Consider the following 72,089-nt stretch of genomic DNA (forward strand, 5'->3'; position numbering starts at 1 on the left):
TTTATGAAAAAATGGGTTGTAGGTCTATTTAATTAAATTTTGACAGTAAATAAAATTAATAAAATGTACTTATTAAAAAGTATTTCAAAAACTATCGAAAACCATTATATTTTTAAAGTTATTTTAGCTATATCGTAAAAATATTTATAATTTTGCAACAACAATAAAAATATTTAAAGATAATAATTATTCCTGCTTTTTTTAAAAAAACTTCTTTTTAATTGAAAGACTAAAAACGTTATCAATAAACTACTCTAAATTATTAAGGGCATATGGGGTAAAACACTTTTTTCACAATTTGATCTTATTTTATTTGTTTTTTTCTAAGCTACAAGATGCTGTTTACAGATTTTGAAAAATCAAAACAAATTTTAAGACATAACTGGTCAAAGTCGGAGGCAACTATAAGTTCCTTATGGGAGGTACAAACTAAAACGGTGAATAACTAGAAATCACTAAAAATGTATCTACTCCTACGTTTTTTGAGATAAATACCTCAAACTTTCAGAAAATGTTCCTTGTAATATTTAAAAATTTTTGTCAGAACAAAATTTAAAACATAAAAATTTTATAACGAAAAAATAACTGTTTTTTGTTTATTTTTTATATAAAAACTTACTTTTTAAATTTAGTTTTGACAGAACTTTCTAATATTTGCGAGAAACATTTCCTGAAAGTTTGAGGTAGTTATCTCAATAAACGTAGGAGTAGATATTTTTTTGTGAAATAGTCTATTTTAGCCGTTTTAGTATGCGCCTTCAATAAGAAACCTATTGTTCGTTCCGATTTTGACCTGCTATATCTCAAAAAAATATTTTGAATATTTAAAATCTGTAAAAAGCAACTTGTAGCTTAGTAAAAACTATATAAAATAAGTTCAAAATGTTTAAAATCAGCTTCACCCCCCTATGCCCTTAGATGAAAAGATATTTTAAGTTTTATTCAAACACAAACATTTGTTTAAAAAGTTTAACTTTTAACATTTATATGTATTCAGTTTTTTATTTTTACATTATTACGTTCTTTATTAACTTCAGAATAGTGTAATCTAAAACATGAAAACAGCAACTTCTTTGTTATCAACTCTTCAATGATTTTGCTACTATCTGGAACTATGAAAAAAAACTTAAGCACAGCATTAAATTGTGTCGGCAGTGTTTATTAATTAAATTAAAGAGATTATTATTAATTGTGAAAAAAAGTTAAAGGTTACAGGCTATGAAAATTGTAGAATGAAAAAAGATAAGAAACATATATATAAGTATATAAGAGTATTTGAAATTATAAAGAAAATATGTGCATAAATATTACATGTAAGTTAGGGATAAAATTTTGTTGTAAAACATTTTATTTCAAAAAACGTGCTTTTTAGACAATAAAACGTATTTCAAGTTTCACAACTGAGAATGGCTTAAGTTTTTGTTATTTGAATAACTTGATCTTTAGTTCTTTTTTTTTTTTAATACTTGTATATACTCTTTTCAAGATTGACAGTAAACTTTATGTCTATTACTTTTATTTTGAAAATTTGAAATAAAAAATAGCAAACAAAATCATATTTGTTTTATTGAAAAAAGGTATGCAACAAAAGTATGTTATAAAAAATTTTTAACGAAAAACCTTTTAAAATTCAAAAAGAAGTAAAACAAGATAAGTTCAAGTTTTTTAGTAAAACAACTTTAAAGTAGAGTTAACACAGTTTAAAAAATTCAAAATGACTAATAACTACTTGTTCTAGCATTTTTTAAAATATCACCAACACAAAGTTATAAGAAAAACAATTTGTAAGTTATTGGTATGATTGAGCTTTACAAAAAAAATATAATTTAAATTTATCAGTAATTTAAACGTTTTTTTAAATGTAAATTGCATGACAAAAAAATGTTATTAGTAAGTGAACTTAGTGTGTTCAAAAAATAAATATATTTTATGTTGATAGTTTGAAAAATTATCTAGTATTTAAATCATTACAGAAATGGTCCACTGTCACATTAAAAATTCATAATTGCCTAAATTAAGTGTCACACTTTTAGAAACTTTAATTTTTATTGTTAAAGTGAAGCCTTAAAAATACTTTAAATTTAAACACACTATAGGTATATGTTTCTATCTTAATAAGTTTTGAATAAAAAGTTTTTAATAAAAACTGTTGGTAAAAGTCATGAGTAAATGAGCTATAAGTTTGGTTTTATTTTCAAAAAAGTAAAAAATCTCAATAGATTTAATGATTGCTAAATTACAAATTAGAAGCTTATCATAAACATGATTTAAAAAGACTATGGCTCAGGCGTAGCTGTAAAAATAGGCACTTCAGAACTAGAACACTTGTGTAGAAACCTATATCCATTTGTACAAGACTGGTCATAAAGTAGAAGGAAACCTAAGGCGCATTCTGTATTGATAATCGTTACTGAGAGTTGTGCAGTCTTGTAAGTTTTTTATTACGGTTCTCAACTTTGATGTTTAAAATCATCAACATTCTAGGTAATGCATACTTTCAGACACCTAATCATAGCTGGTAGTTTTGCAGTTTAACGTTTTCTAAATATGATTGTGAATAACTAACAAAACTGAAGCTTTTACACACCTAATGTTCAAAAAGGCTCATAATACAACTTGAACATTACTCCTAAATTGTTTTCTGCAATGTAATCTGCAACAGCCTGCGCACCACCAAGAGTAATACTTTTGCACTTTTCAATAACCAAACTTCTTTCCCCTTTCACATCAAGTTTGGCCAATCTCATAATGTCTGTATCACTCAGATGGTCAATGAAACTGAACTTAGTGTAATGGAGGGAAATTTTCCGGTTGCATATGAAATCAATTACAGCACTGAAATTTCTCACACAGCCACCTTGGATCATGAAGGTACTCAATGTGTGCTGGCAACCTTTCAGTATGGTGAGCAATACTTTCAAAAACCGAGTTTGCTCTATGACATCCAACAAGCCAACTTGTAATGTCTGCAAATGTCTGAACACAATGAGGTCCATGCTCTCCAACTTATCAAAGCTTTTGTTTGACTCACAACATATTCTTTCATCAATGAAATTAAAACAAAGGTAGGTAATAAATTTTAGCCTTCTTCCAATGTACAATACAGTACTTATTGGCCGGTAAATTATGATAGAAAGACTTGTTAAGTTTTTGTTCAAGTTGTTTATTATGCACTTTTTTTGCCAGTTTTTCAAATATTGCATGTCTAAATCAGCCTCTTCCAAACAAGGAAGAAGTTTTAGAATTCTGTTGACTTTTTTGTAGGTTCCGTTGCAATATAACCTTGTGTTAAACTTTTTCAGCTTCAATTTGCGCTGTCTGTAGAAAATTAAATCTGAAACTAGTTCACTGTCTTGTAAAGTTTCAGGCAAGTTGGTGTAGTGTAAGTTGGAGAGAAAAGAATAGTACACCTTTTCCACTACATCCAAGTAAGCTTGATCAGTCTTTAAGTTGAGCTGTGGCAAGCAAAATTCTTGCAATGTCTCATTTAAATCATAGTGCATTATTTTGTTTTTATTCCAAAACAGGTTGTCAAAAAACAAGTTTATTTGTTTCCTTTTAGAAAACTTACAGTTCCAAATTTTAAGCTTAAATAATCTTTTTAGGTTTTCACCCATTTTTGAGTACATTTGAGGAGTCAATATTATGTGGTCTAATTCAAGAGATACTAACTGAGGGCCCAATCTGGTCATTATTTCAGCAAAATTATTCTTATCTACATTTGTGCAGTTTGAAAGGCTGAGCTCAGTTAGGTTTTTGCAGTTGTTTAAAACCCATTTTGAAATGTCCACATGGTTGTAATTTACTTTTCTGACGTTCCACACAAAATATGACAAAAACAACAGTATGTCTTTATGTAAACTGATACTGTTTTTAGTATGTAATAGTTTAGTCAAAATTTCTCCAGACAAGGATGGTCCTAGACTTTTAAATGATTCTGAAACTTTGATTAAATCAGCAGGAAAGTTATTTTTGATTTTTTTAATGCCATCTACTTTGTATGTGAAAACGATTTTTTGAATGCATATTGTCACAAGAGTGTCCATAATATCTTTCTTAATAATAGTTAAATCTCTAAACTGTTAGATAAATAGTGTGTAAGTATTTTATAAAACTTAAGTAAAACTATAAGTCTCAACTTTAAGTTTAACAACTTTTTTTTATTTAAATCGCCAAAACTAGGCTCATGACAACTTAAAGAAAATCATATAATTTAAAACATACAAGTTAACAAAAACTCAAATTATGGTAACCATGTAACAGTACACTTGCTTTGATTACAAAGAAGTACAATTTTTTATTTTGTGAGCAGATGTGCAAAAATTTAATACTACTATTTTGTTTAGGAGTAACAAACTTAGTAATAATTGTATGAAAAAATGTTGATACACTCAGTTCTTCATGGTTGAAACTAAACTTTTTCAGATATAAGCTGGCAATTCAACTTTTGTTTTTAAAGGTAATAAAAACTTTTGACAGAAGAGGTTTGGTTCAAAAAAAAATCTCTTTAAATGAAGAACGTATATAGTATAAATAATAAAATGGTAAATAGTCATTATTTTAGTTATAATTTAAATGTTTCAACACAAACTGAAGTTTTATTCAACTTTCTAAGATAATGCATGAGAATAATTTAATCACTTGCCCTATATCAAATACCAAGATAATTATAAAAGGATTTAATGATAAAAATATGATTTACATATAAACTAAATGAAAATCAATAAAACAATAAAAAGCTGTTTTCAATTACAAGCTTTTTTACAAATTATAACTACTACCTAATCTAAATAATATTAAAGTTATGTTTTTTTATAGTTATGAAAATAAAACACTTATGATTTAAAAACTTTTAAATGATAATATGCTATCAATATGGTTTTACATATGTAACATATACTTTCAGTTAAATATTCAAAATACTTTAATGAACTCTAAATCAGAATGGCCACTGTTTTTTTATTTTTTTATATCAAAAAAAATTTTTAGTATAAAATTAAGGTTAAGATAAAAAATATGTTTATAGTTCTTAAAATTAATTAAAGTATACTGTATTAGTTTTTTAATTTATTTTTTTATTAATGTAAGACTATTAACTATTTCAAACCACTATTAAAAGCTCTTGTCATAAAACTGTTTTAAAACCTGATAAATCATAAATAGTTTTAATTGGTAGGTGTCAAATATGCACAAAAGGTCACTTTTGCACAAAGAAATTTTCGAATGAAGGGTTACATTTGAACAAAGACACTTTTGCTTGGATTCAAGCTTTATTCAATGATCTATTAATTTTTTTACTGTAACTGTTACCCCTAACCATTGGTTGGTGACTTTATTTTTATTAATGTATGTTATTTACTATTACTACTTTCTTTTTAACTATTACTGTTACCCCTAACCCTTACCCTTGGTTGGTGATTACTATTTTTTTTTAATGCTTGTGCAAAAGTTACCACTTGAGCAAAAATGACTTTTTGTGCTAGAGTGACTTTGTACATATTTGACCTATCTCCAGTTTTAAAGTCTAGTTGAATTTTAGTTGCTTTTAAAGTTTCTTTGTTGATTTTAAACAAACACTGAATCACTGGACTATTTGGAATAAAATTGACATACAGTAATCTCTCGCTTATTTACGGACATTGTGTCCACAGAAAAAGTGCGTAAAGATATGAGAGATCGTAAAGAAACGAGAGGTACCAAATATAGTCACTATAATAGCTGTTTTTTAATATTGCTTCTAGTTAAAAGCAGACTGGTCACTTTCCCACTTTTAACTATTTGTTTAGTTAATTTATAAATATGAAAACAACAGATAAAACTATACATATATTAAAAAAGAGAATTTGAATTTCTATAAAATAATGTTACGAGTAAAAATAGTTTTACTATTTTAATAATAAGTAGAAATTATCTTTATCTTTATTTATATGTGACATTTATATTCTATTCTACTTAGCAAATTCAATTTATAATTAAGCATTTCTTTACATTTATAAAATGATGTTTATTAATATATAGGGCAAGACTGCTGTATTATTTCTTTGTGTTTTAAACTCTCATTATTTTATTATACTTTTATTATTAAACACAGTCATGTTTATTTCAAAATTTTGATTTAATCTCTTATTGTTAACAAAATTTCTGATATACTGAGGTATAACTAAATGTTTATCAATTAGTCAAGGAACATAAATTACAAAGTCTAAAGATATAGAGAGGTGTGTTAGCATTCAAAAACATATTTTAATTCAAAAATATACTTTAAACCTAATTTGTGCAATACTAAAAAATACTTCTTTACATTTATAAAATGATGTTTATTAATATATAGGGCAAGACTGCTGTATTATTTCTTTGTGTTTTAAACTCTCATTATTTTATTATACTTTTATTATTAAACACAGTCATGTTTATTTCAAAATTTTGATTTAATCTCTTATTGTTAACAAAATTTCTGATATACTGAGGTATAACTAAATGTTTATCAATTAGTCAAGGAACATAAATTACAAAGTCTAAAGATATAGAGAGGTGTGTTAGCATTCAAAAACATATTTTAATTCAAAAATATACTTTAAACCTAATTTGTGCAATACTAAAAAAATTAAAGTTTTTATTTTCTGAATTTTATAGAATTCTGAAATGCGTAACTAAACGTCACGAGTGCGTAAAGATCCGAGAGGTTACTGTATATGTTTAAAGTTATTTGTTTAAATTATTAATACATTTTAATATTGATAATAGTTAAATTTTAAATAAAACAATTTACAAAATATTAAGAAAAAACAAAATATTAAGAAACAATAAATTAGTCTTTTGACAAGAGGACAACTACTTTATAATCAAAGTTTTCATTTGGCAAAGTTACCGTACAAAAAATTGTTGATGTACTATTGATAACCAGAATAACTCCTGCACAGTTTCATTTCAAGTCAATCCATACAGTAGTTATGACGTTACAAAAAAACAAAATTAAAACTTTATTTTATTTGGTTTGTTTGAAAATATTTTTTTTGCAAAGTAACATCATATATAAAAACTTAAACATACATACTACTTATGACCTGAAAATAATTCCAGGTTTTTCCAGGAATCCAGGTTTAGTGGCCATCCTATTTAACTTCAAGTTTTTAAAAACTTCAGTTACAGCAACACTAATACTTACTCCTGATCATACATATATGGGGTATGAGTCAAATACGCACAAAGGGATCTTTTTGCATGGGTTGAAACCGGTTTAGTTTTTATTTTATCACTGTTACCCTAACCCTTACTCTTGGTCAGTAGCTTTTTTTTTTGTTCTTTTATTAATTATCAGTTTTTTTTCTAATTCTAATTTTTTACTTTAACTATCACTGTTACCCCTAACCCTTGGTAGGTAACTTGTTTTTTTTTTTTTATTAATTTATGTTTTTGTTTTGTTTCTTTTTAATAACTTTATTTATTTTTTTTACTCTCGTGCATAAAATGTTCTTTTGTGCAAAAGTGTCTTTGTGCATATTTGACCCGTTTCACATATATGATACTATTTTTTTCATTGATAAATATACTCACCTTATTGCAAACAATCCTAAAATGTGCCAATTGGAAAGTTTGAAAGTGACAAATCATTACTTCTTACTACAAAACCAAATGTTTATTTAGAAACAAAGTTTTTTTCTAGAAAATAAGAAACTTTAAAAGATTTTTACAGAAAAACTCTGATGTTTTACCAATATTGTCTTTACTTGGTAAAATTAAGTGCACAAAATTCAAACAAATTTACAAGGAATAATTTACTCTAAAAACTAAAGAGTTTTAAATTTTCCTACAGAATTTAAAACATTTTTAAGAATTTTAATTAAAAAAAAATACATTTTACCAAAATTTATAAAAAATTTGCCTGAATTGGCCTGGTGCGTAGAAACCTTGAATATGATATTACAACAAAATTCAAAACCTTACTTTAACTGTAAATTAATGATTATTTGTATTTACAGATTACCTATGCAATTAGTAGCACTTTAGTTAAACCTTATTTTCAATAAAAAACTATTGTACATAACTTTTTGTGGACTGATAAAATAAGACACTTTTGCACAAAGATATTTTTGAATAAGGGGACACTTTTGCAGGAATGGTCAACTTTGTACAAGTGACAATAATTTTTCTCAAGAGTAAAAAAATAATTTATCAAAAAAAATTACTGACCAACTAGGGGTAACAGTGAAAGTAAAAAAAAAAAAATAATAATAATAAATAAATAAAAAGAATAATAAAAACCAAATAAAAATAAAATAAAAATGGTTCGATCAATGCAAAAATGTCTTCTTTCAAAAGTGTCTAAGTGTAAAACTAACCCATCATAAAAAAAGTGACCCAGATTTACATAAAAGAGTTGCTAAAGGTTTTTTTTAAAGTTATATTTGGCAGTCTTCCAGGCATTTTAAACAAGAGTATAAGAGCATTTACCTAAATGTGTATTAAACTTTATGAAAAAAAAAGACTAACAATGAGACAAAAGCTGACACCAATGCTATAACAAAATTAAATGGAACATTTGATTAATAACATCCATTGAGCAAATTAATATAAACTATTAAGATTTAGAGTTATTAACCATTGTAGTAATTTAATTGACTGATTAAGATTAGAGGCTATTCTACATTTTAAAATAAAACCGGATAATGTCAACAATAAGAATTTGATTCCAGTTTCTTTACTACTTTAATTAACTGACAACTTTATTTTGTATATATTATAGTGAGTTTAATGATTGTTTTCGCATTGATTGCTTTTTCAATTTTGTTATTCTCTTCTCATTAATGACTAGTAAGCTTTAAAACTTTTTGTTTTTAGAGAAAAACTGTGTTTAAAATTTTCTTATTCTAGAGTACACTTCTGATGACATGCAGTGAAAATTTATTCAAACTTTTATAAAATAAAGTTAGAGTATTGTTAATTTATTTTGTTTAGTTTACACTAGACTGATGTTTTATTACTAATATTTTTTTCTTGTAAAGACTTAGACCAGAGTTTTCCAAAGTGGGCTAAAAAGCCTCCTTGTTGGCCATGACAGATACTCAGAGGGCAACAAGCAGTAAATGGGGCCAAAAGGGGGGCCATGAGGTCATAATTTGAAACATTGGATATTTCTTAATTGCAGTATGCAGTCTGTAGATATAATTAACTGTTTTGTTAAAAGCATGTTTAAACCAAAGTTCCTGACTTTTTTTTCAAAAACCTTTTTTTTCCTGACTTTTGTCATTTTTCCTAACTTTTCCTAACTTTGAGGCAACCCTTTAAGTTTAGAGCACCAAAGGTGAGGTTTGTTAATAATTAAGCCATATGGCAATTGTGCCATAATTTGAAACTTACACTAAATATTCTGAAGCTCATAATAACGATAAAAAATAGGCTATTTTTTGAAAAAATCTTATAACAGCAGGCCAATGTTTTTTTAATTCTGCAAAAGGGACCTTAAAACAAAAAAAAAAGCTTGGTTTACTTACACTGTTAAAGCTTATTTTATTGACCATACCTGGTTGCTTTATTTTTTTAAGATTAATGATAAATTCTTAATTCAGTGTCTACAAAAAATTGAATATTCACTGCCACAAATATACTGCAATGCAACCAAAACACAAATGGTATTTGCAAATTACTTGTAGGTTTTTGAAGCTACCCAAAAACTTGACCAAGCAAAAAGTCCCTAAGTAATTACCAAAGCTGAAAAAAAGACTAATTTCCAAAAAGATTTTGGTTTTTATAAAATAAAATGCAATAAACATTTAAGTTTTACTAAGATAAAAGACTAAGTTAAAAGAGTTGACGGAAAAATAAATATCAGTAACAATCATTTTATTTTAGTTTATGTTTCCCAGAACAAAATAAAAAGTTTTTTTTTTTATTTTTTCAATGGGCTCGAGCACTAAACCAATAAGCTCGAACTAAAAAATAGTGTAATTTATTTCATCTGTATAATTAAGATGTCGAATTATGTACAAATACACTTTAAGAATAAGAACAAAGTATTTTTAATATCTTAAAATTTGTAAAGTTGAGGTAAATGTCTAAAATGTTTCCCTATTTTGGAATAGTTTTTATAAAATTTTTACATATTTGAACAAATTATTCAGATCTGAGATATTTTTTTTCCTAGTTTTAGTTTGCAATACAGAAAAACAAAAATTATAAGTTAAATGTTTAAAGCTACTGTTCTTAGTAATTAAAACTATTTGTTTTTAAGCCCGTAGAGCAGGTTTTTCAAAATGCTTTGTTGTTATGCCAATGGTATTTTAAATATTCGTCAAAATCTATGGATAAAAACTACATGCTTAATTTAATAGTTGTAAATCAAGACTAGTCCGTAGATAAAACTTCAAGAATTCATAAAAAAGGATTTCCGAACACTGAACACTGTTGGTTAAAAAAAAAGTATACAGCTTGAGTGTTTTTTTGCAACTTGCTGGTATAAATCTGGCTCTGGCAGCTTAAGAATAGGGCTACCAGGTAACTCAATAACTGCTGTTCCTTCACAACCACAATAGTTAATTTTGGGGAACACTGTTTTGAAGGAAATAATAGTGAAGTATAGTAATAATCAGATTACTACGAAAATTAAAAACAATATTAGTTTTAATTAAAGTATTTTAAATTGATATGTAAATTTAATACCCAACCCAACAACTAAAAACGTGCTTAGATTTTAGAAATTTAAAGTTTTCAAACGTTTGTAAGCGATCAAAATCAATTAAAATAATATATAACAAGAAAATTTAGATATAAAACATTTTCTTCTACAACTTAGTTAAAAATATTACCATAAAAAGACTTTTTTTTCTTCAGTTATGGCGACTATTATTATAGTTAATTTTTGTAAAATTGTACCTAAGTTTTATGTTATTGACCGAAAAGTTTTATATTTTTAAACAAACGTTAATACTTTAGTAATTCTATTTAAAATATTAATACATAAAAGTATCTTGGCTCTCTTTACTTTTCAAGCTTGCTTTTTCTACAGATTTGTATTGCAGTGCAGAGTATTAACCCTCTCATATACTAATGGATTTATTCCATTACCTTGTATGTAATAAAAGTCCAGGACAAGACAAGACATTTAAGGTATCCGACTAGTGTGAAACTTGATAACCGAAAGGTTTTTTCGTGCACTAGGTCCTTGGACCAAAAAGTTTAATTGATTTTGTTTATCGTTAAAAAAAGTCATTGGTGACTACTTTTTATTTTCTATTGATTATCTATTGCAAAGTATTTTGTCTTAAAAAAGTCTCTTTAGTGCTAATTTTATTTAAAACTAAATTTTATTTACATGCAACTTTCTCTTGAGTACCATTTTTCCCCAGGTATTTAGTAAAGAAAGTTTGTTATGAAGACTGAACATGTAGTTGATAAATTCTAGCTTCAGGTTCAATATGGCTCATAATAGATATTCATACAATTGCTAAATACTGCAAATTTAACTTTCTTTTTCATAAATTTACCCAACTGTTCTCATTATTGTAATTACATTAAAGTCACTTTGTAGTACACTCTATGTTGTATAATGATTGGTTGTGATTTTTTTGTAAACTGTTTGATAAACAGTAGCAAAATGACAGTTTATTTTATAAGACAATATGTGTTTCACTTATTTTTAACTTTAGATCATTTGTTTCACTAATTTTAGTTTAATAAAATTTTATCTAATTTAATGACTTGAAATTTTTTATTTAAAAGATTACTTTTATTGTTTAAATTTAAAGAAATAAGTACTTATAACTAATAAAGTGTTTTCAGTTTGTTTAAGGGCATAAAGGAGAGGGGGTGTAAAACACTTTTTTCACAATTTGATCTTATTTTATTTGGTTTTTATTAAACTACAAGTTGCATTTTAAATATATAAAAATTCACAGTAATTTTTGAGATATAGCCTGTCAAAGTTGTAGGCAAACATAGGTTTCTTATGGGAGGTGGAAGCTAAGATGTCAAATATGGAAGACTATTTCACTAAAATTCTATCTTCTTCTAGGTTTTTTGAGATAACTACCTCAAATTTTCAGGAAATGTTCCTTGCAATATTTAGAAACCTCTGTCAGAACAGAATTCAAAAAAATAAAAATTTCAGACAACAAATAAATAGTTTTTTTTTGTTTTTCTTTTATAAATTTTTTATTTTTAAATTTTTTAAAATTCTGTTCTGACAGAGGCTTCTAAATATTTCAACAAACATTTCCTTAAAATTTGAAGTAGTTATTTCAAAAAACATAGGGTAAGATAGATTTATAGTGTTTAAAAGTTATTTGCCATTTTAGTTTGCGCCTCCACTAAGAAAACCTATTGTTGCCTCTGACTTTGACCAACTATATCTCAAAAACTATTTTGAATTTTTAAAATCTGTAAAAATAAGATCAAATTGTGAAAAAGGTGATTAATCCCCCTATGCCCTAAATTTTATTCCATGTGTTTTTAATGTGGTCTAAAATAGGAAGTCAGACTTTTTTAGTGATTAGAAATTCAAATTTAAATTAAGTTCATACAATATAAGAATAACTGTTATTTACAAAAAGTTATGTATTAATTAAATTTTAAGTATAAGTTATTTGTAAATTAAAAAAATGACTAAATGAAAATTTATTTTTTTAAATCAGTTTTAACTTTCTAATTGCTAAAATATTCTTATTTTAACTCTAAAATTAAATTCCCATGTAAATACAAATATTATTGATTTTTATTTGAATATTTAGTAGCTAATGCTTTTGTTGCATTTTTTAGCTCAAAACAGGATTGCCAATAAACCTGGAATCCTGGGAAAACCTCGAATTTGACAGTTTTGGCTGACATAACCTAAAATTCAAGAATTAAAAAAAAAAAAAATTTGAACAATAATCACTAAAAATCATGGAACTTGAAGCAATATTTACATGTAAAGTAATGACTTCAATTTGTCACAAAAAATCTGTCATATATATAATTTTTTTGAAAACAACACATGCAAAGTAGTTTTATAATGTCTTTTCACTATTGTTATAACAATTAAGACAGTTTTTACTTTAAACTTTTAATCTTATGCTAATAATATATCTAAATCATTTACTTTTGAAAACTGGAAAAAAAAAACATGGTAAAAATTTCTCAAAGAACTTTGGCAAATTCTTCAAAATTAGAATTTTACAGAAAAAGAGACTCACTTAAATACTTTAAATCGGCAAACCAAAGTTTTCAAAATCTATGGTTTTTGATTTGGTTAGTGAATTTGCTTTAGATTTAATCTATATTACTATGAGTTCTTGAACTTAAAAGTATTATGACCTATTATTAAAAACCATAAATTATCTGTTTGAAGTTATTATGAATTTAGATTTTTGTAAAGGTTGATTGTCCCCTGGTCTATTGTCAAGTTATATGTTTTTCAATATTGCTACTTTAAATAGTTAAGCTAGTGTTTTAATAATTTTTAAATGTTTTGTTTTTTTTTAAACTAGATTAATCATTAAAGATTGAGGCTTAAATCTTTTCATTTTATCGACTTGAGTTCAAAAAAATATGTTTGTTGATTTATTAAACTTTTTGTGCTTTGGTAAATTTTTTATATGCATATACATATTTTTAGTTTTAGCTACCAAAAGTTTGAAATGCAAGATCAAAAAATTCTCTTAACTTAAAGCTTTTATAACAATTTAATTAAAATACAAACTCAAGCGGTGGTTAGCTTATTTAAATATTATTAGAGCTTTAATCTTAAGCTGAACACTTAATAAATGTTAGTTTAAATGTTTATCACAAATACTTTTTCTCAATTTATTTTAATGTATCACAATAACTTTATAATTTTTTCATTTAAAAATTAGAAATAATGTTTTTATGGTTACTTAAAGCTGTACTTTTTCAGCAATAATGTGAGTTTTTGACCATGGAGGTATTGAAATAATATACTTTAACAACTTAAAAAATTTTTTGTTAGGTTTATACACTGATATTGATTATATTTTACTAAACTCAATTAAATATGAAATAAGATGTTTTTGAATTTTAAATAGCCATATTTGTTTGAAAAATTAAGTTACAAAAAAGTTAAGGGTTACTTTAACTTAAAAGGGCAGCAGTTGTTCAATAAAGTTTGAACTTTTTACAGGAACTTTTTATTTTGTCATTATACCACTCTTTGAATCGTAATATAGAAACAAAAACTAGAAAATTCTTCTAAATTTATAAACAAACTAAAAAAAAAATTTAAATTTTTGGACACCTACATCACCTAATGAATAAAAGTCTAATAAACGTTTTTTTACTATCATTGTAATAGTTTTGATAGTAAGAACACTTAATGTATTCTTTCAAGACTTAATTTTGCAAACTAGGTTTTGGCCAAAGACCTTGTCAGTGCTTAAATAAAAAATCTTATTCAAATAGTAAGAACATTTATAACTTTTATTTAAAAATTTATGTTCATATTAATTTGATTTTGTGGAAACATATTTTATTAATCCAGTTGTTATCTTAGTTTTCAATATTTTTTGAAAAGAAGTTAAAATTTAGAAAAAAACTTTTAGAAATTGTCATCAAGGTTTGTGTAGATAACAAAATGTGGGGATTGAAATTATGTAAAGAATTGTTTTGGTTTGTAGTAGTACACTGTAAATGTTAATTTGTTATATATAAAAATGATTGTGTTTGACCATTAATGCTTTTATAAATATATGTATTAATAATATATACCAACTTTTGGAAATACCAACAAATATAAAATTTTACTAAAAAAATAAAGCACAACTTTTAATGAACATGTAGTGTTTATTATTTATACAATTTTTAAAAAAATTTAAATTTAGTCTTATTAAGGTAAGGCTACATATAGTAAATATTTAATGTTTTTTAATAGGTATAATTAGAGTTTATGCAATACAAAAAAGCTCTTGAATAATTATATAAGAAATATCAAAACATTAATAAATATCAAATAAAACATAGATAAAATTGAAACGATTATCAGTAATGAAATTTCTTAAAAGTATTTTTTTTGTTTTGTTGCAGACCATTGGGTAAACTTCAGACTTGATTTTGAAAATTAACTTGCCATTTAAATTTTAAAACAGATACTTGTTGTTAGAGCCCTGAGAAAAGGTACATTTATAAATTTTACCTGCTTGATTTTGCTGATTTAGTAGTTTTTTATATTTCAAGTAGCAAATTTCTTTTATTCAGAGTTGCCACTCTGAATCAGAGAGTCAAAAGTATTTTAATTGAGTAATATTAGATTGACAGCAAAACCATTCTATTTCTTTTAGGTTTATTCACCAATAGTTGTAAATTTTCATTCTTCTTTTACACATATATTTTTATTTGTTTAAACTAAAAGGTTACTACATTTCTTAAACTTTCCATCATTTTGGACTAAAATCATATACTTCTACTTCCAGCACTAGAAGTTGATGATATTTTACGGTTGTAGATGAACTTTTGTAAAATAAATTTAATGTTTAGATTACTAATACATTACATTAAATTTAATATTTTTATATAAATCATATTTTTTTAAACTTACATTCTTATGTTTTTTGATGTAGCTTATAGTTAATAACCTTCAATACTTACATTAATATTAAAAACTTATTTAAATTTGAATAGTAGTTTTTTAGAAAATACATATTTATATAACTTAAAATGGGAGTAAATCGGGCTAGACAAGGAAAATCAAACACTAAAAGGCAAAGATATAAAAAAGGATTTGCGTCATCTGTTGTACCTACTCATGACAAACACAGGTTAGGTTTGTTAAATAATAAGCTCATTTCAAGTAGCACACTCTGTTTTTTCTTATCTTAGAGTTTTCAAATATACTAAAATACTTAATTACAGTTATTTTTTATATAACAGACATATTTTAGTTCCTCACATATATATATAGTTTTTTAATAATATATAAATTAATATTTTTTTTATTTAATTTTAATTTTGTTTGTACAAATGTAAACTATATTTTGTTTACCTTAAAATCTCATTAACATTTTTTCAATAGTTAATTCAAAAAACTAAGTTTTGCTCAGAGAGTTTTTAGTGATATTAAACTAAAAAAATTACTGAAAAAAATATTTGAAAGTCATGAAAAGTGAATTGATAATTTAGGATATACTTGAAATTTGAGCAAAAATAATACTATACAACATAAACCAAAACAAATTAATTTTTAGAGTTAAAGCTAACTAACTAATTGAGTAATACAGGGTTGCCACTCACTCAGGGAATTTTCAAGTTATAGAAAATCTCAGGAAAACCCTGGAATTTTGATTCTTTTTTTTTTTAACTCGGGGAAATTCAGGTTTTTGATTTTTCTATAAATTTCAGGGAACTTTTAAGATATTTTAAAAAATCTCTGGGAACATTTTTTCTGGATCTAAAATGAGATTTAGTTAATCCAGTTTCAATATTTTGTTCAAAAAAGTTAATTTTATTTATTTTTAGATGCTTGTTTGAAATTTTTTAGCCTTGCAGCTATTCTTCAATATTCTTAGATTTAATATTGTAATTTTTTAAAGAACAATACAATTTTTAAGGATTTGAAAAAGACTCAGGGAAGTTTCTAGTCACTCAAGGAAGATTTTTTTACTCAAAGAGTGGCAACCCTGGTAATAACTAAGTAAATTATATTCTCGTAAGAACTACAAGGCTATAAAATTTAATAACCTTTATCAAACAAGGGTATTTATAATTTAAACATCTCAGTATAATTTTTTTCAGTAGTTTGCTAAATAAAATATTAGAAAAATGATAAACACATTTGTTGTTCTGATACAAATTAGAGACCTTTAATAGTTTTATTCAAAAATAAAATTTCTACTAGTAAAATCTTATTTCTAAGTTTTTTGAACACAGGAGTTGACTTATAGATACTGTTTAACATAGTTTTTTAATAATGGTTAAAAGCTTATAGTGAAAATTTGAAATAGTTATGTTAAACTTAAACTCTAATTGGAATATATTATATATATTTTTTGTAGTTATAGTTTAAATTAATTTATTTTTATCAACTTTAAAAAAGTTTAATTTATAAGAAATCCAGTACTCAATTTAATTATTTTAAAAGTTTGTATGAGATAAACTAATCTGAAAATGAACTGAATTTAAAGTTGAACTTTAACTACAAAAGTTTCAGTAATTATTAATTTTTAGCTCTTATTTTCATAATAAAATTTAGATAACTAAATTTAAAAACAAAACTTTATTTTTTAGAATCTTAATTAAACCAGTATTGCCACATACGTAGGCTAGTTTGAAATTTTTGAAAAACTTAAGCTGACCTAATCTTTTTTGATTTTTTTTGTAAATCTCTGCTTAGTTTAAATCTTATTCATAAATTTTAAGCTATTTTTTTGACTTTGATTTTTTATATTTAAGTTTTGTTTTTAATTAAGGGCATAGGGGGGGTAAACACCCTTTTTTGGTTTTTGATCTTATTTTATATAGTTTTTACTAAGCTACAAGATGCTTTTTACAGATTTTAAAAATTCAAAATAATTTTTGAGATATAGCCAGTCAAAGTCGGAGCCAACAATAGGTTCCTTATGGGAGGCGCAAACTAAAACGGCAAAAATAGACTATTTTACTAAAAATCTATCTTCTCCTACGTTTTTTGAGATAACTACTTCAAATTTTCAGGAAATGTTCCTTGATATATTTAAAAAATTGTGTCGGAAGGAATTTTGAAAAAAAAAAATTATATAAAAAATAAACAAAAAAAACAGTTTTTTTTTTGTTTTTTTGTTATAAAATTTTTATTTTTTAATATTTTAAAAATCTGTTCTGACAGAATTTTCTAAATACTGCAAGGAACATTTCCTGAAAATTTGAGGTAGTTATCTCAAAAAACGTAGGAGGAGATAGATTTTTAGTGATTTCTAGTTATTTTCCGTTTTAGTTTGCGCCTCCCATAAGGATCCTATTGTTGCCTCTGACTTTGACCGTCTATATCTCAAAAAATATTTTGAATTTTTTAAATCTGTAAAAAGCATCTTGTAGCTTAGTAAAAACTATATAAAATAAGATTAAAAACCAAAAAAGGGTGTTTACCCCCCCCCCCCCCCCTATGCCCTTAATCCTTAAGTTATTATTTTGGCATTATAAGGTATTTCTAATTAATTTTGGATAGCAGCAATTCTGTTCTATTCTTTGCTCATATTAATTATTCATTTCAATTTTATCATACACTAAGTTGACTCAGGCTAGTTTTTGGTCACTCAGGATGGCTTTATTTCTCAATGAGTGGTAACCTTAGCTATTAGATACTTTTTAATACTTAAAAAACTAAAAAAAAAGTAATATTCAGATATTAGTAGAGTAAATAGGTTCTCTATGGAAGTGCAAACCATAATGAAAAAAAAGTTTATTTTACTAAAAGTGTATCTTCTCCTTCCTATTTTATTAAAATTTTCTAGTTTGTCTTATACTAATGTTTAAATAAATTATCCTTTTTTAGTTACAAAATTTAGAAATACTTGTTTTTTGTTTTTTTTTTATACTTATAATTTTTTTTTATGTTAAAAGTCCAACTTTCAAAAAATAAGAAAACTTTAGGATGTCTAAAAAATTCTTGATTTTTCAGAGCAAATTTTAACAATCAATTTAATTAATAGGCCTGTAATAAACATTGAACATTGTTTTATGTATAAAAAATATTAACTAACAAGTCTTATAATTTAAGTATACTATTAAAATCCACCTGCGTTCAAAATCCACCCATTTTTAAAAATTTTTCCTTGTTTATTATTTTATTTCGTATGTTTTTTGCATTTTTTTAAATTTGATTTTTATTTATTTTTGCTATCACTGTTAACCCTTACCGTTGATCGGTAAGCGCTTCTCGAATTTGACTGGGGGGTTTTGAACGTGTCCCATAATTTAAAATTCAAATTCAGCAACAAGTATTTCAATTAACAGGACTGCAGTAAAGTGTAAATAAACAACCCATTAAATTTGTGCAGATTTCCAGGGTTTCTACAGTTTTAATTCTGTTAAAGTAATTTTAGTTTTAATTAAAACACCAAGCAATTAACAGGGCGGCGGCAAAAGCCAGGAAAGCTTCAGGGATGCCCCACATGCAAATGAGGGTGGCAGCCGGCAAGGATGAAAATCCCCTCCTGACCCCAGATGTGCTAGCATACATTGAGAAAGTGCAGAGCGGAGACAACACGATCAAGCTGTTTGACGTGGAAGAAGAGTGCAGGACCATCAGGGAGGGAATTGCAAAGAGCGAGATGGTATTTTGATTTTTTTTTGATAATTTTCGGATTGCACAGCTTATTTTGTCACCATTAAATCTTTTGATTCATTTAAAAAGTAGCAATGTGAGCCCAATTTTTTTATTCAACTGTTATCTTTAATAAAAAAAATGAATAATAAATTTAAATTATGATAAATATGAATATTTGAAAATCAAGCTTAAGTTTCTATATGATATTCACATATTTGTTTTATTAAAAAAGCATTCAAACATCATTATAGTACAAAGAAAATCTTAACAATAAAATGTACATGATATTAATTACCTAACACAGGAATCGCAGTCTGCAATGACCCACCTGTCAGGGCTGACGGACTGCAGCTTGAAGACTTTCAGCAAGGTGCGCGACTGGTACAAGAGAGGACTCAACCAGAGAGTTTGCGTTTTGTACGCAGCCGCAGGCGACATCATAAAGGAGGCAAGAGCCATTAAAGTTAGTGGTTTCAAATGATTATACTTTTTTTAACAAACATTAACTTTTTATTCCACAAACTAATTGCTCAAATGAAATGTTTAGAATTATAATTCTAAATTATCACTGGTGACTGAAATCTAATTTGTAAGAAAAACTAGTAAGTCTAAACAAATATTATATGCTACTTATTAGTTTAAAACTAGAATATAATGACAGTAATTACACGTCAAACTACTTGTATAAAACTGTATGTCAGTAGTTTGACGTGGCTTTTATTATTTATCAAATGTAAATACTTGGTTAGGTGAAATAATGCACCGTTAGATATAATTTAAAGTTAAATAGAGATTGTTAAAAATTAATTTCAAATTTTAACAAATGTTCGCAGTCGGATGCAGAAGGAACCATTGTTGAGTATTTCGGCATTTTTGTTCAAATGCTGAAGGAAAAAGACGAACTAGCAGACAAGGACGACATCATACACCTGCTTTGCATGGTCGCCAAATCCAAGGACTTAAGCGATGTTTGTTTGTTGTATAAATGTTTGTGTTGATAAACATGTAGAACAAGTTTTTAAATGCGCAATAATTGAAAGTATTTTAACGTTATTTGTTAGAAAACTTAAAATAGTTTTCTTACGGTCATAGTCTTATTAGTCATTTTTTTAATTTAACAATTTAATCACATTCTTTGCAAAATGGTAAGTAGTTTACAAGCTTTTTCAACTGTTCCTAAACTAGAATCTTTTCATTGAACTTTTTCATTAAATTAACAACTTTTAATAATCTTTAAAAACAAACATATCGTCAATCTAATATTAAACGACTTATATACAACAACGCAGGGAGTGGTGAACGACCAGTTCAGCGTGATATCTCTGCTTCTCGATCAAATCTTGAAAGTGAGCGAGGCTCCAACTTCCCTGATGAAGAACACCGTAACTTGCTTGTGCCTGCTCATGAACAAGCTGGGCGACTCCAAGTGGGCAGAACCCTCGTGCCAGGACATTTTCAGGTTTTCAGTTGTTTTGAGTTTTATCTTTGGAAAATTGAAATTGGTTTTCATTTGAAAGTTTCAACTAGATTTGTATTAATTATTGTTCTTAAGTAGAGTTTTGAAAGAAAAATTAATGTGGAAATTGCTAGAAATGTTATATAAGTATAAAAATACATATATTCAGACTTTTGTTTTACTGTAGTTATACTTTAAGTTTGAAGAAAAAAAAGATGTATTTGTATTAGTTGTTGCTCTTTAATAAACATTTAAAGAAATTGTTGGAATAACAGTTGTAATAAATACACAAGCAGTCCAGCTTAAAAAAATACTGCAACTGTTTAAACACAAAAATGTTTCATCAGGTTGATACTGAATTTGCATAATTATTGTTCTCAAGTAGAAATTGAAAAAAAAGTTTAATTAAAATAGCAAGAAACGTTACATAAGTACTACAAAAAAATTAAACCACAAAACTTTCTCGCACAAAAGCTGCAACTGTTACCAAACTGAAAAACATTTCCACCAGGTCGGTACTGAAGCAGTGCGAGAACCCGAAGCCGAAAGTGAGGCAGGCGGCGCGGGAGGGCTGCACGCGCATTGTGACGTCACTGTGGACGCTGAGAGCCGTGAGGCGTCACCCGGTGTTCAGCTTGACGGGCGAGTTTTGCCGGGAAAGGATGCAGAGCCACACGGAGATTGTGAACGAGAGGACCACCTGCCACCTGATGGCCTTCATGTCGGAGGTTCGAATACATTTGTGAATTATTAGAAATATATGTGATAAATTTTATTTTTAAGATTTTAAATGTACGTATGATTTTTTGGAATAAATGTTTGATTTAACTATTGAAGCTGTTAAGAAAACGTTGCTTGTTTATTTTTAATTGTGTTGCTTTTTGACGTCGAAGGGTGAGTTGAAATTAAATTAATTGTATTATATATAAACATAATATATATGAATGTATATTAATAACTAACTTAGACAAATACATGATAGATTGATGATAGTCGCGCTGCTTTGATCTGTTTTTTTGTTTTTTGCTTGTGTGACAAAAAAAAAACTATTTTATTTTTAAGTTGACCCGATTTTACATATCGCATGCTTATGTAATAAAAGTAACAAGTGGCGTTTCCCTTCTTGGGTTTAAAAGATAATTTAAATAGTTTATTTAAAAAAAATATAATAAAAAACTTTGTCTAATTCTATTAGGATCTACAAATATAACATATTTATAACTTTTTTTTATTTAGAGTTACTCAAGATCTCTAACAAAAAAAAAATAAATTTTTAGTAATAAATTATTTAGTTCTACTAATTAAGTTACTTAAAAAACATAGTTTGTCAACTCAAACTATTTTTAAAGTGTTCTTTAGATTAAAAAAGAATTAACTCAAGTCAATATTTTTCTTTTACTCTTATAGGTGATGCACACATTCAAAAGCGAATATTTGGAAGATTTGTTCAATCTCATTTATTCCTGGTTGAAAAAAGCTTCTAATTTTCAGGTGAGTATTTTCAATTAATGTTGTTATGTGAGTATCTCTAGTATATGTTGTATTGTATTTAAAAAATCCATCAAGAATTTTTTTATAAAAAGATTTGGCAAGCAAGTGTTGACTTTTAACTAAATAAACCATAAATGTTCAATTTTTCCATGTAATATGTTTAAGATTAGTTTGTAAAAAACATTAACATTTTGTAGTTATTTGCAAATTTATTCACCTACTCATACTGTTTAAAACATGCTGTTTTATAAAAGTTAACTCAAAACCAACTCATCAATTAAAAAAAGTATTATGCGTTGAAAGCAAACTTGTTTTGTTATGGTTTAAAGTTAAGAAAAATTAACAGATTCTGAGCAAGACTTGTCTGGACACATTGTTCATAAAATGTCACTTATTTTTACTAACAGGGTTGCCACTTAACTTGGAATTTAAGTAATTTAAAAAAAAATAGAAAAACCTGGAATTTTAACAGTTTTCAAATGTTCAGTAGGAAAATTTCGATTTGACTCAAAAAATCTATGATATAAATAAAAATTTTGTTATCATTAATTTTTTTTTTTTAAACATATTTAAAGTAGCTTTACAGTATCTTTTCAATGTTTTTAAACTATTTAACACAGTTTCTTTCCTAAACTTAACTTTAAACTAAAATAGACCCAAAAATATGTATTTTTAAAAACCTGGAAGAAACTTTGAAAACCTGGAGAAAATTTTTAAAAAAACGAGTGGCAACCCTGTACTTACAAGAAAAATTAAGTTTTGTAAAACATTAAATAAAACAATCAGTTACAGACATGTAAAAAAATATAAAACAAATGTACTTTTTACGATTTAAAATAATATTCAGATCCTGGGCAAGACTTGCCTGGACACTTTGTTCAAAATGTTCGAGAGGAGACCGGACGTGGACCATTTGCCGCTTGAAACTCACAGGTAATTCAAATAGTTTTGATCCACAATTCAACTCCAACAGTTTAAATTCACAGTTTTATATTTACGCCCTTTAACTTTGGTGTTTTAAGATCGCCAGCCATAAAATTACAACAAGCTTCAAACTGAAAATATCGGTTTTGAAAACTAAATGCTGTTAAGTGTTTACTTATAAACTAATAGAATATAAATTTTTGTGTTTTTTATTTATTTTTTGTCTCTTTCTCATTCAGTTAAGTTTTGATAATAAACTAAAAAAATACAATTTTTTTGTGTTTTTTTTTTCGTCTCTTTTTCATTTAGTTAAGTTTTGGTGACTGGGTCCAGTTTAATAGACTTGCAATAATAATACACCATCATGAAACAGTATTTATCAACTATTTACTTTAATTTTAAAGTTAAAATACTATTAGTAGTCATAACTTTTCACAGCAAGCTGCTGAATGCTTTGCACGATTGCAAGCCGAACTCGAACAACCGCGACAGCGCCCTCAAGTGGCTGCAGTTGATGGGAGAAACGGTCACGTGTCTGGTGGAAAACACTATGTCTTCAACAGGCGATGACAGGTAAATATATGTACATACTTGTTTTTATAAAAAAACTGCTCGTTTTTTAATTTTTGGTTATGTTTTAGTTCTGCAAAGTTTCTCCAATTTTTCCAGTGGTATATAAATATATACTTGTGTTTATAAAAAACAGCTATTTTTCAATGTTGCTTACAGTGTTGTGGTGACTAGTTTGAGAAATAAGTAATGATGGTTGATAGCATGAAGTTTGTTTTAGTAATTGCGTTGTTGTTTGATCATGAATTGTTTGTGTTAATTAAAACTTTTACTTCAGCTTTTGTAAGCAACGTACATACCGTGACACAAGCAGCAAATTCATGATTACTGAATTCGAATTTTTATTTTCATCACAAACACCAGGTGGAAGTTCATCTTCCACGTCACGAAATTCTGCGACGCCGCGTTCAAGCTGCTCGCCCACGACGGCCTGACGGACGGGTGCCACAAGGCGGCGCAAAAGGTGCTCGTCGGCTTCGGCAGGCTGGTGGCGGCGCACGACGAGAGGGGAGAAAACGCTGACAAGGTCGAGAGGTGTGTCGCCAAGCTGGCGGGAATGCTGGAGAGAGTGCTGGTCAAGCCGACCGGTGAGTGTTTTTTATGTATAAAAAATAAAAATAATTTTAAATAAAATCTACGTAATAATAAATATCAATAGTTTTAGCTTGGGCTTGAACAGTTGTGTTTTGATACAAATTTCAAAACTTGTGATTATTTTTCATGCCAAAGTTAGGAAATGTTACTTTTAGTTTTTTGATCAAGTTTGAACAGTTGAGTTTTGCTGCACGTTTAAAAAGTTTAATCTTTACATTTTCGTACAAACTCGTTTTTAATAAATTGCAACAATTCGCTCGCAGTCGTGGACCTGGCGTTCAAGTACTACGAGATCTGCTTCGGCAAGGTGTTCACCCCGGCCAGGATCGGGTTGGTGGAGAAGGCGGTCCTTCCCCAGCTGTCCACGCTGAGGAACACCAACATAGCGGACATATACGCGCTGGACAGCTGCCTGGGCAAGGCCATCAGGATTTTCGGGCCGGAGGTGATGGTGGAAAAGCTGCGGGTGACGGCGGAGACGGTCGTCGACAGGCACAGGTGGGAACATTTTGTTATTTCTCTGTAGTTTCTAGTGGTACTCGCTGCAGTTTTAATTTAAATCAAGGCTTTTTTGTCGTTGTTGCGTGGCATAAGTGTCACTGGTGATATTGCTGTGTCGTGACAAGCAAGTTTTTTAATTAGTTTTTGATGTGAGTTTGTTTACCAAAAATATGTTGTTGTATTAGAATTTTATATAAAATGTTTTTTACTTACTTGGCAAAGTCGAGCGATTTATATATTATATAATAGTAAATAACAGCAGGATTTTTATACCTGACGTGAAGTTATTACAGATTTTAATCCTGCTAAAATATTTAACCTAACGTTTGATAATGTTAAAAGTACTTTAAATAAATAATTATAATAATATAACCCCATATTTTGCATTATTATTTATATATTGTTATCTTTAGACAAAGACTAATTACGAATAGTATCTTAATAATGCTGATATATAAGTTATCTGTAGCCAAAAGGTTAAAAACTTTTTAAAACATAAATTATCTAACAATCGAGTGTAATTATAATTCTTGATAAAACAGACATCTTGATCCTTTGCTTGAAATATATCTAGTTTTATTGGTTACATGACAATTCAAATTCCGACAACTCAAGTTCTTGGAAAAAATTTTAAACGGTCACAACTCAAAAAGTAATGTATATTTGAATAAAATATTAATACCTACAACCCGTTTTTATTAATTTTTGAAAAATGTTAGATTTTTTTTTTAAATAATTAAAATTAACTTGAAATAATTGTATTTTAAAACTTATTTTACCATTTCTTAAAACGTATTTAAAATTTTTCGAAAAATACAAAATGGCTTGAAGTTATTAATACGACCTAAATTTTTTTTTTTGTTCAAATATACATCACTTTTTCAGTTGTGGCCTTTTGAAATTCTTTCCAGTAATTTTAATTTTTGTGCACCCAGTTCTGTTGTGTTTCTGTTTAAAATGTTCCTCGCACAGTTGGGTACTGCCCCTCTTCCAGCAGCACGTGAAGTCCGCCCGGCTCGGCCACTTCTTCGCCTGCTTCCTGCCCATGGCGTGCCGCATCGAGCAGCAGTCCGAGAAGGCGCAGTCGAAAGAGCTGAAGAGCAACGCGAACGTGTTGTTCAAGCAGTGCTGGTCCCTGCTGAAGTCTTACTGCACCGATCCCACGGACCTCGAGAAAGCCCTGGGGGACAATTTGAACTGCTACAAAAAAAATACAAGTTTGAAGTTTTGTTGGATGTTTTATTAATCGATTAGTTTATTAAAAATAAAAGTTTGTTAAAAACATTTTATGTTTTTTTTTTAATAAGATGTAATATTTATGTTAAATATGATAGCAGTATGTATGTTTACACACGTGTTCAGTTTATTATTTTGCGAGGTAAACAAAGCTAATGAGGTTTAGAGTCATTTAAAATTAACTGTTGTTTACTATGAACACACATTATTATTTATTTTTTTTTATTTTAACACATAATTTTTCACAGATCATGTGTTGGTGTCACAGTTTGCACAGAACCCAGCAGAAACTTATCACGATATTAAACCTGCTGAATTTCTAGGTTTGCTTATAATTATTTTTAATTGTTTTATTAATCATATTCCTTGTCTATTGAAATGCGAAAAAAAAACTACTAGTATTTATTGTTTGTTTTATAAAAACAATTTACAATAATGACATAGATTCAAAAAAAAAAATCAATAAATTTTCAATGTGTGCAAGTTTCGCTAAAGTGTGTGAACTCTGTAGAAAATGTTCTTTTTATGTATTTCAGGACGGATGTTGATGTCGGGCGACGTCGAGTTGAAGGAGATAATCATGGAGTCCCTGAGAAACCTGATCGGAACCTGCCAGGACCTGGAGCCCCTGAAAAAGAACTTCGGTAATTTCCTGAGAATTTTGTGCAACATTTATCAGGTTTGCATGGAAAAACTTTTATTTTTCTTTGTTAGGAATTTATCCTTTGCTATGTTTATAACGTCTATTACCCTCACTACTTTTCATTAATGCTACAAATAACTTTCAAACTTGAATAATCTAAAGCGATAAAATTATTAATCTCAGCAATAAATGTCTTTTTTTTTTTAATCCGAACCCTTTAAAACCGTTTACGACTCTCCGACGCCACCTCGCAGGATTTCGACAGCGGGACGGGCAACGTGGAGGTGAAGAGCCAGACGCAGCTGAAGGCGCTGGAGACGATCAGGAAGGTGTGCCAGGCGTGCAGGTACGAGCAGGTGAGCGAGCACGCCGCCAAGGTCATGAACATGATGGAAACGAACCGGGCCGAGTGCAAGAAGATCGTGGACGGTAAGAAGACGGTGCAGGGCAGGCTGCAGCAGGAATGCAGGGAGAGGGACAGGGCGAAGGGAGAAATTGCCAGGTGCCAGGTGGCGAAAGACCAGATTGGCAGGGAGGCGGCACAGAGGAGGGAGAAGGAAATTAACAAGAAAATTGGTATTTACCTTGTTGTTAATGATTAGAAAAAACATGTTATTTTTATTTTAATACATTGCTACCCCACTTAGTTAAGATTTGACTATTTAAAAATTTTATACTACTTTAAAAACTCAGGGTTTTTTTTTCCTAAATTAAGGTTAGTTTTTACGATTAAAATATGTTTTTCTCTCAGACATTAGTTTGATTTGTTTTTATGAATGCTTGAGTAGCTGCTTTTTTATTTTAGTTCTTGAAACTTCTTTTATATTCTTTCAAATTTGATATTACTAAAGTTTATTTTATGTAAATCAGTTTGTTGTTTCAAAAATTGGCTCCTGTCAATAATTTATACAAACTAAAATTAAACGAAATGTACTCGACTTTTTAAATTTTAATTTAACAAAAAAAAAAAGCTGCGACAATGAACTATAAAGTGAGTCTCTTAAAAAAAACCAGGTTGAAATAGCTAAGTGACCACGAGTTAAAACAATCTTTCAAAAATTTCCAAAATCCTGACAGGCGAAACCAGGAAGGAGCTTCAGAGCTTGCCCTCACTTTTGAAGCAGAAGCAGGCTCACCTGTTGTGCAAGTACGACGTGCTGATCAACCTTGTGGTGCACCTGCAGGTTGAGGACGTGGAGAAGGTTTGCAACCGGCTGCTTGAAGCAGAAGAAGACGGTGAAGATGCCGAGAAGACCTTGAAGATATCCAGCAAGGACCTGCACTTGCAGAAGAAAGCGTACCGCCTTTTTGAAGAAGTTTTTTTTTTAATGTAAATTAGTCTAGAAATGAGCAAGTAAACATTTTGTTTTAGCACTTATTAATACATAAGTTTTTATTTTGTTTCTTACAAGCTTAAGTCTTTTTTTTTTTAATTTTGCAACTGCTCTTTTTAAGTGTCAAAATTAATTTATTAGTGTGGTATCATACACAAGTATATAATAAAAATGGTCAGGTAAAGTAAAAAATTGTTTTGGATAATCTGTTTATCTAACATCTATTTAGTTGAATACTTTAAAAAAAAAAAATAGTATACTATAAATAAAAAAACAAACAGGTATGTAAGTCAACAAATGAGGGTTGCAAAGAATTTCTAATGAGGAATCATCAAAAAATAAGAGAAAGTTTCCTTAGAGAAGAACAAAATGGTTTGTTTGTTTTTTATAAATCAATAATATTTTTGTCTAAAATACCTGTGTATTTGATTAGTTGAGAATTTCTAGACAGAATTTTTTGTTAAGGCTAGTAGTTATTTCGCCAATCATCAGCTAAAACTCAAAAATGTTGCTTTATTACCATCTTTAAGGTCACTAACTTCGTGTGCTTATGACAATATTTAAAGCCCTAGAAAAAATTATATTCTGCTAGTAATAACTAATTTCTGTCTGGAATTAAATTGAAATTTTAATAAGTCGTTCATTTAAGTAAGATTTCATTGTTCTGCTGTGCCAACTAAACAACACACTTTTTTGAAAGTTTGTATTCTTCTCCCAATAGTTGTCATAAACAAAACAGACACGATATTCGATCCGTCGCGCGGTCCCAGGTTCGTGTGCATGGAGCAAATAATCAAGCTGCTGATGGAAGGCAACCGGGTTGATGAGTGCAAGCTGCTGGTTGTGGATATACTGCCGGGTTGCGTGCAGTGCCTGAAAGACAGCAAGAAAGCGCAGGAAACCGCGTTCAGGCTGCTGCAAACGTGCTCGTTCGTGTACGAGGGCTCCCTGCAAGAATTCTTTCAAGTTTGTTTTTGTTGTTTTGGAATAGATAGGGATTTGCAGACAAACTTTTAGTTTCAATATACATTTTAAATTAGTAATAGTAGTATTAACGTTTGAAGGCTCTGTACATGTTGCTTTTACATAAAAATTTTTCACAAGTTAAGTGTTTAAACAGCACTCAATTTTTAACTTGACAAACAAACAGCTGTTGTACGTGGGCATGGAAGACGAATCGAGCGTGGAATTTTGCGCCAGGTCGATTTACGCGCTTGGAAGGGTGACCCACGACCACATACAAAACATTACCTGCAATTTGCTCGACACCACTGTAAACGTTAGTTTGTTTTATCATAATTTATTTACATATCAGTTTATTTCAGAAGAATAATAGTTATTGTAGTTTTAACTCACGCGTTTTCTGTCAACATATAATGAACTTTGTTTTAAAATTTTAAACTTAATATATGTATCAAACTTAAATACATGCTGATATCACTCTAAACGCCTCTCCCGTGTTTCATTAATTTCTAACGAGGTTTATGACGTCACAATACAGAGAATCATCGCGAAGCTTTCTTCGAACACGAGGCAGGTTTGCGAGGCGGCCATGTCGTACGTGTTTGTGTTGTTCAGCTTCGGCAACCTGACCCTGGCCAAGGTGTACGGCGGATCCATCCTGCAAGGTTGGTTGCTGTTTGTTTGTATAAATATTAAAAATGAACTAAATAAAAATAGTAAGTAGTGATGGTGGTTGCGAGATTTTTCTCAGTTTAGAGAATTTATTTAAGAAATATTTTGAACTGCTTTTAACTATTATCTTGCGTATTCAATTTTTTATTTGATTTTGCTAAGCAAATTAGTAATTTTAAATTACACATTAACATTTAGTGCGACTATGTTGTATACTCATCTGTACAGGTTTTAGTTTATCATCTCAAATAGATAATTTTTAACACAGGTGTTTTAAACCTCCGTTTAATCACAATTTATATATTTTTCAGCAATGTCGAATTGGAGGAAGGAAAACATCAACCATTTCCGTCTTAAAGTGAAGAAGTTGCTGACTAAGCTGGTGAGGAGGCTGGGATACAGTTTCGTTGAGAACAACGCGTCAGAAGGGTTCAAGAAGCTCCTTCACGCCATCAAGTACGTTGTGTGACGTCACAAAGTTTATTTGGTGACTTCATAAAGTTTTTGTTGTGTGACGTCATGAATTTTATTTGGTGACAAACGCCGCACTTGTTTGCAAAAACTTTTAAATTATAATTGTTAAGTGAAGCTCGTTTTTGTGGTTTAGTTGGTTGCAAGGTTTCATAAATCTTTATGGGGCTTTTTAAATTTTCTTATATAAATTGCATATGACCTAAATAGAGTGATGAAATTTTAATGAAAATATATTTTTAAATTACTTGCTAGTACTCTAAAGTTAAAAATTTTATTAAGTGTTAATTTAACAATAAAAAAATAAAAAGATTCAATTTTTTAAGATATAATTGACAATGTTTGTATATTATTTCAAAACCAACAGGAAAGAACAAGCAAATGAAAAGAAAAAAGATAAAAAGAAAAATAATGACTACTCGAGCGATGAAGATGACTTTAAGGTAAAATACTTATATAAATTATACTTGAAAGATTGTATTTTTACTTAAAATTAATTGTTTACTTTGATTAAAATTTAACTAAATCAATTTGTTATGTATAAATGATAGAAAAAAAAAACAATTTATTAGATATTAAATAAATCTTCATAATATGTAATAAACTTACACATTAAAATAATGTTTTAACAAAACAACTATGAATCCAAATCATGGGTATAAAACATTTGTAACAATTAACAGCCGTCGAAGAAGGAAGGGTTCGATATTCTGTCGGATCTGGATTCTTCCGACGATGAGGAGCCGGCGAGGAAGAGGAAGAAGAACGACCTGATCATCGATGAGGACGAGGACGAAATCATGGACCTCCTCGACGCTTCTTGTTAGTATTAATAAACTTTGAAAATTTATGAACTTTTAATTAAAATAATTTAAAAACTTATTTTTTTTTATGAAATTTGATAATCTACACTGTTTATTCAATGGAAATTTTAAAGAGTTCGTTCACACGAAAACCCCATGACCAATATTAGTTTTTTACTTCTTCCTTGACGCATCTTGTTGGATACGTTTTGATTAAATATAGAATTTTATGAACTTTTAATTTAATAATTAAAAAACTAGATTTTTTTTAATTAATAATTTTTTTAAATAAAATACTTATTTTTTTACGAAGCTTGATTTATTGTTTTATCAATAGAAGTTTTAAAAGATTTGTTCTCACACGATCATCTCATGTTGGATGAGTTTTGAAAATTTGATTAATTAAAAAAATGCTTATTAATTTTTTAAAGTAACCTCTACTATTTTAATTTAATTCCCAACATAACTTTTTTTTTTGTGAAAATTCTTACTGCATAAATAAAACATGTATGTAAAAATCTTAGCAAAAAAAAAAATAAACAGCTTCAAAGTTGATTTCAACGTCTGCACCGAAGAAAAAGTCCAAGAGTAACAAGAACAATTTCGACAAGGACGGAAAGCTGATCATCCAGTTAGATGAAAAAGAAGAATCAGACGGTGACGATTGCCTCAAAAACATTGGTATATTTTAATATTTGTTTTAATGTTTGATGTCAATTTGGTTTAATATATTCAAATAATATTTTATATATAACTAGTAGAGAGTCATATGATTGAAACGCCTAAAAGCATTCTAATAGAAACTTTCAGCGCTACATTAAAACTATCAAAAAAAACGCACAGCAAATTATCTCTAATATTTGTTTCCAAATATTAAATCTTTTCTTTTTAATAGGTTTGAAGAAGTCGACAAAGAAGATTTTGAAGAAGAAGAAGCAGACAAAGGACGAAGGAGAAAGTGATGACGAAGGCGATGACGTCAGAAGCAAGATGAGCAAAATGTCAGTTGGCAAGTCCACCTACAATCACGGTGGAAAAGGTATTTGTTTTTTTTTATTCTAATATCAATTTCTAATTAGTTTTTATTAGATGAAATAGCCACTACTTTACACATTAGTTGTGCACCGAGTATCTGAATAAAACAAATTTGTAAACAAAACTTGGTTAAAGATAACAAACGGTTTCACAATTTATTTTAATCAATGTTTGATATTTTGAATTGTAATCAAAAACCTTGTTATAAGAACTCAGTGAAAACTAACACGTTCATCGCAAAATAACACAGTAAATTTATGACGTCACACTGTTATTACGCAACATTATTATGACGTCACAGGCATCCGCCGCGACGTGAGAGACGGGAGCGAGTACAGGAGCAAGAAGGCGCTGGGAGACGTGAAGAAGAAGAACCAGCTCCAGCCGCACGCCTACATCCCGCTCGACCAGCAGGTTCTCAACAGGAGGAAACAAAAGAAGGTTATTTGTTGTTTTGATAATTGGATCAAAAAGATGCAAAATTTAAAACGTTGTTATTTTGTAAGTTTGTTGAAACTAGTTTTTTTTTTCAACGAGAGAATACAGAATATTATTTAAAAATTGTGTTAGAATGAACTATTAATTTTTATTCAGAAAGTTTCATTTAAGTTGTAAAAAAGCTGAGAAAGTTGCTATTAAAAAAAGCCTATTGTAATACAGCGAGAACTAAATTAATTATTTGAATTATTTTTGCTTTTTGATCTTTAAAGACTTATCTAAACTTTTTATTTTTACAAATATATTTAAAAGATTTTTCTACAAATTGACAGTAAAAATGTTTTGTTTTGGTAATTTCTTTTTAATTAATTATATCACTGATACTATTGACTGCAAATATTAAGTAATTTAATTGTGACGTCACCACAGGTCCAAGGTCAGTATGACGCAATACTGAAGTCGAGCAAGAAAGGTGCGCAGATGGGAAGGAAGGGAAAAAAGAGGAAGCATGATAAATAATTATTTTATTTGTTTTCTGTGTTTTTAAGTAATTTATCTCCACAAAGCTTTTTTCTACCTAATGTAGGTTAATTGAACTGAAAAAAAAACTATCTACGTGTTTGCTTTTATCTTTTGATGCTTTTAAACGGTTTTATGAAAAAATTAGAATTTTTAAGTTTTAGAAAAGTTTCAACTATGATGTTTTTATAGACAATCACTAGGTAATATGTTGACTTAGGACAAACTTTTAGTTGTTTTATTGTGTTTTTAACATGCATGTGTTTTAAATTTCAATGTATTATGAGTATGTTATCTCAAAATGAACATAGTGAAAAATTTAGTCTTAACTACTTAATTAGATTTTATATAAGTTTTGGTTTATTTGATTAAACTATGCTTTAAAAGTTGTGCCTCTAAATTAGATATTTATAACTTAGTATGAAAATATAGTAAAGTGTTTAATAAGTTACTTTTAAGCAAAACTTCTTTTGTTATTCTATAATTCTGCAGCTATATGTTTAACATGCTTCAGTGAAATACAAACAACATTTAAGTAATCTTTAAATAACATATCCAACATTTTACTATAAGTTTTCATCGAGACTCAAATGTTTTTACAAAATCTTAGTAAGGAAAACTAAAGCTGTAATAAGTAAAAAAATTTGACAGAAAATAGCAAAAGCCTGGCAGATAATTAAATAATAACTAAATAGTTGTTCAAATCAATACTTATAACTATCTATAGTATGTGCTTGCTTGGTATAAGAAATAATTTATGAAAAACCCTTTTTTGATAAAAATATATATTTATACCGTTGTATAGCTGGAAATTAACAAATAATATGAGCAATATTAACAGTTTTTCATGCACATAAACAGCATGTAAATCTATTTGTAATATATCAAAACGGTAGCAGACTAAATTGGAACAGCAGCATTACGCACATGTTATCTTTTAACTGAACCTTGATAACTTGAGTAATAAAAAACGGTTTGAAACCATTAAAAAATCATTGTCTCAGTGACTGTTGTAAAAGGAGGAACTATAACCAGGCTATACTAAAACAGATCCTTGCTCTGCTATTTACTATATTACTTACATTAAGATACTTGAAATCAAAATAAACTTTTTATAGTTTAGTAAAAATTGACTAACTCATTTCAACCACCATCATATTACTACAGTAACTTTTCTATATATTTAGAATTATGGCAACTGACATGTAACTAAAAAAGTTGGCTTTTAAATTTCCGTAATAATATTGTACCTTTCATTTATTATAGTATTGTTTTTAGAACAATAAAAGAAAGTCCTCCAAAAGCTACTCTTTGGACGTGGTGTACGAAGAAACTTTCGGTTATCCCGTCGTATACCACATGTTTTTACGATATATAATGAGCTGTCAAAATTAATAAAAACAATTTATCGTTTTAAACTTCAACAAATGATAATAAGAAAGAAAAAGTTAAGAGAAAATTATTTATTTATCTATACAACTTTTCATGTGAAATTACAACTGTTATTAGTTAAGGTAACAACTAAACATAAATATAAAAAAAAAAGTTTAAATAAAAAGCTAAATTATCACCACAATAGTTTTTTTTTAAGTTGTTTGTGTATTAATAGACACGTTTAGTTTTTATTCTAGTATACAAATGAGTACTTTGAATTAAAAACACCATGTTATTAAATTTTTGTTGGTAACAATCAAAAGATGTACTATATCTCTTCAATAAGATAGACCATTACTTTTGAAACAGTTAAGGTTAATAAAAACTTTAAGCTTATTTTTTTTTTTATTAAGCTAATGTTTTGAATATCAAATGCTAAAACAAAATTATAAACAATATTTTGTTTTATATAAAAAAAAATGGTTAAAAGCTACAAAAACTTTTATATTGAAAAATTTGCTGTACGTGCTACCTCACTTAAAAAAGCCTAGACTCTCCCCTGGTATACATTACATTAAACTCTACTAATTGTAGTAGACTCCATTGTGAAGTCACTCGACAGTTGACAAATTTTCTAGCGCGTATTCACTTTACACAAAAATATATTTTGCTGCGAGATTTTTAAAATAAGTCTGAGCGGGATGCATTAATAAAAAAAAACTTTTTATATTTAAAAAAAACTTATTTTAAAAGTAAAAGTTAAATAAAAAAGTTACAAATCCTTATTGTAAATAAAACTAGTGTAAAGCATATTTAAAAGTTTATACTAGTAAAAAACTAATAGTTATTTCACTTTCGGTTATGAAGCTAAAGTTAGTACCCTGCAGACTTAAGATTTATGTTTGTTATCAACTTTATACTAAATCAGGGTTCAGCAGGAAGTTGGTGCTGGCCAAATTTCAAGTTTCAAAATCTTCGCGGGCCGCAGTTTTAGTTTTAGTGACATATAATAATCTATTGGTTTTAGTGTAAGTCAAACTAATAAAACGTTTACTTTTATTCAGTTGATACTTTAAATGACTTTTAGCTACACATAGAATGCCTATTTAAGTTATGATTATTTAATTAAAAAAAAATATTTTAAATAATGTGCTTAAGTCTCAATAAAATATGTACTATCTTAAACAATTAATAAGTTCAATTTAATGTTTTTGTTATACTACTTACAACCTAAAAAAAACCGAGCTTGAAAAGCCTCTATTAAACACTTTTATACATTTTTTATATTATCAGCTACTTTTTCATATTATTAAAGATGTTAGCCGTTGGAACTAATTTTTACATTTCAAAAATTTTCATTCGATAAAAATATAATTAAATAGTTAATAAGATAAAACTAATACCTATTTGTATTGTAAAAAAAATTAAAAAAAATTTACATAATTAGTGCTTGAATACTTAAATAAAATACCTTTTAAATAATTATCTAGTCTTTTACATGGTTGTCACTTTCTAAAGCAAAAATGTCAGAGTTACACCAAACCTGCCTAAGTTTATTGAAAATTGAAAATACAAAAGCTTAAATACCTAACTAAAATAACATCATTTCAAAAAAGTACATAATATGTAAAAAGACTAGTAAAAAATTACATTTAACAAACTACACTACAGTCATAAAAACTATTCTGAGAGCTCGAAGATTTATTCAAAGTAGTTGAAATAAAAAACTTACATACAACTGAAGTTTTTAAATGTCTTAAACAGGTTGAACTGTTTTAAAATTTCTTTATTTTTAAAGTTTTCAAACTAGCCTGTTTGTTTGGCAACCCTTTTTTAATCATTATACAAATTATTTTTTACTTTATTTGCAATAAAAGTATTGCTTTTAAAAAAGAGTAAATGTGAAGTATAAAAAGAACTAAAAGAATTACAAAATGATAGTTAGGAATTGTTGCAAAAAACTAAAAAGAAAACAAATCACATAAGTCAGTTTCTACAAATCACATAATTATCTTTAGTTAGTACTACTGACTGAACGAAAAAACTTGTCAAGGCAAAATATAAAATAGTAATTTTTCGTTTGTTTCTTCAATGACAATAAAAAGTCGTGTTTAGGAAATTTATAAGATTATAAAGCAACATAAATCAAGTTAGGATTAAATTAACATTTTAAGATGAAAGCACTAATACAACAAATACTGCTTATCTAAGAATATTTATTAGAGGTTTTTTTTACTAGTTTAAGTTGTATTTTTAAAAATGATTTAAAATTGATCATCTATGTACATTGGTGTGCATAAGATTTAGTTTAAAAGGCACAGAAAACTTCTAAAAAAATCAAAACTTGTTAAAATTAAAATAAACCTTATATTTTATTATTATGTTATTTTAAATGTTTTTGTTTCTCAAATATAACATATATTTTGTTAATTGAATGATAAAAAAACGCTCAAAAAATTTGGTCTAGGTACTAGGACCTGGTGTATGATAAGACCTTTCGGTTATCGAGTATAGTAATAAAACATCTATAAGAGAAACTTAGGTATAAACTATATGTTAAACAAAGTACCCAATTTTTTTTGTTTCTAAAAAGTATATTTATTTTTTTTATTAAAACTGTTAATTTACCATTAAAACTGTCTGTCTAGTTTATGTACTTAAACAATATTAAAGAATTTTTGATGCTAAAAATGTCTCTTTTCGTGTCTTTTAAACCTTAAAAGTACATTTATTCTCATATTCCCTTTAAAACTGCCTATAAAACAATGCCTCGACTAATTAATTATGTTTAGTTTGTACAAAAGGGTTCTACTAAGGACGTTTAAACGGTTTTTTGTGTTTATTTTAACTGAAAAACTAATTATTAAAAACATTTAATTAAAAATTTTAAAACTATTATTTATAAATACTAAAAATAAGTTCTTGTTATTACTTTTAAAATTATTTTTTGTTTTTAATATTAACATAAATTTTATTAATGTTAGTTTTTAGTTAAAACTGATCAAATTCAAGCCTTTAAACTTATAAATTTCTTTTATTACGTTTCAACAGTTTTTTTTGTTTTAAGAGAAAAAGGTATGTTCGTTTACCAGTTTCAATCATTTTTATATATTAAAGTCTAAATTTTATTTTTATATACCATTTATTAATATACTATAAGTAAGTAAATGCTACTTTTTATTAGTTTATATTTAAAATACAACCAATTAATAAATTAATATTTGTTAAAAATATCCCTTTATGCAAAAAAAAAAATTTAACTTATACTTTAATTTATGCTTTTATTACAAATATTTGAAAATCGTTTAATTTTATTTTTCGTTAAGTGTACAAAAATTGTAAAAGTTTTTGTTTAAAACTTATAAATCATTATTATAAGTTTTATTAACTAACATTCTTTTGTCTTAATATTTCATTTATATATGAAATAATTTAGAATAGGTAAGGTTGATTTTTACATGTAATTTTTAAATAAAATTATATTTGTTTAGATATTTTAATCTAAACAGCATAACTAATTTCTACAAATAGTGAAAATTAGATAAAGTAGAGTGTAAGAATACAGTAAAAAACACTTAAAAATATGCCCATTTAAAATTGATAATTAGACTTAATTTATCCAATTCGAATTGGTTTCACCGCTATTTAATTATTTACGATAATGAACTTTTATATTAGATAACAGTAAGCTTTTTTTAACGTTGAACATTCTCTTAAAAAAAGATATCTTTTGTGCTCAGTAGAGCGAAAGATCTGGTGGCTAAACGCCAAGCCACCCAAATTTTCAAAGGAAAATCTAATCAAAATCACTGAGCAATAGGTTTTTTTTTTTTTTTTTTTTTTTTTATGGTAAAAAAACATCAGTCTCAAACTCTACCCCTTGCAACAATAAACGTTTTCTGGGGAAAAGTGAGTTACATCATATGTAATTTTACCTGCCCCATTAATATTTAACTTTAACTATCCAAAAATAAAATAAACAAAAAACTATCTTTTAAACAAATAAAAAAGCCCTTGGTGACACGCCATTTGGAGAACACTTACAAGGCTAAAATCTCAACACTAAAAACCACAAAGTGTGGGAAAATCGTGAAGCTCAAATCCCCAAGTAAGTGTTCACCGGCGCTACAACAAAAAAATCACACCAACAATCCAATCATGTGATCACCGCCACCAAAGTGAACTCACAGTCAGCTGTTGAGCAAATGCATAAAACTAGTATTATAATGAATATATTAGCATTAAATAACTATCTTGAAGCTTGATAATTAACTAATTTACTGAAATAGTACTCAGAAAAAAAAATCTAAAAATTAAGCTAAATTAGAAAAAAAATAAATATAAATAAATAAAAATTAAATAAAAACTATTAAGAAAAATGTAGTTTCTGAAACTTGTATTGGTGGAATTAATTTTAGTCTAATAAAAGTAAGAAAAAAAAATTATATTTATGCAATAATAATTAATATATACAGCTAACAAATAAATATAACAAAAATGTAATAAAAACTGGATAGTAGCAAAAAAACAATCACGCACAACCATACAATATATTTCCCCATCAACAGACCAAAACCAGCCAATCATGATCAGAGTAGACACAAACAAAATTGACCATACATATAATAAGAGAAACAGATAAAAATAACAACCAAAAGCAATTAATCAAAATCTGCATGCAACACAAAATATTCAACCACAGCACTCTAAACCTACTCAGTATACTGGCTCAACAAGAATTTTTTGTAACTATATTTAAACTGATCTTTTTTTAGGTTTTTAAAAATTTCTGGAACACTAGACCACAACTTAGGGCCCAAATACTTGAAGGAGTTTAGGCCAAGTTGTGTTCTAGGTCTTTCAATAACAAAATTATTATTTTTTGAATGTCTTGTATAGTGTGTATGAACCATACTTACTGGAGTAAAACAACTGTGGTCAACCTCAAATCCTCTCAAAGTATTCAGCATCAACTTACAAACTTGCAAATTAAACACCTCATTAAATTTCAGTATACCAGTTTTTAAAAACAATGAATTTGTAGGAGTCAGTGCAGGTACGCGACAAACATATCTTACAATTCTTTTTTGCATACAAACAATTGGTTTCAAATGACAACTAGCAGCACCACCCCAAACAGATATACAATACAGGATATGAGGATAAAACAAACTATAATACACCATTTTCAAAGTACTCGTATCCAAATAATATCTTAATTTTGACATCATAAAACAACTTCTTGAAAGCTTAGACTTAAGGTACTTTAAATGTGCCTTCCAATTTAAATTATCGTCTAATACCACACCTAAGTATTTAATATTTTCACTCTGCTCAATCACAAAACCATTTACCTTAACACTGAATTCATTCTTTTTTGCAGTTCTATTAAACAGCAAAAGCTTAGTCTTTGAATAATTAATAAACAATCTATTTTTACACAGCCATTCATCAATTTTCTTCAACTCCATATTTATAACAACATTAACATGGTCAATATCACAATGTTGATAACTCAGACAAGCATCGTCTGCAAACAATCTCAATTTAATATTTGTAGCTGAAAATATGTCATTTATATATACAAGAAACAACAATGGACCAAAACAAGAACCCTGAGGTATCCCAACATTCAAAATTTCAAGCTCAGAAACAACATTATTTACAACAGTAGACTGACTTCTATCTTTTAAATAACTTTCAATAAAATTTAACATTCAGCATTTTATATTATAACATTTAAGTTTTGATATTAGAATTTTATGGTTAACAGTGTTAAAAGCTTTAGCAAGATCCAAAAAAACAGAACAATTTAGCTTTTTTTTTCATCAGCCTCAATTAGTTCCTCAACAATCTGATTTACTGCTAACTCAGTCGTACTATTTTTTCTAAACCCATATTGTTTGCAGTGCAGTAAATTATTTGACAGAAAATAACCACTCAGTCTCTCACACACGACACCAATGACTCAAAAATTTTGGAAAAAGGAGACAAAAGAGAAATAGGTTTATAATTATTTACATTGTTTTTTTTACCATTTTTATAAATCTGCACTACCTCAGCATGTTTAAGAGAATTAGGAAACACGCCATACTCAACACAACTATTATACAACATAGAAAGGTAGGGAGAAATTATTTTTGCACTAAGCTTCACAAAACGAATACTAGGGACATCAGAACGCACACTCTTGTTAGGGTTCATTGTTTTAATATAATTTTCAATTTTGCTCGCTGATATATTCTTAAAAACAAAACCATTTTTTACAGAACCTATTGAAAACTCATCATAATCACAAGCAACATATGTTCTTTTTTTTATTAAATCATCAGCAATTGACACAAAATTTTTATTCATAACATTACCATTTATTTTGGTTCAACAACAACATTACCATGCACATCAAGCACACCATTGATTTTTGAATGAGAGATAGGCTTAGTTGCAACAATATTGTTAATTATTTTCCACAACTTTTTACTGTTTGTTTTGTTTTTGTTTACAACCTGTTTAAAGTAAAGTATTTTAGATCGTTCAATAACTCGATTCAGAATATTTCTATATTTTTTGAATGTAATTGAAATTTTTTTTGTTTTATCTTTGATAGCAGACTTAAACATTAGATTTTTCTTTTTAATTGAAACAATAATCCCCTTTGAAATCCAAGGTTTAGCTTTTAGTTTTTGATCTTTTTTATTTAAAATTTTAATTGGTGCATGATAAAACACTGTGCTACCAAACACACTCTCAAACTCATTCCAACACTCATTTATATCCTCACCTTTTGTAATACTCATTTTCAATTTACCCAAGTTCCTTCTAAGATCATTTAAAAAAACTCCAACATCAAACTTACTGAAATCTTGAACTGATTTTTGATAACACAATTCATTTTTATTCATTAAACATTTAATTTCACAAACAACAGGCATATGGTCAGATATATCATAATCTACAACATTAACATTTAGCTTCTCACGCCCAAAACTAGAATAAACATGGTCAATCAAGGAACTAGAGGAGCAATCAGAAGAAAGTCTAGTTGGGGAATCAACAAATTGTTTAGCACCAGCACTAGAAACACAATTCAAATAGTCACAAGTACGCTGATCTCTATTAAATAAGTTTATATTTACATCACCACCAATTATAAAATCTCTTTTCTTTTCATTTTATATATCTAAAACTTTAACAAAATTTTCTTTAAAAGTATTAAATGTAGAGCTTGGGTGTCTGTACACATTATCAAGTATAAGATGTTTATTGTTTCCAAGTTTAATAGAGATCCACAAATCATCTACATCACACTGTTTAAATGATATACCTTCTACAACCTCATAAGAGTGACAAGCTCTTACAAAAAATGCAACACCACCAGATTGATTACTATTAGACAGTTTATTTACAAAATCATACCCATGCAGTTTACCCATAAAAGGTCTCAGACTAGTCAACCAAGTTTCACAAACACAGATTATATCAGGTAGATTTTTCACTAAATTCAAAAATTCCTCAATTTTATGTAGATTTGCATTTATGCTTCTAATATTCATGTAAACAACACTAATAGTATTTTCTTTTCCAAAATTCACACAATTTAAGTCTAAATATTGGTCATCTCTTCCACTAATATTCATCTTAATAGGTTTATTAAAGCAATCATAGTCAAGATCATCAACATTCTGAAATGGAAAAACAGATTTTTCACATAGATCACAATAAAATCTAAAACTATTGCTTTTAAATTGGTACAGAACATTTTTACTAGTTGTACATTTAAAATGACATTTTCTATTACATAAAAAACAAGTTAAACAATTTTCTGAGTCTTTACAAGCTAAACTACATCTATAACAAACAGACATGTTCAAATCACAATCTTTACAAAAAAAAGGTAAATCATTTTTACATATCTTATTAAGACTCTTGTTTGGTATACTGACACATTTGCAATGCATCCATTTAAAACAACCTTCACAATACACACATTTATCTTTAGAAGAAAATCTTTTAAAACAATTTTTACAGAAGTCTTCACTCCCAACAATGTCAAACTTAAAATTATTTGTACAATTTTTACAATAAAATAAATCACTGTTATAAGAATAGAAATTAAAATTAAGCTTAGATAGCCCAGAACAATTTAAATGTATCCTTCTTTTACACCCATCACAATATATGGATTCAAAATTTGGAGGTTTAAAATCATTTTTACAAACTTTACAAATCTCAACAAAAGCAGTTTTAACTAATTTTGTCTTATATGAGCTCATTTAAAGTACTAAGTAAAATCTCAACAAAAACTTAAAAAAAAATATATATATATATAAAATAAATAAATAAAAACATAAATATATTAATATTTAGAATTAAGTGATAGTTAACAATCACTTTTAGAATATTTTTTCAACTCTTCTACACAATGAACTACCACAGCCTTGCTTGTTTCCTTCTCTCTCATCAAAACCACCCCACCAGACGACCAAGAGAACTTCCAGCCATTAGCCTTTTGGAACCTTCTTGTATGGTAAAGAAGGTCCCGACTAAATTGTGATAGGTTCTCGTTGATGTAAATCTTCTCAATATTTTTACATATTGAGTTGAGATTAGCATTTGCCAACTTTTTCTTCTCTTTCATGATCTTGACCTTCTGCTCAAAAGATCTAAACTTAACTAAAATCGGATTAAATACTTTCTTCTTATCTTCAGCCTTTCCAGTTGGTTTCATCCTTTTATATGAAACAACATTCTTTCTATGAATCCGTGGGTCAACTATTTTCAATGTGTTCATCACTAAACTTTCCATATTTTCATTTTCTGATACCGGTATCCCTTGGATTTCAGCATTTGACCTTCTAAGAAAGTTGTCCATCTGGTTAACTTTTTGGGACAACTCACCACCTTCTTTAACTTTACTAATTTTACATTATCTGATTTTAGCACTTCTATTTGACTTTTCATGGCTTTGTTTTCCTTCTCCAGCTTGTCAAAACCACCACTAATAAATTTCACAGACTTTTCAAGCTCTACAACTCTATTCTTCTGGATCATTAGCTCCTCCTTCAGTTCCCTCATATCGTTTGAAAGACCCCCCATACCTTTTGCAAAGTCTGCCTTCACCTCCATGAACAACTTCTCCATCAATTTCTCCAAACTCTTCAAGGTTGTTGGTTTTTGCATTGACATTTTAATTTAATAAAATTACACCTTATTTAAATAGTGTGCATCTGTTGCCCCTCAAAAACGAAATTTGGTAGTAGAACTTAGTTTATCTTTTTGTGCGTACTTAACATAAATAAACAATTTAAAAAAAATTAGCTTCCTAGCTTTTACCACCATCACACTGTTTACATTTTCTGAAAACAACCCCTTTGTAAATTGTGTGGGACCTTAAATTTTTGACATTCAAATTTTTGGCCTGACATTTTTATGTAGCAATCAAACAACAAAACTTCTAACGCGTTTTCAGACAATTTGAAGAAAGTTTCTTGAAGGATTATCTTGGTTTCTTCAAAAAAAACTTAGAAATAAAAAATTATAAAAAAATACAGAAAATCTAAAAATACCTCAGTAAAACTTTCTTCAAATGATCTGAAATCGCATAGAATGTGTTTTTTTTTAATGATTGCTACATAAAAATTTTAGGCCAAAAACTTGAAGGTTGAAAATTTAAGGTAAATGTAAAAAAAAACTATTGTTTTAACCTGTATTAAAATTAGATTGAAAGTTCTATATAGTTTCAACTGCTTGATTATGTATTTTAGAATAAGTTTAATTTAAGAGTTTGATTTACACAAGTCAGGAAAATTTAAGTAAAAAGTCAAGAAGTTTTCCTCTGCTTGATCTGTAGAAACCCATAAAATAATTGTAGTAAATTATTCAAATACAGTTTTATCTCAGGTTTTTTTTTCCAATATATTATTTTGATTTATTTCAGTATCTTAACTTTTTTCAAAAAATATAAAATTAAAATGGTTAAAGAAATCAAAGAAACAGTAGAAACTCAGCAATGTACTGAAAATGATCTTTCTGCTGAGACAACAAAAGCTCCAAAACTTAAAAAAAAGAAGAGTAAAGCTAAAAAAAACAAGAATGTCAAAAATGAAATTGAAAGCAAACTAGAAACTTCACAGTGTTACAATAATAATGTTGCTCCTGAAGAAACTAAAGTTTCAAAAAAGAAGTCTAAATCAAAAAATGTTGAAAAGAGAAAATCAGACAAAGAAACTTCAGAAAGTAAAGTTTCTCAACCAAGTTCAGAAAATGACTTGTGTGCCAAAGTAGTCAAAGCAACATCACCACCCAAAAAGAAGACCAAAACCAAGGATCAGAAGAGAAAAAAGCTGTACCAGGCTCAGGAAGCAAACCCTGAAAACATCAACATCAGAGGAAACAAGCACGTTGACTACACAACCATGGAAAAGGAAGATTTTGAAAACGCAATCAAGCAAATGAAGTTCGGCTCAAAGAGAAAAGACATGGAACAATATGGGAACTACCTGGCTTACTACGGCTACAGGAACACCGTAAAGTTTCAAGACGTCAGGATGGATAGCTTCAAAAAAGAGTGGTTCGCAGGCAGAAAAGTTTTAGACATTGGCTGCAACGGGGGTCAACTGACGCTGCTGGTGGCAAGGGACTTCCAGCCTGAGGAAGTTTTGGGGTGTGACATTGATAAGAGGCTGATCAAAGTGGCAACCACCAACATTAACAACTACTCTGTCAACCCCAGTGGGCAGTACAAACTAGCTGCAGGTGAACAATCAAAGTTTCCTCAAAACATATCTTTCAAGGCTCACAACTATGTTCCTGCTAGTAAAGATGGAGTAGAGAATGAAGAGTATTATGATGTCATTATGCTGATGTCTGTGAGCAAATGGATTCACCTCAATTGGGGAGATGAGGGCTTGAAACGAACTTTTGATAAAATTTACAAGGAGCTGAAAAGAGGTGGCAAGTTTATTTTTGAGCCGCAGCCGTGGAAGAGCTATGCAAAGGTGAGAAAGAACTCTGAGGAGTTTTTCAGGAATTACTACACGATGAAGTTGAAACCTGACATGTTTAGCAAGTACTTGTGTGATGATGTTGGATTCAGTCAACCAAAAGTGTTGAAGACATCTGAACCTGGTAAAGCGTTTTGCAGAGACATACTCATGTTTACCAAGCCAGAGTAAACTTGTGTACTTCTGAAAACTGAACAACTGATTTTAGGTTAATAATAAAGAAACTCATTTAAAATAAAGTTTTTATTGTAACTGGACTACTATTTTATTTGGTATCAACTATGATTTTAGGTAACTAACTATGTTATAACTTATTTTGACTAGGTTAATTTTTTCTTCAACCTTTTTAAGTACTTGTGGTGACTTTGTTGTGTTTTATTGCTTATTTATTAAAAAAGTTTCAATTTTGTTTTAAAAGTTGTTTAAGTTTCAAACTTTTGTAAAGAATTTTATAAATGAAAGTCTATTTAAAGTTAGCAATCTTAGTTCATAAAATGTCACTTGAACAAATTTGAAGATTAAAGTAAATCATTTAAAATGACACATAATGTGTTATACTAATAAAATGATGTCAATGGGACTGTCCAGCTATTTCTTACAAGAAATTTTGAAGTGGTTTGATTCCAGCTGAAGATTTTTGAACATATCAAAGGTTGTTTATTTTCTATTTTATTATTTATTGTTTTTGTTCTAAAAGTTAGTTAATCTAAATAATAAAGTTAAATCAATGTACTACAATTTAATTTGTAGTATTGAAGCTTAAATTTTCCTTTTTTTAGAGTTTTGTTTCTCACTTTAGAGTTGCTATATTTAAGAAATCTTAAGTGAATACAGGTTATTAAGATAATTAATAACTAACATTAGACTTATATGAAAGCCTTTTAAATAAGATCTGAATTACTTTTGAAGAAGATAGTATTTTTTTTAGTTTCATTTTAATAGTATCAATTAAAAAGTTATTATATCAGCATTTAAAAATAATTTATAACTTAAGGCCATAGGGGAGTCCAACTTTGTTTTTTACTAAAATTATATATGCTCTGATATGTAAGCTTTAAGTACAAACTACAAGCCAGTTTTTATAGAATTAAAAACAATTATTTAGCTTTTTAGATATTGTAATTTTTGTAAAAATTTTGTTTCAACGTATGGATAAAAATTTTTTTGGGGTCAATTTTAAATTGATGAAATTTAGTGAAATTTAAAATATCACTAAATTCTATCTTCTCCTTCATTTTTTGAGCTAGAGATCTCAAACTTTCAGGAAACGTCTATTATAGTTTAAAAGACTTTGATTGTTGCAATCTTAAAATTATCAACAAGTAAAAATTTTAGATAAAAAAGACAAAAAAAAGGGTTTTTTAAATAATATTTTTATTTAAAAATTAAAAAGAGGTGTGCAAACTAAATATTTTTTCAACCCGGTTTTGGTTACAAAAAATGCAACCTCTTCAAGTAAAATAAAATGGTAAAAAAATTTTCAGAGTTAAAAAAATTCCTTATTCAATCTTTTTAAATTTAATAGTAGACTTTCTGTGAAAATTTGAAGAAGATTGTTGGTTAAAAAATAGAGGAGAAAATAGATTTTTAATGAAATTGTAGTTTTTTGCGTTTTTGTTTGCGCCTTCCATTAGTAACCTATTCAGGTAAACGACTTTTATCCCTTATATCTCAAAAAATTATTTTGATTTTTTTTAAGGGGTTAAAATAGTCTGATAGCTCAGATAAAACTCTAACATAAAATCAACTTGTAAAAATCAAAGCCGTCCCCCCATGCCCTTGACAGTTTATAGATTTTTTTTACCAATTATTTACAGCTATTTAAATCTTTAAGTAAAACAGATATATATACAAATTTTTTATGACAAGAGTTATTAAATCTATTTCTTTTTTTAATCAAACTATTATATTTCCTTTAACTATACAATTTAAGACCTAGTCAAGAATACACAAAATATTTTTTGACTCAAAAGAGTGGCCACCCCAAAGTTTTTTTTATAAAACCTTATAATAAGTATTAAGGCCATAGGGGGGGGGGGGGGTAAACCATGTTTTTTACAAGTTGATCTTATTTTATAGAGTTGTTTCTAAGCTTCAAGTTGCTTTTTATCGTTTTAAAAAATTCAAACAATTTTTTGAGATATGACCAGTCAAAGTCGGGCCGCATAATAGGCTCCCTATGGAAAGGGAAAACTTAAACAGCAAAAAAAGACTATTTTATTTAGAATCTATCTCCTCCTACATTTTTCAAGCAATCTTCTTCAAACTTTCACAGTCTAATCTTTATACAATAACAAAAAACGTTATTTTGGAATTAAAAAATTGTAAAAATATTTTTTTTTTGAAAAAAAAAACACTTTTTTTTCAATTTTTGTGATAAAATTTCTATTTTTTTAACTTACTAAAATTCTAAAGTAATGTTTTTTCCTTTTATTATAAGAAATGTTTCCTGAAAATTTGAAGAAGATTGCTTGAAAAATGAAGGAGGAGATAGATTTTTAAATTTTAAAATTTCCAAGAAAATTGACCCCAAAAAATTTGCCGTCCATACGATTGTATTGGAAAATTTTTACAAAAAAATAAATATCTCAAAAGTTAAATGATATTTTTGAATTCTATAAAAACTGGCTTGTAGTTTGTACTTAAAGCTTTCATATAAATGCCAAAGTTAATTTTTGTAAAAAAAAATGTTGGACCCCCCTATGGCCTTAAAAACAAAATTATTTAAGGCTGTTGGTAGGGGTTCAACATTTTTTTACATAGTTTAATATTGACTCTTATTTAAAGGTCAAACAGTAAAACATAAAAGTTTTAATTAACTGTTAAGGATAAATCAGTTTATAAAAAGATTTCAGATAGAAGTGTACCAAATTTTTTTTATTTTCCATATTCATGAAAACTTTTTTTATTTGTTTTAGCAATTATCCTCAAATCTGGGTTTCCAAAAATGTTAAAATACAAGGATTCGAAAATTTAGGCAAAAAAAACTTGAAAAACTGGAATTTGAGAACTAAAAATACTAAAAAAAAATCAGAAAATTGATAATACATAATAGCTATTATTTGTATCATTTAGAATTTTAAGTATCACATCAAATTAGTATAAAGTATCTTTTTGATATTGTTACTATTCTCTTTGATACTGTTTTTAACCTTAAGTTTGATTGTATACTAAAAACTGTCAAAAAAATATGTATTTTCAAAAACCTAGAAAAAGTCTGAAAAATGAATAAAAATTTAAAAAAACCTTAGATAAACCTGTAAATTTTCTCATTTATTATTGCAAACCTCATATAGAAGCAGTTTATAATAAACAACAATAATCTTTTGTAAAACCAAAATTTGTAAAAACAAAATTTAAGGCTTTTTATAATAGGACTACATTTACTAAAACTTAAAATATTCCCACACTTTTCCCTTTGGCTTGGATTATTTTATCATTATTAAAACTTTAGTTACTGTTGGAAAAACAAAAAAAATATAAATTTATAAATGTTGTTATGAAATTTATTATTTATATTTTTATGGATATAATTTGAAATGTACATTTAGAATTACACATAAAACTTTGTTTTGATAAAAAAGTAAAGTAGTTTTACAGTTCAAGTATTACATTATCTCAACTATTATAGAATATTTGAACAATAAATATTCAAGTTTTTAAAGAAAATTGTTTTCTCTAAAGTTCCTTAAGTTGGATAAAATTATTCGATTAGTTACATCAAGCAAATATTTTTTTTCTTAATTCAGGTTTGTCACACATTCAGACTGCATTTGTTAGTTTGTTATTAAAAAAAAAGCTGGGCTAGTTTTTATATTTTTGCAAAACTCAGGCTAGTTTGGATACTATTTCAAAGTTTCTGGTTAGTTTTTGTGACTTTTTTTTCAGAAGATATATTTTTTCCAAACATCAAGTCCTTTTAGTTATTATTTTGATATTATTAGGTATTTCAGCCCATTTAAACAATTATTATTTTCAAATTTTGACCTATACTATTTTTTTATTTTGCATAGACTCAACCAACTAAAGCTAGATTTTGGTTACTCAGTCGGTTATTTTTTTTACTTTAAAAAGTAGCAGAACAGTGTATTTTAAAACAATTTAGGGCCCTTCTTAAGGTTTTCATAAAAACTAGAATGCTTGAAAACCTGGAATTTAACAACTTTAGCAAACAAACCTGGAATTTTGAACAAAAACTTAAATCTGAAAAAACCTGAGGTGTTAAACAATTTTACTAGTAAAATAATGAAATTTATATTAGATACCAAACATCTATCATATACAATGACTGATTTTGGTATCATTCAGAATTTTGAAAGTCACACTAAAGTAGCAAAACAATATTTTTTTAATATTGTTGTAGAATTTAAGGCAGTGTTTTACCTTAAATTAATTTGACTATAAAAATGAAAAAAAAAATCAAACATGTTCTTTCAAAAACTTAAAAGAAGTTGAGATTTTTTAGTAAACAAACGGCAACCTGTAAAATGTATTTAATATTGTTTAAATAACTACTTATAAAGTTCTTACTATTTTACTCTATTACAAATATACTTTAAAGTCATAGGGGGATATAGCTTTTTTTTACATTTATTAAAGGCTATAAATTTAAAACTTAAGAAGGCCATAGGGGGGTCCAACACTTTTTTTTACAAAGATTAACTTTGGCTTTTATATGAAAGCTTCAAATTCAAACTACAAGCTAGTTTGTTATAGAATTCAAAAATATTATTAACTTTTAAGATATTTTAGTTTTTGTAAAAGTTTTCTGATACAAATGTATGGACCACAAATTTTTTGAGGTCAACTATTTGGAAATTTTAAAATTCATTAAAAATCTATCTCCTTCATTTTTCAAGCAATCTTCTTCAAATTTCGAGGAAATGTTTCTTATATTAAAAGAAAAAAACATTACATATAAATTTTAATAAGTTTAAAATAAAAAATTTATTACAAAAAAAAAATCTTTTTACAATTTTTTTTTTCAATTTCAAAATAATGTTTTTTTGTTATTGTATAAAGATTAGACTGTGAAAGTTTGAAGAAGATTGCTTGAAAAATGTAGGAGGAGATAGATTCTAAATAAAATAGTCTTTTTTTGCTGTTTTAGTTTTCCCTTCCCATAGGGAGCCTATTATGCGACCCGACTTTGACTGGTCATATCTCAAAAAATTGTTTGAATTTTTTAAAACGATAAAAAGCATCTTGAAGCTTAGAAAAAACTCTATAAAATAAGATCAACTTGTAAAAAACATGGCTTACCCCTATACTTTTGTATAACTTGAAACTTTTGAGATGTAACCAATTTTGTAAAATAAGTCCAACACAACTGATGAAATAAAAATATCCAAGGAAATTTCTCATAGTTTTGAAAAATTCACTAAATAGTTTTTCTCCTTTGCTTTCAAAGCAATTTTTTTCTAAATTTCAGAAAAAGCTCTTTTTAACATTACAAAAAACTTTCGATAAGTAGATTTTCATAAAAAAAAAGTTAAATAATAAAGCTGACAAGAAAATTAAAAAATATATTACTTTTAAGTTGTTCAAAACTTCTTAAAAATTAGACAAAAAAGGTTTTAAAAAAGTTCTCAAAATCTGAAGAATGAGAAATAATTTTTGTAAAATAGCCTGCTTTTGCCTTTTTAGTTTGCATCTTGTATAAGAACCTATTGAACTTTTTATCTTTGATTGATAATATCTTATAAGTACTTAAAATTTTTCAAAACAAAAGAAAAAAAATTGATAGCGTTGTTTTATGTAAAATTAAACTTACTTTCAAAAAAAGGATTAACCTTTTTATGGCCTTAACACATATACTTCAAATTTAGTTCTTAAGCCAATTAATCAAAGTAAACATAGATAGTTTCTGTTTATTGTACTGTTTGGTACCACCAGACTTGCACAAAGTGTTATCAGTTTGAAATGTTAGTATAAAATATTTTTAACTTGAACTATACCATGCATACTATTCTTTCAGAACAGTAAGATGCACATACTTAAAATATACTAAATATTAAAGCAAAAATTTATAATTTTGCTTTACCTTTTATATGAAAGCTTAAAGTATAAAATATGCGTAAAAATTTATAAAAATAAAATAATTTCTTCAATTTTTGTATATTGTCATAATGTATCAAAACAAAAAATGCATGGGTCACAGTTTATGGTTTTGTGCTACAATATGCAACTTATTGAGCCACAATTTTTATCTCTTATATCTGATAAATTATTTTGATTTATTTAAGCAGTTTAAAGTGTCTGGTAGCTAAGATAATACTCTTCAAAAGAAAAAAAAAAATAATCCAAAAAATAGCAATGTAAACTGCATCATGTATTAAGGGCCATTAAGGGTTGCCACATGGTCAGAAAAAGTCAGGAAATCAGGAAGAGTCGGGAAAAATTAAAAAAACCACAAAATTCAGGAAAAGTTAGGAAAAAATGGGGAGTTTTGAAAAAAAAAAACAGATTTTTTCAGTTTATATTTACAAAGTTCCTTATTTTCCAAAGCCTTCAAATGGTAAAAATAAATTTGAAATCCTTTAAAGTCCGAAAAAATTCCCAAATTTTCCTAGAAATTTACAAAATTATTTAATTTCCAATGCCTTCATCTGGTATAAGTTAGTAAAATATCCTTAATAAAACTGCAAAAATTTTCTTTTAGCATGTTGAACAAGTACCTTACTTGAACAAGCAATTTTTGTAAGCTTTTTAGTATTGATGATCTGTAGCAAGGAAACTACCATAGTAAAACTGTGATATATACACAAAAGTTTATCTAGAATAATTTTAGAATCTAAGTGTTTTTTGTTAAAGTAAATAATTGAGTTCTTTATAATTAAGCAATTAATTTAGTATTTTATGTAACAAACTGATGTGTATACTTTACCTCTTTATAATTTTTCCAAAGTTGTTTACATTTATAAAATAAGTTATTAGAGAAGTATATGCCAAGACTAAGTTTACTTATTATTTGTATTTTTTGTAAAATAACTTAAGTTTATAAAATAAGTAAGAGTATATTTATTTGTTACAAACTTTATACTAAATGATAAGAGTAAATATTTTATACAACAGATATATAGTTTACTTTTTTATGCATTTACTTCAGTTACTTAAGTATATTCTTTTATAATTGATTTTTAGTTTAAGGATTTTATATTAAATAAATTGGGTAGCATTTTATTAAACTAAGTGAACAATTTATATAAGTAAAACATGTTTTAAGTAAATATTTTTTGTTATTAGATATGTTTACCTTCTAGGCTGTTTAACAACTTTTCTACTAAGTCTGACTAAAGTTTACTTTTAAAAGTTCTAAAAGATTAAGTTCTTTATTGTTTTAAGGTTTTAATTGTAAAAGTTCTTTAATGTTTTTAGGTTTTAGTTGTGAAAGTTTGTTATTAATTTTAAGTTTTAATTGTAAAAGTTCCTTATATGTCGTTTCGTTTATTTAGATACATGTATGCTAGGAAATGCTAAAAAGTTGTGTCTTTTTTCAGACAAGCTGTGTTATAAGGTAATAATGCAAGTATTTTGCAGATAAAGCTATTTATTGCAAATACATTAATTATACACAGGTGGTTCAAGTGATGTAATGGAAGTCTGATGATTGAATTCAGCAAAAATAAACTGTTGTTTTAACCTGTATTGAAATTGTACTGAAAGCTGTATATAGTTGTAATTGTTAGATTATGCATTTTAGAATAAGTTTAAATTAAAAGTTTGATTTACAAAAGTCAGGAAAATTGTGGTAAAAAGTCAGGAAAACGTCAGGTATTTTTTTCTTAGCTTGATCTGTGGCAACCATGTAAGGGCCATTATTGAGTCACAGTTTTGTTTAAGAAATAAACATTAACCGTTTTTTAAGGCTTAAAGTTTGAACTATGAGATAATTCATTAATTAACTTTTTAGATATAGTCACTTTTGTACATAGTTTCTTAAAACAAGAGGTTTTGAAATCAAATTCTCTTAAAATAATTCCCAATAAAAAGTCACTATAAGTTTGTCTTGTACTAGGTTTTTTATGATAAAAGTCTCAAACTTTATAAATGATTTTAGATAATGCAATGTATGATTGTAGAAAATTGTGTAGTGACCAGTGTGGCTACTTTACCTAGGAACCTGGAAAAACATGGAATTTGACAATTTAGGCAAAAAAAAAACCAAAAAAACCTGGAATTTGAGAATTTTTTTTAAAACATGGACAAGTCTTGAATTTTTAAGAATTTTAACATGTTTAGTTATGAAATTTCGATTTGTCACAAAAAATTTATCATGTAGATATAAAATTTTGTCATCACCAAAAATTTTTGTATTAAAAAACACATTTTAAGTATTTTTACGGTATCTTTTCAATCTTTTTATACTATATAACACAGTTTCTTAACTTTAAGCTAGAAATAGACTCAAAAAAGTGTACTTTTGAAAACTTGGAAGAGATTTTGAATAAACGAATGTCAACCCTGAGTAACGTTTACAAAAATAGTTAAAAGACTAAAGATATTAAAAAAAAAATTACTTTAAAAAAAATTCAATACTGTTGTTTATTTTTTGTTAAAGATTATGCTGAGATAGTTTTAAATAAATTGCTTAAAAACTCAAAATGTAGGAGACTGATTTTTAATAAAATTTACATTTTTAAACAAATAAATTATAATGATTAATTTAATATATAATAAATTAATTAATGTAATTAGTAATAAATAGTTTAATGAAATTTACGTTTTTTATCTTATTAGTTTTTCCATGCATAAATTACCTACTGAAATGAGTCCACTATATCTTAAAAGTCACTATGAGTTTTAAAAAAAATAGAAAGTAACTAACATTATGTTTAAAAATTAAAAAAAGCCAAATTAGTTTAAGACAGTCTTAGCCTCATTGATCTTCTTAGGTATAGTTCAAGATATTTCATATGATCTATTTTAAGTATAATTGAACATAAAGTTATAAAATGTTTATTATAGCTTAAATTTCTGAATTATTAACAAGTTTGTGTTATCTAAAAAGGTACCTAAGCATAAAAACCTTAATTTTTGCTGATTTTTTTTACAATATTCAAACAAAATGGGTTAAATTTTTACTTACAATGATCTAAAATTTAAAATGATTTTTGAAATGTTTACATTGAGTTAAAATGGTATAAATGTTGTATTTATTCATTAAAAATCTTTTTAATTCATAAAAGCATGTACAAATTTAAAATGAGTACAAATTATTGATTATTTTAAGTAAACCAAAACAAGTTATGAACGTATATTTATTTACTTTAAAAATTATTGTCAATTCTGTTTTAATTTTCTTTAATCTATTGTTTTGTAAAAAACAGTGTCTCCCATCTTACCTTATCAAAGAATATTGAAGTTTATTGAAAATTCTTCCCCTATGAAAAAGTTAACTGAGGTGTAAAATAGCCAAGAATGGACTAAAAAAAGTAAAGGTGTAATCAAAGTTGGTATTTTTTTTTTAATTTATATATTTAATGAGTATTTTTTACAACAGTACTAGTAGTAATACTCGTGCAACATACATTTTTTGTAAAGTTTATTACTAATTCCAACTTACTTTAGATTTTTAAAACTTTATTCTAGGTTAATTTTTTTTTCTAAACAACCATAAACTAAACAACCTCTTCATTAATATATAAGCTTTTGATCTTTTTACAAATTATTTTTACTGTACAAACAAAAATTGAAGTTGTTGTGAAGTAGTTTGTGTTTATTTGTTTTTATTCATTAAGAAACACATTTTAAGTTGCTTAACAGTATGTTTTAATTGTTGTTATACTATTTAAGACAGTTTTTTACATTAAGTTTAATTTTATACAAAACTTGACCAAAAAACTAGTTTTTAAAAAACCTGGAAGAAATTGACAAAAAAAATTTTTGAAAACTACAAAAAACTTACTCTCTTAGAAAACTTGTAACATACTAGAGATTTTCATTTAACATGGCTAATTATATATGAGATCATAAATCGAAACTTACATTAGATATTCTGGATTTGATGATGAAGAGCAAAAAAAGTTTTAGGTTTTTCTAATGGTATTTTTTTGAGTAATCTTGTTGGAGGGGGCATAGCTTTTTTTAATAACTGTTAAGGGGGCCTTTTGAAAAAAAGTTTTGGAAACCCTTGTTTAGAGTTCTCCATGAATTTTTTTACAAAGTAACAGTAAAACAGTTATTAGTTTTCTTAATTACTGATTATACTAAATGTATATTTTCAATTGTTAATAGCTATGATAGTCTTTGTTTCCTAAATCAACAAAATAAGCTTGTTATCTTTATTTAAATTTGCTGTTCTAAGACACTTTAATAAGCGATCATGTTCGAATAAACTAATTTTTCAGGTGATTTTAAGTTTCAATATTTACTTGAAATACTATAAAAAAGGAACTTAATATTTTTATATGCTACAAAATATTTATACACTTCCAGTTACTTTTATCAATTTTCCATATAATATTTTATTGGTTCAAAAAATAACCTAAGTGTTTGTGTGAACTTTCCACTAAAAAGCGTTTATATCACCACTTTAAGACACTTTACTGCTCAACAGCATCACCAAGCGGCCATCATGTTCTGCACGGGCAATGGTGGACTTTCAGAAATGAGTTTACCTTTTTCCGAGAGGGACGTTTTACCGCCAGAAGTACCAGCCAATCGGAATGGTGTATGATGAGTGTGATCACTAAAGCGTTAAAATGAAAACGAGAAATTTTAGGTGAAAGTGCATTATGAGTTTTTCATTGTGATTCTGTATTGAATTTAAAACTTTAAATCGATTTTAGAAATTTGTTGCTGCTTATAATCGTTGAATATTTGATTATTTACATTTTCACTTCTGCAATTTTTACAGCAAATGCCTTTTAAGTATCTTAATTTTTATTCTTTTAAATCGAAACATATTTAGTTTTGTGCAACTTACTCGTACAGTTTACCTTTTGTTTTTTTTTTTATATGGCATTTGCAATTATTTTACTTTTTTTCATGTACCATTTCTTTATTATTTGGCAACACATTTTACACGTTTATGATTCACTACTTGCAGCTATATTTATCTTAGCCTTAAAATTTTTAAATCTACTCTAACTCACAATAAAGTGTATTTTCTTTTGACATCAAAGTGTTAGTTTACTTTTTTTTTATTAGTTTGAAAAAAGTTTTATAAGTACATGAGAAAAGTAAATTTAAACTGAGTTCAAATTTTTACTAACAAATGAATTTTGTATACGTTTAAAAAAGTTAGGAAGTATGATTGTTTATGTTGATAATGATAGAATAATTTTTTTTAAATATAAATATTAACTTAAACTAAGTAAAATAAACAGATTCTTTCTTTCAAATATAGTTTTTAAAGAATAGATGAATACAACTGTATTATTAAAATAAAAAGAATTTTAAGTGTTGCAAAATTTTTATAATCCATGTATTTTTCAGAGTTGCCACAAGGTTAGGAAAAACTATTAGAATGACAAAAAATAAGAAAAAATAAGAGTTTTTGAAAAAAAGTCAAGAAATTTAAAAAAGAAAAACAGATTTTGTCAGTTTAAATTTTAAAAATCCTTATATTCCAAAACTTTCAATAGTAAAACATTAATTAAAGATCCTTTAAAGTAAGAGTAAAATTGCAAAATTTTCCTAGAAATTTACCAACAAATTTTCCAAAACCTTCATCTGATATAAATAAATAAAATATAAAGATTTTCTATTAAAATATTGAACAACTACCCTACTTGAACAAGCAGTTTTTGTAAGTTTTTTAGTATTGATTATCTATAGCAAGGACACTTCCATAGTGAAACTGATATAAACACAAAAGTTTATCTAGCATAATTTTAGAATCAACGTGTTTTTTGTTTAAGTAAATAATTGAGGCAGCAAAATTGAATGAAAAAATAAATAAGTGCAGAAAGAAAAGAAATGAAGCTCACAAATTGTGGCTAGATTTAGAGACAAGATTCTCTTCGACAAAAGCAGGGGCAGCAGATGAGAACGATTCAAATAAAATGAGAGAAATGGTTTTAACTGCCAAGAAAATGAAGCGGGATGCAGACCAGATGAGGGAAACCATATCTTCATTAGATGAAGAGGTTGAAGTGTTAATAAAGAAACGGAGAAAGTAAATTTTAGTACATGTAAATAAAAAAAACAGTGTTTGATTAAGTTCTTTATTCTTTTAAGGTTTTAGTTGTAAAAGTTCGTTATTGTTTTAAGGTTTTAACTGTGAAAGTTTGTTATTAATATAAGGTTTTAATTGTAAAAGTTCTAATTTGTCGTTTTGTTTATATAGATACATTTATGTTAGGAAATGCTTAAAAAACGTGTCTTTTTTCACATAAGCTGTGTTTATAAGGTAATAGTGCAAGTATTTTGCTGATAGAGCTGTTTATTGCAAATACATCAATCATACCAGGGTTGCCACTCGGTCAGGAAAAATTAAAAAAATGACAAAAGTCAGGAAAAAACGGGGGGTTTTGAAAAAAATTCAGGAAATTTGATAATATTTAATAAAAAGTCAGACTTGTCAGTTTAAATTTACAAAATTCCTTGTTTTCCAAAGCCTTCAAATGGTAAAAATTAATTAAAATTCCTTTAAAAACAGAAAAAAAATCCGCAATTTTCCTAGAAATTTAAAAATATGTAATGCCTAAATCCTCATAACCTAGACAAATTAGGAGTCACAGTTCTGGTTAAGCGTTTTGTCAATATTGTGCACTCCTTAACGAAACAAAAAATGTGCTCCAACACTGAAGGTGATGAGAGCATCGATCAATTTAGAACTTTGATAAATAGCCCAATGAATGTATTAAAGTTTAAAAGCTTCAAGCGAAGTAAAGATTGTTTGGACCACTTTTATTTTGATACATTAGGAGTTTGTACTAAATCTTCTCTCGGAAAACTGTTGCAATCATTGTTTGTTTTGCACAATGGACATGCGGAGGTGGAACGAGGGTTTAGTATTAATAAAGCTCTGCTTGAAGATAACATGATAGAAGAAAGTATTAAATCCAGTATTAATATAATTTTTAAAAAGTTTTTTACATTTACAAAATAAGTTATTAGAGAAGTATATGCCAAGATTAAGTTTACGTATTATTTGTATTTTTTGTAGAATAATTTAAGTTTATAAAATAAGTAAGAGTATATTTATTTGTTACAAACTTTATACTAAATGATAAGAGTAAATATTTTATACAACAGTTTACTTTTTTATGCATTTACTTCAGTTACTTTTTTAATTGATTTTTAGTTTAAGGATTTTATATTAAACAGTTTGGGTAGTATTTTATTAAACTAAGTGAACAATTATATAAGTAAAACATGTTTTAAGTAAATATTTTTTTATTAGATAATTTTACCTTCTAGGTTGTTTTACAACTTTTATACTAAGTCTGACTAAAGTTTACTTTTAAAAGTTCTAAAAGATTAAGTTCTTCATTTTTTTAAGGTTTTAATTGTAAAAGTTAGTTAATATTTTTAGGTTTTAGTTGTGAAAGTTTGTTATTAATTTAAGGTTTTAATTGTAAAAGTTCCGTATATGTTGTTTTATTTATTTAGATACATGTATGCTAGAAAATGCTAAAAAATTGTGTCTTTTTTCAGACAAGCTGTGTTATAAGGTAATAATGCAAGTATTTTGGAGATAGAGCTATTTATTGCAAACACATTAATCATACACAGATGGTTCAAGTGGTGTAATGGAAGTTTGATGATTGAATTCAGCAAAAATAAACTATTGTTTTAACCTGTATTGAAATTAGACTGAAAGCTTTATATAGTTTCAATTATTAGATTATGTATTTTAAAATAAGTTTAAATTAAGAGTTTGATTTAGAAGAGTCAGGAAAATTTTGGTAAAAAGTCTGGAAAATGTCAGGAAAAGTCAGGTATTTTTTTCTCAGCTTGATCTGTGGCAACCATGTTAATTGTTATTGTAAAAATTACTTCTTTAAAATTCTAAAAAAAAATTACATTAGTTTATATAACTATTAAAATGTAAAATTGTTTTTACTGTCCAAGTTAAATTAATAATTAAAAAATACTTATAAAAAATTTCAGTGTTTTATATTTTACTTTATTTAAAGAAGTTATAACCTATAATTCAAGCATTAACACGTTTGTTATTAGTGTTGTTTATCTATTTTTAAAAGTTAATTTAAAGTTGTGTTTATATTTTTTAGTTCATTTGTCACTAAACAAGATTCATAGTACATTATTAAACACAAATTCAGTTAATTTTCGTTTAGTTTTATTTTCTTTAATTTTTCTTTTCGTTTAATTGATTGTTTATTACTAAAGATTTAAATGATATAAAAAAAACTATGTGTAATAGCTCGTAAGAAACTTTATAAGCATGTGGTGTACGACTCGATAACCGAAAGGTTCCTTTGTACACCAGGTTCTTAGACCAAACTTTTTTAGCGCTTTTTTATCGTTTAATAAAAAATGATAATAGTTAATTTTGCTTGCATGACCACCAAAATATTGAAACTAAGTTTTGTGCTTATAGCTTTATTTTTTTCTAGCAAGACACTCGTTTTTTTGTTCACTTTTTAAATAAACTAATCTAAAAATGTATATATTTACTAACACGATAAAAATATTGCTCAAACTTTTTTTTTGAAATAGGTAACAATAAATACGTTATTATTATTTATAAACTTATATTGTGTTTACATAACAAGCAGATTAAGTCTTTCGGATTCCAATTATTAACATACTCGGACTCGGCCGGATCCAAATTTCAAAATTGAGATTCGGATTTGGCCAAATCCTAATTTGAAATTAAGACTCTGAATTGGCTGAATCCAAAATTTTTGGACTCGGTAGATCACTATTTTTTTGATATTCCTATCAAAACTGAGACTAGTAAGGACTTTTTTAAATATTCATGTTATCTAAGAGATTTTTTCCTGAAATTAAGGCTAACTTTTGCTTTTAATTAACAACCCTTTATGCCTTAAAATTAATAAATGTTCCAAGTTGTCTGTTTGTTATAACTATGATATTTCAGGTAATCAACAAGGTTGCAACACATTCAGAATAATCCTGGATACTTTGAAATTTTCAGTATGGCAGAGGATAACTCAGGAAAATTTGTATTTATATTTTCAAACTCAGGCTGACTCAAGATAGTTTTTTTTATTTCAGTATAGTTTTATAATTTCAGGCCAGTTTTTGTCTACATTCTGAATGAGATATAGTTTCAATATTTTATTACTTTGTGGTAAACTTTGTTAAAAAGCTTGGTTTTTTGTGCTTTTAAAAGTTTTAAATTACAAAAGAACTTGAAATGACCCTAGATGACTACAGGGAAGTTTTAACTAAAAGGATTGCAACCCTATCAAACTTTATTAACAATTTCTACTATCAATGTTTGATTAATAAAAAAAAATGTTTTCGTTTCAAAGAGAAGCAACTCTGATGCTAGGACAATTGAATTTATTGCAAATTACTAGATTGTCATCTTAAACTTTGCTTTTTGCGTCTTTTACTTACTAGAACTAGGATTTTTATCTTACTTTTTTTTTATTAAACTAAGCTAAAAACTTTAACATAACAATAATATTAAATATATACAGTAAGATATCTAATTTACTGTATAATACCTATCTTAAACTACTCTTTTCATTTAAATTTGCTTATTTCTATATTTTATGGAAATAAAAAGTTTAAAAATCAGCACAATTTTTTTAATGCTAAATAGTATATATATTTTTTGATATTGATATAACTATTTCAGTGCTTCTGAAATGGAAAAGCCTTTCGAAATTGAAAAAAGAAATTTGAAAGAAAAAAAAATAAATCATAAAACTTCAAAAAAATGGAATACATATATAATTATAGCATTCATTGATCTGCTTAGTATGTATCTAGCGGTAAGACTTTTAATGGGTTTTTATTATTAATAGGTGTCCTGGTTGCGTCATTAATAAAATATTAATTATTTATGTTTTATTAATTTTAATAAAAAGTCTATCCAAAATCCAGCCGCGCATTGACATGCTTATTGCTAAGAGACAAGTTCAAGATTCGCACAAATGTTTTTTATTTATTTTTCCTTAGGCATCTTACCCGTTTATTACAGTAATCTGTGAATTCGATTAGGTTCATTTCTTTAATGTTTGTAGCTCTAATTTTGTTTTTTTATGCAAGGAAAGATTTTTATGACGTTGCGACCAATCATGTTTGTTTTCGTTTATTTATTATAAAATCATAAAATACCTATTGCCTCTGGCGCACTTAGAGTTTGACTCGACTATACTATTACAATTGGTATGATTTCTAACAATGATATAGTTTTACTAAAAAAATCGTTTTTCAATGAAATTCTTTAGTTTTTTGCAGGAAATTTTATATTAAACACTTTACGTAAAATTAAATAAGGGGTTCTGCGGAAAAGTGGAACTTTAGAAAAGTGTTCCGCCACTAGAAAAAGGTTCAGGGGCACTGAACTAGATTGAAGTCAATAACGGCATTTAGTTGTTTAATAAACGAATTTTCACACACTGAAACTACTGAAGACAACTCTAATGCTATTTGAAAACTAGGCAAGGTAAACTTTTTGTTAATAAACTAATGCTGACACATGTTTGTATGAACATGAAAAAGCAAATTAAAACTAGTTTGATATTTTTCTCAATCATAGGCTTTTTTTTTCTTTTGACTATTTGTGGAGTTAATTGAGGAATTATTCATTTTAGCTTTATTTATTTGTTTTTGGCCAACATTGAAATATTTTATCAATATAGATTAGCTTAAAGAATTTTAAACTGGTTTTTGGTTAATTAGGATTGCTTATTTACTTTCAATAGTGACAAATTTTAAATTACTAAGCACAGTTAAAAACCAAAAATAGAGTAGTTATATGTAACAATTTTTATAACAAAATTTTTAGCTTTTTAACAGAAAAGAATGACTAACAGTTACAATGAACTTGTGAAGTGCGAAAATTCAGTCTACGAAAGAAACCATGTTTTTATAAACTATAGAAAGAGCTACAAGATACACTATGCATTAGTTCGAATTTGGCTGTTTTAACTCGTCGTTTTATTAGATATCATTTCTAAAAACATATAATACTCGCCAAGTAAAAGACATTAAGTTAGTTAAAGTGTGTAGTTAATATTAAACATCTTTTTTACTGTACTGGGGATTTTGTAGTGATTGCGGAGATGTGTTCAATTAATAAGTATGTAAGACGAAACCATATCGTATTTTAAATCCTCGTTCGCCTTAAACACGAATACAATACCCCAATATGGTCCCCTATCAAAAAAAGACATTATAAGGTTTGTGCAGAAAATTTTACCCGTTTTGTTTGTAATAGATGCAACATTTCGAATACCTCATACAAAGATAGATAGGTAAGGCTCAGATTGGAGTCTCTAGCTTAAGTATAGAAGATGGCAGTTTGATCAACTTTTTAAAATTGTTAATGGTAAATATAAAAAAAAATTTTAATCAGTTTTTTCTAAGGCCAATTATAATTTGCGAGGAAATGAAAAAAATTAAAATGTAAATATAATTTTAATTACAATCAGTGGCAAAATTATTTTTTCGGCAAAAAATAAATATTTGGATTAGGCTCCCGCAGGATGTGAACATTTTCGATTAAAACATTGATTTAAATAATATAAAAGTAAAATACAGTGATTATCTATTAAACTTCATTATAATGATAATTTGAAGTAATTTTTATTTACTTATTTAAAAGTTTTAGTATCACTAAGAATAATTTATCTTCCCTACGCATTCCCCCTACAGATTATAAATTGTTATATATAATTTTTCTAAATGTGTAACCTTTTATAGTCCATGATGGAGTTTGTATATGAAAATTTATTTCATTTAGTGTATACTATGTTATAAATGATCATATAGGACTTTTTGTTTGTATTTTTTTACTATATTGTGTTTAGTTTTTTAATTCTCATTGAATGTAATTTGTTTGTTTCTTTTTTCGTGTGAATTGTTTAAGCGGCCCAGGTTTTTATGCCCGAGTCCATCTTCGTACAATAAAAATAAAATTTCGTTGTGAAATTAAAAACCAAATAGAAAGGTTCATTTAATATAAACTGAGTTATGACTTTTAGATAGGAATTATTACTTTTTGGGTTTGATGAAAACTATACCTCAAGAATATTGCTTTAAGGAGAAGTGTATTAGTGAAAGTGTCTACGTGGTCCCACCACGAGCGGAACTTTTAAAATTAGACCTTGGGGTGTACTGTTTATTTTTTTGCAGTTTGGTGTACACAGATTTTGATTAGCTTGACGACCAATAGTTTAGTTTGATAGACTCATTTTTATAAAAAGGTATTCAAATGTTTCGTGTCACAGCTGATTGCTTGATGAGTGGTTAAGGTAAAACTTAATCAACTTAATAATTCAGTTGTTTTAAACAATTTTATTTTTCCATCTTCTTGAATTGAGTACTTCAGGTAATATTTAAACATGTGGCTAAAATTTTAGAACTACATAATTAACATGGGAAATTTCAAATAACTTACTCATAGAAAAATGTTTCGAAAATTTTGATAGTATTAGATTCTTATTAACTAGACATGCAGAATTTTTTTCTAATCTGAAATCCAAACTACATTTTTAAGGGATTAAGAACTCTTATAATTACTTGTTATGTTACATTTTAAAATGCAATGTAACCAAAACTTATTCATAGCCAACATTAGCTTGAGTTGGGAATACTTATAAGTTATGGGTTGTTTATTAGTTCAAACATTGGTGAGATAATTATCAATTAAGATTATTTTTACTTATCAAAATGTTATTGGTGTTGCGCATATTTTTCTACACCTCAAAATATATTAATCATGAACTTCTAACAAAAATGCGTAAAAGATCTTTCAAGTAGTATAATAATTAGCCATTAAACCTTTAGATGACCAGATGTAAGTAAAATGTATTGAATTAGTTATCACTTTGACTAGTTTGTCATTACTACATTTGTCATTACTTTTTCTACACCTCCTTATTATTTTTTAGCTGCGGAGTGAAAACCGTAATTAAACTAAATAAGTAAATAAGGCAAAAACTTAAAAACACACTAAATCAAAAAATATGCAAAAAAAAACATAACAATAAAATTAAAAAAAATGACCAATAGCCCTTACAATTTAGAAAAATAACACACCATTTTAGAACAAAATAACTTCAACATAAAAAAATTGAAGTTGAAAGAAGAAACAGGCTATTTTCAAATTAATTAAAAAAAAAAATTTAAATTTATAAACATCTTTCGAAAAAAAAAACTTTTTATCTTAAACAATGTTAAAAGAGTGTTTGTACAAAAATTGTTAGCAAAAATATTTAAAATATTTTAGCACGATTATTATATTGAAATTAATGAATCATAAAAATAACGAAATCGTTTAGAGTTTGCTCAAAAACCTAAATTTAGCAAAAATTTGATGTATTGGTTGCAATAAATGTATTTTTAAAATTTTTACAAGGTTAAAGCTTTTACTTAAACTTAACTATTTTTTTGAAACTTGGACAAATGACTAGATAAACTAATTTGATAAAATCTTTTCCGAAACTTTATTTATCTTATTTGATTAAAAAAGTTATAATAGAATACTAATAAATATATATATACTTTGACCTTAACTTTAATTTACAGTAAATACTAGAAACAATTTTTTACTGATATTAGAATAAAAACAGTATGATAAAATTTGTGCAACGTTATTTCTTTCTTTTGTGATTAAAAACGTTAGTTTTATTTGTTGTGTATTTTTTATGTTTATAGATTTTAGTCTTACCAAGTTAATAAATTTCTTACCGCGTTTGGTAAAATAAAATGGTCAAGTTTAGAGAACTTTATTGGCTGTAATTTTCAAATAAAAATCTCATCTAAATATTTTGACCAGTAAAATACTATATATAAAATAACTGTTCAAAATGTAGTTTTAATTGTTCGTTGACACACAGAAACATATGTTGGTAGAATAAAGGAAGATTACTGTATAATTTGTTTTTATATATAAAATATTAAGTTTTTACATGCTGGCTGTAATTTAAAACAAATAATAAACACAGATAAACAAATAAAAGTAATTTAATACAATTAATCTTTTATTCATTTTTTTAAAGTTTTTGCTGATCAAAAATTATCAATACATAGTTGCAGATTGAACTAGTTTGTTATTGTAATCTTATTCTAGTTTGTAAATTAAAAAACTTAAGTATTACACAAAAACTGCATAACAGACTTAAAAAATTAATACTCACAATTTAAATAAAACAAGAAATATCAACTTAAAACAAAAGGATTTTTGCTGCGTAAATTTGCCCTTACAATGAGGTCTCTCTTTATGCAACGCTAAAAACTTTTGTATATAAAATTTCCATGAAAGTAAGAGTTTTTGGCCAAGTAGCTAAACGCCGAGTATTCATACGTATGTATGTTTGGCCTCTAACTTAGTTCTACTCTTTATCGGCTACAAAAACTGTTATACTGTTTGGTCATTTTACAAAGATTTACAATATTCTTGTATTTAGATCAAATTATAAGCAAAAACTTATAAAATTATTATGCAGCTTTAAAGAACTTTAATATAAAAAATTCAACTTGTTTAAAATATTAAGGATGTATTGTAATTTATAAACAGCATAAAAATGAAAAAAATTGTTTATCAAAATTTCAATAATTAGTTAACAGTTAGCTAGATTTAAAAATACAAACATATATCAAAATAAATTTAGAGATTATACAAATGATAAATATAATTAAATAAATAAAAATATCATATAAGCCAACTTTAATAACCCATAAATGCTATTGGAAAACTTTAAATTTAAAATTATAATCTTCATGGTTTTTAAAACTAACGTAATACATATCTCAGTCATGTTACTCAATTAACTTTCATTATCAAAATTTCATTAGAAAATCTGTTTTTGTTAGTAAAAGTAAAATTGCGAAAACCTATTTTTAAGTAATCAACTATTCATGTGTAGCTAATAATGAAGCATAAAAATGCTACTTTAAACATACTGTTTTTATTCAATTATATTCAAGTTATTTGTAAATCTATCCAATTAACAAGTGAATTTCTTATATATAACAATCAATAAATTGAAAAAAAAATTAAAACTAAATATTTACAAATCCTTGAGCAAACTCTAAAACTAATTTTTGTAGTATCGCACAAAAATGATATACATTTTAGCTCAAACAAATAAAAGTAATAAATAGAATTTTAACACTTATCAGTCAGCTTCTCATTTGACATTTCCCATCTTTCTGTTCCGAACTTTATTTAGAATGTATCATCTTGTAATCTGTTATTGCATTGTTATATTTTGAAATACTCACAACAAACTAGTAAGTGATCGAAAATATACAGCATACATGTGTAATATTTATTTATCAACCTGCAACAAACGCTTGTGCAAAGTTTGCAAAGCTTTGAACATTTTAAAATGACTCTGTATTTGCAAAAATAAGAATAAAAGAAGTACTTTGAAAGTATTGAAAAAAGTATTTGAAAGTAAAACTGAAATACAATAACTTAAAATAAAATTAATGTAATGAAAATATATACACTGCTAACTATAAGTATGATTATTATTTTCAAACCAGATTAACTTAAAGATTAAATTGTTTTAAAAGTTAAAATAAAATATTTCTAAAAGATTTGAAATGAAAAAGCACAAATTATACAAATTTATATATTACAAGATTCGAAACATCGTAATAAATTAAAACGATAAAGATGAGTTTATTCAAAATTAACTATATATTTAAATCTGAGTTTTACTTAAAAGTAACTCTGTATGTAGTTAAATTAATTATTTAAAGAGGTCAAGTTAGTAATTCTTTATATTGATTTTTAACCAAGATGATAACTTTAGTTTGAATTTTTTTTATAAATTAAGAGACGCTTAAAGAAACTTAGCTCTTTAGCTTTAAACTCAGCCACTTATCATCAAATAAAAAGATGAAAGTAACGATGAAAATAAAAGTTACATAAAAAAATCATCAAAGTGCCTTCAATAATAATGATCACTTAGAAGCTATAAGCCAAATAGAGCTTCAAAAAAAGTTAAGTTGATATAAACTGCTCATGGATGTTAGCACTGAATGAGCATAGAACAAATTGCCAGATTTGAACCATCTGGAAGCCACACTTATTGAAACAAACAATTAACATGGCAGCATTAGCATTCTAAAACAAAATAGTAAAAGTCACAAATCACTATGTTGTAGACCTTTTAACTTATTTCAAGATGAAAACACTTTGGCAAGTATAAATGGTTAGTTTTATCAGATGACAGCATTTTAAAATATTTAAATACTACATGTTTGTTCTTTATGCATAGTAATATAACTACAGTTTGAAAGATAGCATTATTATGAGTGAATGCTATTTTTTTAAAGGATGAATAACTTACTATCTATTTTATTACTCTAATAATGTTATTGTAATCAAACTGAAACTTATAAACAAACTTATTAGGGGACAACTTTTTCAGTTGGAGCTGATTTGGTACCAGTTCTGTAAAACCTATTACCTCGAGGATGATTTTGGTCAAGCGAAGACTTCGGGAGTAAATCCTGAGTAAATAGTAGACGAGGATACATCTTAAACACTGGGTAAGAGGTAACTCTCTAGATTTCAGGGTTGCCAAAGGTTTTTTGTAAATTTTTTCCAGGTTTTCTTATTTTCTTTCACGTTTAAAAAAAATAAGTTTTTTGGTAAATTTTTAAAATAAAATTAATCATAATGTAAAAACTGTTTTAAATAACATAATAACACTAAAAATTTACTGTAAAGCTTTTTCGAATGTGAACTATTGATTTTTTTTTTAGTGAACTTTTTGTACTTAATCGAAATTTCAGGATTTTAAGTGATTTTTGTTAAAAACTCAAGGTTTAAAAAAAAATTTCAAACTCCAGGTTCTTTCAGGACTCCTGGTTTTTTGGCGTATCTTCTAAGAGAAGCAAAAATATGATCAAAAATCCGTATTTGAACTGCTTAAGAGGTCTGAAACGGTATTCAGTGTTATTCAAGCAGATCCTGGGACAACAATGAATCTCAATTTTATGCCCTGACTTTGGGTGTTTGAAAGCTTTTTGGCAAGACACAAAACATAATACTACGTCTACATAAAATTAAACTTATCACTACTATGTACTTCATCCTAAGCCAACGTAGGCTTACTTAGTCATGTTATAAATATGGACGAAGAGAAAATTCAACATATTGTGTTTAATAACGGCTGCGGTCGTCTAATACTACTTTTTAAAGAGGAGATGGGTCAAATATGCACAAAGACATGTTTGTACGAAGGAAAATTTTGCATGAAGACACTTTTCAGGGTTGCCACAGATCAAGCTGAGAAAAATTTTCTGAATTTTCCCTAAATTTTTATTAAAATTTTTGTGACTTTTCAAAATCAAACTCTTAATTTAAACTTCTTCTAAAATACACAGGGTTACCACTCGTTTTTTCAAATTTTTTCCAAGTTATCCAAATTTCTTCCAGGTTTTTAAAAGTACACACTTTTGGGTCTATTTTCAGTTGAAAGTTAATTTTATAGGTAAGAAACTGTGTTAAATAGTATAAAAACATTGAAAAGACACTGTAAAACTACTTTTGATATGTTTTTAAAAAAAAAATTTTATCATGACAAATTTTTTTATTTATATGATAGATTTTTTGAATAAAATCGAAATTTTATAACTAAACATGTAAAAATTGTTAAAATTCCAGGTTTTTTTTGCCTAAATTGTCAAATTCCAGGTTTTTCCAGGTAAATGGCAACCCTGAACACATAATCAAACACTCGAAACTATATAAAGCTATCAATTTTATTTCAATACAGGTTAAAACAATATTTTTTTAAATAAATTCAATCATCTAACTTTCATTACATCACTTAAACCATCTGTGAATGAATTATGTATTTGCAATAAACAGCTCTATCAGCAAAATACTTGTATTTTCTAACTTATAAACACAACTTGTAAACTATATAGCTGTTATACAAAATATTTCCTCTTATTATTTAGTGGAAAATTTGTAACATATAAATCTACTCCAATTGTTTTACAAAACTTAAGTTATTCTACAAAAAATTACAAATAAGTAAACTTGACCATGGCATATACCTCTCTTATAACTTATTTTTCAAATTTAAACTACTTTAAAAAAAATTATAAAGACGTTTAAGTATACACTTAAACTTGTTACATAAAATACTAAACTTAGTGTTTAGTTATATAGAACCTAACTATTTACTTAAACAAAAAACACTTTGACTCTAAAACTCTTCAAGATGCAAACTTTTGTGTATATATCACAGTTTCACTATAGAAGTGTCCTTGCCACATATCATTAATACTTAAAAGCATACAAAAACTTGATTGTCCAGTAGGGTAGTTGTTTAATATGTAAATAGAAACATTTTGCAGTTTTATAAAGGACATTTTATTAATTTTATCAAATGAAGGCATTGGAAATTAAGTAATTTTGTAAACATTTAGGAAAATTCTGCAATTTTAGTTTGACATTTAAGGACTTTTAATAAATTTATTACTATTTGAAGGCTTTAGAAAATAAGGAATTTTGTAAATTTGAACTGAAAATATCTGACGTTTTTTCAAACTTTGTCAAACTTCCTGACTTTTTTTTTCAAAAACCCCTATTTTGTCCTGACTTTAGTTATTTTTTTTGTTTTTCCTGACCTAGTGGCAGCCCTGATTTTTGCACGAGAGTAAAAACATATATCACATAAAAGAAAAAATCAAGAAAAAACTATCAAGGGTAAGGGTTAGGGGTAACAGTGATAGTAACTATAAAAATGAAAGGAAATTAAACAAAAAAGAAATTTTTAATTAAGTTATTACAATCAAGAGATAATAAAAACCTAAATATTAAAAACCATTTCAATGCACATAAACATTCATAAATGGTAAACAAATATATATACAACTAATCAAAAATTTTTAATAATGGGTAATACCCGGTTTTATAAATTAAACAATTATTGAAGACTTCAAAATTATTTTACTATAAGCAAAGTAGGTAATTATTTCAGCAACAAAGACAAGACATCTCACGAATTGAAATCTAACGTGGTCTACGAATATAAATGCTAAAAGGGTATGAGCATCCAATATATTGGATTTACTTCGAGACCACTAATAGAAAGAATCAAAGAACATTTAAAAGATAAAAACAGCTATATCTGACTATATTAGCAATGTAATAACTATAAAAATAAAAGAATAACTGTTAACAACTTTGATATATTAAAAGATTCTATTTTCCATTACAAATGGAAATCTTCTATATACAAAAAACTGAAAGGAAAGGCAAAACATCTTTTTAGAAAATTCAAGCATACAAAGAAATTAGAACCAATATGATTATTTATTTATTTGTTTTTAATTTTCTTTTTTTTTTTTTGCATCACTCTGTATGTAAATCTTTTATTATTGTGTATTCGAAATTACTAATTATATTTAAAGTACTATTACAACATTCATACCTGATTTCCAATAATAGCACGCTTAAAATTACCATATTAGGGCACTTTTTGTCCATTTTTAGTAAAGTATTTAATTTAAGGTAAAAAACTGTTTCAAATAATATAAAAATATCGAAAAGATAAGGTTATGCTACTTTAACGGTGTTTTATTATGAGAATAATTTTAAATTATATCAAAAATAATTACTGTTTTGATAAATTTTTTGTATCCAATAAAGGTTTTATCGTCTTACATGTAAAAAAAGTTAAAAATTCTAGGTTTAACCAAGTTGTTTAGTGATTTTTGTTTGACTTTCAGACTATTTTTCACTATTTCAAATTCCAGGTTATTTGGCAACCCTGTACGTACAGTGCATCTATTTTTATTAGAAAAAAGTTTAATAAAGCTGGAACTTACTTATAATTGTTATAAAAATCATTATAAAAATGTTATTTCTACAGTCTGCAAATTTATTTGCTTAAAATGAACGTCATCTTAATGATTTTTAATCTAATGGTATTTACTCACGACCAACCTAAAATGGAATGGTCTTTTCTTAAAGTTGGTACGGTTGTGCTTCTTCAAGAAATCCAAGTATTTCAACTTGTTTCTGTAGAAGTTTCCTGAGATCAGGAGGCCTCCTCATCTGACCAAGACAACCTTGTGGCCTGTTGAAAAAATAGCCATTTATAAGTTAACAATATTTGTGTGTGCCACTTTACTTCAGTAGGTTCAGGTAAAATTTTACACCCATAAAGGGTTTAAGTATTTTTTACAAGTCAACATTGACCTACATTGACATCAGCCAGGATAAGACGCTAAAAGGTATCCTTGGTGTGTGACTCGATAACCGAAAGGTTTTGGATTCACCAGTTCCTAGGAGTAGGACAAAATATATTTAGCATCATTTTTTGTTGTTCAATAAACTATAACAATTTGGAAAGCTTAACGACATGTTTTTAAAATAAAACATAAAAAAGTCTTAATTCAAGTTCTAAAATATACAGTTCCTATAATTCAGCAAAACATCATAACTTGTATTGAAGTCAATGATTAATTTTTTCTAATTATTAAAATATTAACTGGCTAGATTGAAACATGAAAACTGTTAAAATAGATAATAAACAAAACTGCCTGAAAAATATTTAGAATCCAGTCAAAGAATTAAGTGTAAGTTAATATTTTATTAAGTTAAACCAATCAAGACATAGTTTAGGTCAAGTGACAAACATAAAACTTCACAGAAATATTCTATTACAAAAAATATATATATTCTCATGTTGATTTTTTTAATGGGGTTATGTACATTATTTACTTAGTTTGCATGCCTTATTGTT

General features: G+C 26.9%; 2 protein-coding genes across 3 annotated transcripts; both read left to right on the forward strand.

The window, feature by feature from the left end:
* Positions 1 to 15,604: 15,604 nt before the first annotated feature.
* Positions 15,605 to 33,081, forward strand: LOC145834327 (RRP12-like protein). 2 transcript variants are annotated; one of them, XM_082941728.1, is made up of 27 exons: positions 15,605 to 15,740; positions 19,028 to 19,229; positions 19,527 to 19,685; positions 20,056 to 20,190; positions 20,512 to 20,681; positions 21,190 to 21,406; positions 22,086 to 22,169; positions 23,017 to 23,102; positions 23,532 to 23,666; positions 24,027 to 24,250; positions 24,521 to 24,755; positions 25,731 to 25,975; positions 26,243 to 26,317; positions 26,531 to 26,673; positions 26,892 to 27,213; positions 27,715 to 27,953; positions 28,253 to 28,343; positions 28,711 to 28,937; positions 29,122 to 29,250; positions 29,473 to 29,599; positions 29,918 to 30,062; positions 30,445 to 30,520; positions 30,761 to 30,899; positions 31,424 to 31,561; positions 31,776 to 31,919; positions 32,217 to 32,356; positions 32,783 to 33,081. In XM_082941728.1, the coding sequence occupies exons 1-27, from the start codon at positions 15,640 to 15,642 to the stop codon at positions 32,870 to 32,872; spliced, it is 4,218 nt and encodes a 1,405-aa protein (XP_082797854.1). In that variant the 5' UTR covers positions 15,605 to 15,639; the 3' UTR covers positions 32,873 to 33,081. The 2 variants fall into 2 exon arrangements, with proteins under 2 accessions (XP_082797854.1, XP_082797855.1); XM_082941729.1 differs by having other exon boundaries at positions 15,606 to 15,740; positions 19,018 to 19,229.
* An 11,088-nt stretch (positions 33,082 to 44,169) lies between these two features.
* LOC145834244 (uncharacterized) lies at positions 44,170 to 56,310 on the forward strand. Its single transcript, XM_082941621.1, has 3 exons — positions 44,170 to 45,901; positions 54,579 to 54,700; positions 55,808 to 56,310. Exon 1 carries the CDS (start codon positions 44,218 to 44,220, stop codon positions 45,418 to 45,420), a length of 1,203 nt encoding a protein of 400 aa, XP_082797747.1. The 5' UTR covers positions 44,170 to 44,217; the 3' UTR covers positions 45,421 to 45,901; positions 54,579 to 54,700; positions 55,808 to 56,310.
* Positions 56,311 to 72,089: the final 15,779 nt, after the last annotated feature.

This window comes from Thalia democratica, chromosome 4 (assembly GCF_965202585.1).
Source record: "Thalia democratica chromosome 4, ktThaDemo2.hap1.1, whole genome shotgun sequence".
NCBI classification, from domain to species: Eukaryota; Metazoa; Chordata; class Thaliacea; order Salpida; family Salpidae; genus Thalia; species Thalia democratica.

Bases quoted from the DNA above. Each gene is read 5' to 3' on its own strand.
- LOC145834244 (XM_082941621.1), top strand. From the start codon at position 44,218: ATGGTTAAAGAAATCAAAGAAACAGTAGAAACTCAGCAATGTACTGAA.
- LOC145834327 (XM_082941728.1), top strand. From the start codon at position 15,640: ATGGGAGTAAATCGGGCTAGACAAGGAAAATCAAACACTAAAAGGCAA. The intron at 23,667-24,026 runs GTAAATATATGT...CACAAACACCAG, and splicing joins TCTTCAACAGGCGATGACAG to GTGGAAGTTCATCTTCCACG. The intron at 29,600-29,917 runs GTTGGTTGCTGT...TATATTTTTCAG, and splicing joins CGGCGGATCCATCCTGCAAG to CAATGTCGAATTGGAGGAAG.